Source organism: Heteronotia binoei, chromosome 3 (genome assembly GCF_032191835.1).
Source record: "Heteronotia binoei isolate CCM8104 ecotype False Entrance Well chromosome 3, APGP_CSIRO_Hbin_v1, whole genome shotgun sequence".
Lineage (NCBI taxonomy): Eukaryota > Metazoa > Chordata > Lepidosauria > Squamata > Gekkonidae > Heteronotia > Heteronotia binoei.
The window spans coordinates 107,567,922-107,640,010 of NC_083225.1; the positions used below are offsets into that span (position 1 = coordinate 107,567,922).

At 44.0% G+C, this 72,089-nt stretch overlaps 1 protein-coding gene across 1 annotated transcript; it reads left to right on the plus strand.

Annotated features, from left to right (window-relative positions):
* Positions 1-2,031: 2,031 nt before the first annotated feature.
* On the plus strand, positions 2,032-40,256 carry MRPL39 (mitochondrial ribosomal protein L39). Its single transcript, XM_060234384.1, has 10 exons — positions 2,032-2,463; positions 4,672-4,878; positions 12,985-13,124; positions 26,704-26,803; positions 27,779-27,846; positions 29,675-29,787; positions 30,485-30,550; positions 33,352-33,505; positions 37,502-37,549; positions 40,135-40,256. The coding sequence occupies exons 1-10, from the start codon at positions 2,415-2,417 to the stop codon at positions 40,198-40,200; spliced, it is 1,011 nt and encodes a 336-aa protein (XP_060090367.1). The 5' UTR covers positions 2,032-2,414; the 3' UTR covers positions 40,201-40,256.
* The last annotated feature ends 31,833 nt before the right edge of the window (positions 40,257-72,089 follow it).

The window sequence follows — 72,089 nt, forward strand, 5'->3', positions numbered from 1 at the left end:
ACCACCCGTTACTCCTGTAATTGGGTCTATAGGGCATGTTACACTGGTCGTTCGCGTTCCTCTCCGTGCACTTTCCATTGAATGGATGTCTCCTTTTCTGGATCAGGTCAAGAGCTTGGGGGTACTATTGGAGCCTTCACTGTCAATGGAGGCTCAGATAGCAGCCACTGCCAAGTCTGCATTTTTTCATCTTAGGTGGGCGAGGCAGTTGGCTCCTTTTCTGGAGCACGACGATCTAGCAACAGTGATTCATGCCACGGTCACCTCGAGGCTGGACTACTGTAATGCCCTCTACATGGGGCTGCCCTTGTGCCGAACCTGGAAGTTGCAGTTAGTGCAGAATGCCGCTGCTCGGCTGTTATTGGGGCTTCCAAGATGGGAGAGAGACTCCTGGCGGTTTGGGGATGGAGCCTGGAGAGGACAGGGACCTCACTGGGGTACAATGCCAGAGTCCACCCTCCAAAGCATCCCTTTTCTCCAGGGAAACTGATCTCTGTAGTCTGGAGATAAACTGTAATTCTGGGGGGATCCCCAGGTCCCAATTGGCTTTTGTGAGACAGCAACACAATGCAGAGATAAAAAAGCAGAATCTGCATCTATTACAAGAAGAACTCAGCTCTGCTTCCAGTGAAGAGGAACTTCCAGAGAAAGTGGAAAACCCTTGAAAAGTGGAGTCCTCTGGTTAATATGTTAATGAAGTATTGCTAAACTTTAGAGTCTGAGAAGTAAATAGTGCAGGAACGTAATGATCAGTCTTCTGCACTATTCCACTGTCAAACCCATTGAGATATTTTGCAAAGGAAATATTCTTTTAGTGCCTGTTCTGCTCCATCTCTCCTTCACCCGAAAGCATTAGTCGACCCCCATGCATTTGGGATAGCAGATCAGAAAATAACTGCAGCAAGTCAGCTGGCCTTCTGGGGGGGGGGGGGGGCGGGGCGGTATGCCTCTCTAGGAATGGAGACTCTGCCCAATTAATCCCTACATTGACTCCTCTGCGCCTCGCCCTGTCAGAGGCTTGCATCTGTTTGCCCTTCAAGCGCTCCTTCTATTTCCCTTCAAAATGCAGTGAAAGACAAGACAGGATTCGACTGGCTTTTCCTCTTTCTTGTATTTCGGTTTTTTAGGGAGGGATCCTGAGGTTCAGAAAGGGGTGTGTGGAAGCTAGCTAGTTTGGAGTCACTGAATGCAAAGTAATCCCTCTGTATATGTTGGGGAAATGCCATTTTCTATTTCCTAACCATAACAGCATTACTGATGTAACTAACACGAATTTGAGCAGACTTCGGAGGATGGTGGAAGACAGGAGGGCCTGGCGTGACTTTGTCATGGGGTCACAAAGAGTCGGACTGTGCGACTGAACAACAAAACACCATAATGATTTTGGGGAGGATGCGAAGAATCTTCTGGCCAGGCTTACTGGTTCCAGCACATTTCCTAGGCATAGGCTGTGCTAGCCCCTCTCAAGTAAAGAGCGGTTGTGGCTAGATTTGGGGTGGGGGAGGAGGTGCATGGGAGGAAGTCTAGCTCCACCTTGAATTCTCTGGAAGAAGATCTCGGTTTCCTTTCTAAACAGCAAGAAAGGACACGGCTACTGTAGCTGGCGGTTCTTGCACGCTCATCGTTTTGCACAGCACAGATACAAACAAGGCGAAGCCGCCAAGCAGAGAAGATGCGCAGGTGGCTCAAGTCAAACCGCTGTTTTTGTAGCGACCTAGGTGCACGTGGCGGTCACGGCACTTGGTGCAGACCGGCCATGCAAGCTCAAGCACAGTAGATGGCCAGACGGGGAATGAAGGGGGCCGTGTCAGCCACTTCAGCAGGAGGAAATCTAATTGGGGCAGCACATATTTTAGGTTTAAATACAGCAGAGCAAGGTCTCTATGCAACGTGAGTTCGCAAAAAACGGTCCCTCACCAAACAGAGCTGGCCGTGCGTTGACGTTTCCGTACCAGCAAGCGCCGTTGCCCCCGGCTCCCTCCCAGGGGAGGAGAGAAGTATAAGGAGAAAAGTTAGCATGCAACAGCAACAAAAGGCTGTAGGTGTTTGGAGAGAGGGCGGCACACATTCGGAAAGGGGCGTGGCCCGTGTTGGCTATGGGCCCACTTCTGCCTAGCGTGTCAGTGTAGCTAATATTGCTGCTGGAGGAAGGAGGGGCAGTAGCTCACTGTTGTCTCAAGAAAAATAAGGTTCTTCTAAGAGGCTGGATACTTACCGCGGTCAAACTTTGTAGAACTGGGGAAAGGGACGTTGTGATGTTTTTCTTTCCATCCAAAAAGCGCATGGACTCAGGCGTTTTTTGTGATCGCCGGAACGTTTGAGTCTCAGAGTTTGTTTCCGGAGAGCAGCGAGTGGTGGTGCTCCTTTTGCAGCGTATTGGTGGAAGGAAGTGGCGGAGAGGCGGTTGCTTTGTTATGGCTTCATTTCGGGTTGCCCGCGGTCTTTGGTGGGCCTGCAGTAGGAGTAAGTGCACATGGCGCGGGGAAGGTTCCTTGGGTTTGTCTGCGAGCGTCAGAAAAAGTTTTCTCGTAACGCTCATTGCGGGGAGGAGGGGAGTAGGCACTGCGTTCATTGCGGTCCTTGAATGTACATGTGTAAAGCTGAGCAGGCTGTAATTCAACCGTGTGAGGAACGCTAGCTGTGTAGTGCTTTAAGAAGGCTTTCTCGCACGTCCTTAGACATTGCTTCCCGTTCATTTAGGTCACTAATTAAGATCGCATAGTAGCCAACAATGCTTCACGAATGCCAGCCTGGAAACCGCTGTTAAGAATCGCTCTTGGGCTGTGGAGAGCCCTGTGGCGCAGTGTGTTAAAGCTGCAATCCGAAGCTCTACTCACGACCTGAGTTCGATTCCTTGCGGAAGCTGGGTTTTTTCAGGTAGCCAGCTCGAGTTTGACTCAGCCTTCCATCCTTCCGAGGTCGGTAAAATGAGTAGGGGGGGGCGGGGAATGTAGATGACTGGGGAAGGCGATGACAAACCACCCCCTAAAAAGTCTGCCGTGAAAACGTTGTCACCCCGGAGTCGGAAACAACTGGTACTTGCACCGGAGACCTTTTTTTTTCCCTTGGGCTGTGAGGTTTTTAGCTCTGGTTTTGTCCTGTGAGTGTGGGTGGCCCCATCTTCTGCTTCCTTTCGTTTCTGTAAGGTTTTTAGACCTGTGCAATTAGTATAACTCGATGCTTCTTAAATAGTTGCAGTGAGATCTGATGTGCCTTTAAGCGTTAATAGCTTGGATAGCCAGCTAGTGGGCCTGACTCGTATCTTTCCAGTTATTGGGAAAACTGAGGAGGGACATGGGTGTATGTGTGGGAGAGACAGAGAAAGTTGTGTTTAGACCCAGGGTGTCGAACTCATTTGTTATGAAGGCCGGATCTCACCTAAATGAAACCTTGCCAGGCTGGGTCATGTGTGTACCTGTTTAAAATTAGGTAGCAGAGATAAAAACTTTTTAAAGGACGCAGACAAGCACGATTAAAGATTTTAAAAAAAACTTTACATATGCTTAAAACATTAGCACTTGTTGGTCTTAAAAGTGCTTTCTTTGTCTTTCTCCCATGGAATCCAGGGAACTGGGCAAAGGAAGCTCTGGCTCTTTCCCTCCCTCCCCAGGGAACAAGGAAGGGAAGGAGCCTCAACCAGTCGAGGTTTTGCTCTGTAGCTCCTGTGCGATTGAGCAAGCCTCACAAAGCAAGCTGAGATGCAGAAGGAAGCAAGAAAGAAGGAGAAGGAAGCAGACAAGAGCCAGTTGCTCAGGGACCTGATAGGAGCCCTCTGGGGGCCTGATTTGGTCCCCAGGCCACATGTTTGACACCCCTGGTTTAGACTCTCCAAACCAATCTTCAGAGGGTTGTGTACCTTAAGTGAGTGAAGGTAAAAGTGATGGTTCAGAGTTTGAAACTACTGATCTTTTAGAAACCAGTTTTGTTTAAAGAAAGAAAATTTATTGTAATATTTTTAGTGAATATGGTATGAAGTTTTTGAGGGTACTTCTGGCCTCAGTCATTATGGTGCACTTGTTTATTTATTGCATGAAATTCCAATGAAGTAGCCAAGTTAGTCTGTTGCAGAAAAAATAAGTATGTGTTACTGTGTTTGGTGATCAAGTTGCATTTTCTTCTAAACTTTAGAATTGAAAGCTTCATGCAGGGGGTTGGGTCCTGACTAGCATTTCCATGGGTGTCAAGTTTTTGGCCTATGTAGCATGATTTTCCTGTCTCCTCCCTTCTACCCCCAAATCTTATTCTGGGTTGTTCCCTGCTAATGCTACTTCCATATTTTCCTTGTCAGCAGTCAGTTGCTTTTCCAAATAGCACAGTGAACTTATTTTATTACATATTTATCCTACTCTTTTCCCAAGAGCTAAAGGTGGTGTGCAAGATTTTCTCCCTTCCATTTTATCTTCATAACAATCTTGTGAGCTAGTTAAACTGCAGTATTGTAGTTGTGACTGTTAGTAATGTTTGATGAGCTATGATAATTTATGAAGTTTAAATATGTCCTGTATATAATATATGAAGTAACATTATACTAGCTTACAAAACTAGTGTTTTATAAGTGTTTGCAGGAGTGGAACACAGGTAAATATTTTAACTACAAACAATATAAGATTTATTGGTAATGTGTGTTGTTTAATGCTGTATGTTGTTTAATGCCATTACCTTTATTTTCAGGGTTTGTTTCAACAGATGCAGTTCCTCAGCTATCAACAGCTGAGATTGCACAGATGCGCAACAAACTCTTTGAGGAGGAAAAAGAGAGACAGTTGTCTCTTAATCCACGAATTGAGAAGATTGAAGTAAAATATGTTGGCAAATCTCACCCAGGCACTATATTTATAATGAACAAAGGACTCTCCACACCATATACTTGTGCCATGCGTAAGTAAATGCAACAGAGTTATGTCACTTTTAATCTGAATGCTAAATCAAACTAACATTAATGCTAAGGAGAATAATTTCCAACGGGGTATGGTTAGGTGCATTAACTTTCTACAGTCCAATGAGTCTTATTTCACCTTTAAGTCTACCAAGAGTGGTGGTAGTGTTTGTTGTTAATAATAGGCTATTGTGAGTTAAAGCTCCTTTTGTCAGATGCACAAACTGTTGTGTTGCGTTAGCAGAGATGCGGATTCAGAATTATAAAACTACATGTGATCATGTTGGAGGGGGTTGTTACAAAGAGAGGCCAAAAAGCCCAGTTTCCAGGACATATGTATATTATGTTACGTTGCAGAGCATAGTGGCTGTCAGTGAATGTTAGTTTCAGTTCTTATGAAAAGGAAATGCTTTTGTGTGGAATATGTAATACATCCTGCAAAATTTTGTTAGTTACATGGAAGCAGAGAACTTCTAATGTCTTTTTTCTTCTCAGATTCCAGGTTTTTTTCGCGTTATGTCAATATATTGAATGCATTTTTTCCTTCTAATTTACGACATACATAAACTTTGGAATATCTTGATGTTAAATATAGCTCATTGATATGAAGGACTTGCAATAGTGTCAGTTCTGCCTGTACTTAATAGCCTATAAGAGGGCATATCAACCTTAAATTGTACTGTGCTCTATTTTTTCTGCCATCCTTGTGACTACATATGCCTGCATTTTAGAGTGTATAATAAAAATTCCATGTCTACCAACTATAAAGGAAATTGTTGTTGTTATATTAATATTATATTATTATTTATTTATTTGATTTATATTCCGCCCTCCCTGCCAAGGCAGGCTCAGGGCAGCTCACAACCTATAAAATCACATAACAATATAGCCAACAATTACTGTACATTTAAACAGGTTCAGGTCAGCCATTAATTAAAACAATCTAAAACACTTAAAACAATATGGTGCTAATATCAAGATATCCTTTCAGTTCAGTAGGATAATGGATGTTCTTCTTGCTACTATATTGGCATGTAAGGACCAATTGAAGGCGAGCCGGAAAAATATAGTCTTGCAGGCCCTGTGAACTGTGCAAGGTCCCACAAGGCTCTAGCCTCCTCCAGCAGTTGGTTCCACCAATAGGGAGTGGTGACTGAAAAGGTTCTTTCTCTAGTAGATTTCAGTCTAGCCTACATCAGCTTGTGGATTGTTAATAGATTTTGTGTGTACTAGATCTAAGTACCCTCTGGGGAACATGTGGGGAGAGACGGTCTCCAAGGTAGACAGGTCCTCGGCCATATAGGGCTTTAAAGGTCATCAGCACCTTGTAGCGGATCCAGTATACTATTGGCAGCCAGTGCAGTTCCTGCAGCCCTACCTGAATGTGCTCCCACCAGGGAAGGCCCAGTATCAGCCTGGCCACTGCGTTCTGCACCAGCTGTAGTTTCCAGTAGAGGGCATTACAGTAGTCCAGTCTCGAGGTGACCGTAGCATGGATCACAGTTGCCAGGGAACAAACTGACTCACGCGCCTAAGATGGAAGAAGGTGGATTTAGCAGTGGCTGCTATCTGGGCCTCCATTGTCAAGGAAGGCTCTAGTAGTACCCCCAAGCTTCTCACCCTAGGCACCGTTGTCAGTGGCGCACCATCAAAAGCTGGTAAGGGAATTTCCCTGCCCGGACTGCTGCAGTTCAGGCAAATTGAAAGTATACTCGACCCACCAAATGTAGAAATATGAGATCTTTGGGGTGGTGGTGGTGGTGGTGGGGGATATGGATAAAAAAAATGGCCTTTTTCCCCACAGGAGAAAAGTTGGAAATTTGGAAGGGGAAATTCTTACGTTAAAACATTTTTAAAGTAAAAAATATTCTTTCAGAATATTGAGTTTGAATTGTATGTTTTTGAATAGTATTATGGCAGCCAGTTACACTAGTGCAGGACTAAAAGACTGAGAGACTGTGGTAGCTATAGTATTGCTGTTGCATTTGTCTATTTCTAAGCAAGCAATGTTTTTGAGAACTGGTGATGTGCAAACTGTTTTCAAAGCAAAATACAGAGTATTTTTTTCAGATATTTGGTCCAAATTCTGTCCAGCATGTTGCTCCTGCACTTAAATGGCAAGGCCTAACCTCTCTTGCTGCTCACTAGTCTCTGATACCTCCATCTTCTGGAGAATGTGAAAACAAATGAGCAGTGTTTTAAAAAGATGTGTTTGGAATATTGTGCTCTGTTCTGGTTGTCTCTCAAAAAGAATAACCTAGAACTGGAAAAGACAGGAAAAGGTCACCACAAGGATCAAGTGGTTTCCTAGATACACCATCTCAAGTATTTGAGGCTTTCAGTGTAGGATGAAATATGATTAAACAAGGGTATAAGTGATTTCTAGATTGGCACATGGTTTTACAGTACCATTTTCATAGGCCATCTCCTATAGAGTGTGCATCACTAATTAACAAATATCAGTAAGGCATGTGTGACAGTGGCCAGATCACCTTTCTGTGGAATAGCTGCAGTTGACTGACCAACTAAGCCTGAAAACAGCACCTCTGAGTCTGTCTATGTACCAAGTGGCAATTAGAAGCAACTCAAGCTGCCAACCTGCTCCTTCTTTGAAAGTGTCAGAACCATGTCAGAACAGGCCATAATGTACTCCGTTGTCAGGTTTGTTTTGGACCCATAGTGCTTCCATCTTGTCTTTATTTAAATTTGCGTTATTCAGCCTCATCCTGTGTTTCACTGCCATTTAGACACCAGTTTCATATTTCTCAGTGACAAGGAACAATGCATACTAAGTGCAAATGATAAAGACTTCTTTCTTTATTACCATATTAACAGTTTCTATTTTTACCTTTTATTTTATTTCTTTCACCAGCATGCAAAACTAAGACAGAAGGGTATATCAGGCTGCAATCATTTGTTTGCAGACTATATTGGCACTTATATATACACTAGCAGTAAAGCCCGTTGTAGGAAGAAATACAACAGGCCCTAGAAAAAATATTTGGGAGCGGGGTGATGAATGTGTAGGTGGCAGGAAGGAAGGAAGATAGAAAAACAGAATGAAAGAGACAGAGAAAGAATGGTAGGGAAAAGATGGGGAGAAAAGAGTAAGAGAAAGGCCCTTTCTCCATTCAGCTTTGCTCCAGATCTGCTGAACCCACCAGCTACAAACTCACATCATTCAGAATGCGTCTACATTTAAAAATGTGCTCCTCACCTTTTGCGGAGTTTTACTTCTATATTTGAAAAAAGGAAGGCCCAGGCAAGAATTCCTCGGATCCAGGCAGCTGAAGGGGTTGGCAGGGCACTTCTCCACCACTTGGAGGCTGCCATCTTTTGCCACCACCTCTTTCGCCTGCCTGGGACCATGGCAGGTTCAGTGCTAGGGCCTTGGGCGCCCCAGGCCAGCACCAGTCCTGTGCCCCCACCTGGGCCTGCCCTACCACCACCCCCTCCACACCCATGGGAAGAGCAGGTGCAGAGGTGTGTAAGGAGGGTTGGGCAGGCTCTGGCCGAGCCGGGCCTGTACAGAACACTCTCAGAAGCTCAGAGCACCTCTAAGAGCGCACTGTGAAAGCGTTTTCCTGTGAGTCGTGCTCAGAGAAGCCACGCTGATGCCCTACCTGGCTGCAATCACCTTGAAGGCAAAAGCAGCTGTGTGGGGTGTGTTCTCCTCTGAGTTGGGCCTCCCTTGCGAGGGAAACCCAGCTTGGAGAAGCTGTGCTGACCCCCACCTGGCTGACTTTGCCTTGAAGGTGAGAGCAACCGGGCAGGGCACATTCTCCCCTGAGCTGGGCTTTTCTTTTGAGGGAAGCCCTACTCGAAAGAGAGCACATGTTGACGCACCTCTGAGCAGAGCACCTAGCGACTTCAGCCCTTTCTACTTTTGTGTTTACTATGGCTCTCACCTCTGTCACTTTAAAAACCTTCCATATTCACATGCGCACTCACCTCACTCTCCCATCGGATTTTTAAATTCCTTCCACATTCTTTTCCAAGCATTCTACAGTCACTCCACTGTATCTCTGTAATTTCCAAGAGTGGTTTTTTCAGGGGAGTATTTCCCCCTCCTCCTCTTAATTAGCTTCCAAGCCTTTAAAAGTAGAAACATTTCTTCGGACTTTCCCCCTCCCCTCGCAGGCTAATTGGTCTGTTCTTATTGGTCAGTTTCACACTATGCATGTCTTTTGAAATAGGAAATTAGGAAAGTAATTACCTTTGTCTGACATCAAGTTAGCTTGGTTGGTTAAGATGCTGGGCTATTTTGTATTTAGGAAAAAAAAGCTTCCTTTTAAATGGACTCTGACCACAAACATTTCATACGTGAGAATAATGCTGTGACAGCAGGAGCCTTTTTTTTAAAAAAAAAGTCTGGTCTATCTCAACATCTCCTTTTGTCATCTCATTTCTAAATAACAGTGGAGGGAATTCAGGCTGCAAAGCACTTTCGTCTCTGCCTCCTCCAGCCAAGTGGTCAGCATTGACTCACTCAATTTTTTAAGCAGTGCCTGGCAGTGGGCTTTTTTTCTCCAGGAAACTCCTTGACTACTGATAAAGGGGGATGGGCACTAATAGCAACCCCACAGTAAATACAGCTGGAAGAGTCTCCTATTTTAAAAGGCATGCCAATGTGAAACTAACCAATCAGGAGAAACCAATCCCAGAACACTACCCGGCTTTTCTAATTGGTATGAAGAATATATACCCTGCAACTCTCAATAGAAATCGCAGAGAGAGAGAGAAAGATGTAGAATGCAGGCACAGCATTCGAATTAAATCCAACCGATTCGACTTCAGTGAAAATCAGAAGTAAGCTGTCTATGCAGAATGGACCTTCCTGAATCACTGCTCTCTCAAGTGAATGCTGGACGGGGCTTTGGGGAGGAGTTTTAAAACTCAAAGGGAAAGTTCTACAATTACAAACTTAGATCCACATGTTCAGGAAAACTCCTGTTCAAAAGTACTCTTGAGAACTGCAGGGCAACTCCAGGATGAAAGTGCTTTCATTGCCCATTCAAAAAAAAAAAATGAATGTAGAAGAGTTAAAGAAAATACAAAGCAAGACGAAAGTGACAGTGATAGTCACAGTGACAGTTTCAATCCAGTTTCAAAGCACTTTCCATCTGGATTTTGCCAGTTCACACAGTAAAATCCAACTGGAAAGTGCATTGGAAGTGGATTGAAAGTAGGGTTGCCAATCCCCAGGTGGGTAAAACAAAAAACACGGTGTAACTATATGTTGCAATATAAGTGCACGAACACTCTTTACTTAGATATTGTTTAAAAAACTATTTCAAATGTCTCTTAAAGCAGAACACAGTCTGTGGTTCATAGTCAAAGACCTTGGATGTCGGCAGGTACACAATCTGCTGTCCTTTACATCCATCTTGTTGACAGACGCAGATGGATCTGGCTCCTCCCTCTTGTAAAAACAGTCAGTAATTCAACAGGTGCAGCGGCTACACAAGTTCTAGGTTTAATCCATGTTTCATTTACACGTCCATTGGCCACTATTCTTTTATAATCTGGATCCTGTGCTAAGGCAACAGCTTGCACAGTTTATTCACATCTCATTAGTTTGCACGAATAGTTGCAGTTCAGTTATGCTTGTCACTCCAAACTGGGGGAAGGGGATCCCCCAGTTTGGAGGCCCTCCCCCCGTTTTAGTGTTATCAGAAAGCAAGGGGGGGAATGTCTACTCGGTACTCCATTATTCCCTGTGGAGACCAGTTCCCATAGGGTATAATGGAGAATTGATCTGTGGGTATCTGGGGCTCTATGAGAGTTGGTTTTTTGAGTTAGAGGCTCCAAATCTGTAGCATAGCATTTGGGGCCTCTCCTAAAAAATGTCCAAGTTTCAAAAAAATTGGAACAGGGGGTCCAATTCTCTGAGCCCCCCAAGGGGTGGCCCTATCTTTTATTATTTCCAGCGGAGAGAAGGCATTTAAAAGGTGTGTGGTTCCTTTAAATGTAATAGTCAGAATTCCCTTTGAAGTTCAGTTATGCTTGTCAAACCTTTCCTCCTGGCTCCATCCCAGTGCCTCCTGGCTCCACCTCCAAAGTCTCCTGGCTCCATGCTCAAAGTCCCCAGATATTTCTTGAATTGAATCTGGCAACCCTAATTGAAAGTGCAATATTTAGTGTGTGATTGCAGCCAGAATGAAATAAATCACAGAATGACAAAGATATATAGAAAGAATGAGAGAAAGAACAGAAAGAAGGTAGAAAAATGCGGGGGGGGGGAGGAGTGAGAGCAGGGGTCATTTTGTAGAAGAAGAGGTCCCAGAGCTCATTAGCATAACTCATTAGCATAACTTTCCCTATGTCATACACCCCTGACATCTCCAGAAGGTGTACTAAATTATATCAGCTCAGCATCTACTTTAACATGCTTCTTGAATTATAATTGTCACTTTACTCCCATCATACTTTTAAAATTACTTTATCCTATGTGGCCACAGTGGCATGATGAAGATTTCCATCTGTCTGCTTTTTATGTTTTGGTTGTTTCCCCAATTTGTTGTGGGGAAAAATATGAGAAAGTTTGTCAAATCTTAGAGTTCAGCAAAATTCTCACAGGGAGTTTGGAGCCCAGAAGCAAGAATTGAGGGGGGGGGGGGGGTTAAGAAAGAAAGAATGCAATAAAATTTAGAGGTTCTGGAACTCCATTCCTGTGAGCTCCTGCCTAAAATGATGCCTGTGAGAGAAATAAAAAGGAGAAGGAAGATGGAATGAAAGGAAAAAACAAAGAGAGAGAAAGAATGAGAGGAATGAATGAAGTGAGAGTTATGTTAAAGTTTGGGAGAAAGAAATAAAATAAAGGGAAAGGAAGGAAGACAGGGAGACAGAGAAATGACAGGAAAACAGACAGGAGGGTAGGCAGCCATTAGAAGGCTGCCTTTCATGGCTTCCCACTTGCAGGTGGGGGGGAGTGAAAGGGAGCCTTCAAATGGCTTCCTGTCTCTTAAAGCAAGCAGATCACTGTAGCCTAATTTGAATAGAAAGAGTGAATACTGTTTGCAGGTGGAAAGGGGGCTTGAGTATAGAGAGTATATAATATACAGAGTCTGTTTCTGCTGCTGCTGAACTTCTCCCCCCCCCCCCTTGTGATGGAACATTCCTTTTCTTTCAGTTGAAAATGTTTAACTGTTTTCTGTCAGAGTTTTTCTTCAGTGTATATCATTAAACAATGTTTAATGTTACCTAAGCAAGTTTGTCTGCTGCATGATATTAGTTCACACTGGATTCAACCACACACTGTGCTGTAAATGAAGAGGTGGAATATTGCCCCATAAGGAGGAGTTTCTGGCATATTTATAAATAGAATATATAGATATCTCACCTCTCAAACAGTAGAGGCGGGGTGTGTGTACTGTGCAAGTGCAACTTTGGTGGGGAATGTTAGTTGGAGGTGGCAAAACGGTGGTGGCGTTGTTTGGGGGGGAGAGATGGACTGAGGAGAGGCAGGAGTAATCAGTAAGGCTCCAGGAGAACCTCTCAGCAGAGAACTGTCTCACTCAGAAGTCGTCAGCAGCCTTCTGATTGGGTTCTGGCTTGACAAAGCTGGCAGTAGGCGGATCACAGCGAGGCTGCCCAATGACTGGGGGAAGTGGTGACAGACAGAGTGCAAGGTCACTCCTGTGGTAGCCACAGCTTCCAATAAAAATTGAGGATCAAGCCAACATATTCAGCTTTTATATTATCTACGATATATATCAAATAATAAAGTTGTATGTGCACGCTGTGCATTGTATATTACAGGTTTGTAAAATAAGATTGTAAGTTTAAGTTAGATTAAGAAAGAAGTATATTTTACTCTTTTCTTTCAAATACCTTGTTTTGGAGGGGGGGCGGGGGCCGTTCTTTGTAGGCTTCAGATCCTTCTGCATGAGTTCTACATATTGAGTCAAAATAAGCAATTCCCATGCACCTCCTGTGACTCTCCAACCCCTTCTGCCCACTCTAATGGGACTGTCTTCTGGTACTATCTAATGGTAGGGGCTGAGTATTAATGTTTATGGACATTTTAAACTGCCAATTCTTTCGTAAAATAGATCAGGATTCATGACTACATTTTTCAACTTTTGGGTTCCCTCTTCCTTCTCTAGATTTAAGTGAATGGCACTGTAAGAAATCTGTACTCGCCCTTGTAGATGGAAAACTCTGGGACATGCACCGGCCTTTCACTCAGTCATGTGAAATACAGTTTCTCACTTTCAAAGATGAAGATCCGGAGGAAGTGAACAAGGTAGGGTTCTGCCATTGTTTCTAGATTTTATCTCCTTTATGTTTAATTTCATTCCTATGAAATGGAAAGGATTGAAGAATCCAGGTGTAACTGAACACAAGCATAGAGGTGGGGCTAAAGATAATAGGAATCCTTCCTTTACTAGAAACTGGTTTCCTGCATAAATTAATCACACTTTTCTGTAGTACAGTAAACAAGGAATATGACTATGTTAATCTCTGGCAGCAAAAATAAAAAAGCATTATGGACTGGAAGATTTATTGCAATACGAGCTTTCATGGACTAGAGCCAAGTGCATTGCATGTACAAAAAGCCTAACTGAATCACAACCCACAAAAGCTTATATCACAACATGTGGATTTATCTCTAAAGTTCCCCAAGGTATTTTTTTCATCATGCAACATGCTATCTGTTAATAGAAAATTTTCTAATTCCTGAACCAATGAAATATGAAACCTGCCACTGTGTGTTCTTTTATAAATGGCTGTGTTGTGGAAAACCTTACAATTCAAAACATTATTCTACCAGGGGAGGGACGGTAGCTCAGTGGTAGAGCATCTGCTTGGTAAGTAGAAGGTCCCAGGTTCAATCCCCAGCATCTCCAACTAAAAAGGGTCCAGACAAGTAGGTGTGAAAAACCTCAGCTTCAGACCCTGGAGAGCCACTGCCAGTTTGAGTAGACAATACTGACTTTGATGGACCGAGGGTCTGATTCAGTATAAGGCAGCTTCATATGTTCATATATGTTCAATAAATAGTCAGCTGTTAGTATCTAACAGCTGACTAGCCGTGTGTCAGGCTAATAAGTAGTTGGCTGGGAATAGTTAGGCTTTTAGGGAATTGGATAGATGAGATTAGTGGACTATCTTATTCTAATGCCAAGTTGGAGCATATCAGGTATTGACTGGTGGTTTGTACTGTGTGTTCCTCCTGGCCCGGGCGAGGACTGCGCGAGGGGGACCCCCCTGCGCTCGCCAGCCAGCCCCCCCGTCGCTGCCCCGAGAGCTTCCCACACCTCCCCAAACCCCCACGGCGGCCCCGCCACTCACCTGGGCCGACGGAGCCCCGGCAGCGGCCCGAGCAATGCCCCACAGCCTACGTGCTTGTCTCCGGGTCCGAGGAGCGTGGACAGAGCGAGACGTCGGGGAGCAGGAGGGAGAAGCCAAGCCCAGCGCCAGGCAAAGAGGAGGAGAGCCGCCTGACCCACAGTGGCGAGAGACGCCGCACCCCATCATGCTGAAGAGGCCCAGGACGCCTGAGGCACGCCCAGGCAGCCCAGCCCCGGCACGCCACGTGGCAGCTGCAGGAGCGCCTGGAAGATGTGAGGCGGGAGGCCCGGGGGAACCTTGCACAGGCCCAAGAAGCCCAGAAGAGACGTTACGACAAGGGCGCTAAGGCCCGTGGGTTCCAGGTGGGAGACGACGTCCTGGTACACAAGGGAGTGATGGGCCGGAACCAAGGGGACCCGTGGCAGGGACCCTTCCAAGTCATCCAAGTCCTAGGTCCCCTGACGTACGAAGTACAATGTGGGCCCCGTGCCCGCCAAAGAAAGACCATCCATGTGAACAACCTAAAGGCATGGGTGCAGCGGGAGGTGGGGACTGAGCAGGGGCTCTTGGCCGAAGACCCGAGCGAGCTCCAGGATGGAACCCTGCCCTGGACGATCGTGGAGGGCGCCAGGGGTGGTGGTGGTGGTGTTGGACGCCACATTCACACCCAGCCAATGGCAGGCCCTGCAGGAGGTCCTGGCCGAGTGCCCGACAGTGTTCTCCGATCAGCCAGGCTTAACCACCCTGGTCAAGCATTGGGTAGTAACCCCCCCAGGCCAGGTGGCACGAGCCCATTGGAGACCAGTACCACAGAAGCGCTGGGACGTCATCGCCCGGGAGGTGGAGGAGATGCTGCGCCTCAGCGTCATCGAACCATCGCAGAGCGAGTGGCGCAATCCGGTGGTCCTGGTGCCGAAGCCCGATTGCAGCGTGCGCTTCTGTGTGGATTATCGGGAGGTGAACAAACTGGCCAAATTAGATGCCTACCCAATGCCCCGGGCAGATATCCTGATTGACCAGCTGGGGGAGGCCCGGTACCTCTCTGCCTTGGACCTTACCAAGGGCTGTTGGCAGGTACCCATGCACCCGGCCGACAGGGAAAAGACCGCCTTCGCCACCCCCCAAGGTTTATTCGAATTCAAACTCATGCCCTTTGGCTTGAATGGGGCTGCGGCCATGTTCCAACAGCTGGTGGACAAGGCTCTGGCCCAGTGTGAGGGTTTCGCTCGGGCCTACATTGATGACATTGCGTTATGTAGCCCCACCTGCTCCACCTACGCCGCGTGTTCCAAGCCCTGCATGCCACTGGACTCCATGCCAACCCGCGGAAGAGCCGCCTCGGCTTTCCGGAGTTAAAATATTTAGGATTCCTAGTGGGGAAGGGCCAGCTCCGACCCCTGCTGGAGAAGGTCGTCACCTTGGAACAACAGCCCCACATGCGTACCAAGAAGCAGTTATGGCGCTTCTTGGGGTTCGCGGGCTACTACAGTAAATTCATCCCCAACTTCACAGCGGTGGGCACCCCGTTAACGGACAGCCTGCAGAAGATGTGCCCAAACATCCTCCAGTGGGGACCGGCCCAGGACGCAGTGTTTGAAACTCTACGTACCAGCCTCTCCCGTGACCCTGTGTTGCGCAACCCAGACTTCTCCCAGCTCTTTGTGTTGCACACTGATGCTTCGGGGACCGGGATCGGGGCGGCCCTGCTCCAGGGGAGCCCCGGGGACGAACACCTGGTGTTATTCATCAGCCGCAAGCTCCTGCCCGCCGAGCGGGCGTACTCCACGGTGGAGGAGGCGGACCTGGCGGTCAAGTGGGCCGTCGGGGCGTTGAAGTTCTACCCTCACCACCACTGGTTGGTGGTGGACCAAGCCCCCCTGCTGTGGATGTCGAGGATGAAGGATTCCAACGACCGTCTGCTGGTATATGTTTCTTCTCCCCTTTTCCTTCACAGTGTACCATCAAGCTTGGGCGGACCACCGCGTGGCCGACTACCTCTCCAGGATCTTCGAAGAGGAAGCCGAGAAGCAAGGGACATGGGAAGGAGTGTGTCCCGCCTGGCCCGGGCGAGGACTGCGCGAGGGGGAACCCCTGCGCTCGCCAGCCAACCCTGCCCCCTGTCGTCGCCCCGAGAGCTTCCCACACCTCCCCAAGCCCCCATGGCGGCCCCGCCGCTCACCTGGGCCGACGGAGCCCCAGCAGCGGCCTGAGCAATGCCCCACAGCTGACGTGCTCATCTCTGGGTCCGAGGAGCGTGGCCAGAGCGAGACATCGAGGAGCAGGAGGGAGAAGCCAAGCCCAGCGCCGGGCAAAGAGGAGGAGAGCCTCCTGACCTGCGGTGGCGAGAGACGCTGCACCCCATCACGTTGCAGAGGCCCAGGACGCCCGAGGCACGCCCAGGCAGCCCAGCCCCAGCACGCCTCTCCTGGGCGTCCGGGGCTTTGAAGGGGGGTGGAGCCAGGGAGGGGTAGGACCCAGGAGGGGGGAAGGACTGGGACGGGAGGATAAAAGGGAGTGAGGCAGGAGGTCGGGGAGGAAGTTGGCTGGTGCGTTTTGAGGTTGCCTCCAGAGAGAGAGGGACAGGAGCCGCTGCACAGCCAGAAGGGGAACGGGGGCCTGTGGTGAAGTAACCTGGCTCCCACCCCTGTTTCTGAGACCTCCGGGGAACACCCACAAAGTACCCGAGGGGGGCTGCCTGGGATAGTGGGACGACGGCTGCACCGGGAGACCGGGAGGGGCGCCCGGGGTGCGACACTGTGGTTACCCACTCAGAGTTACACCTTGACTGGTCTGAGGCTCTGGTGGAGACCATTGGTGTGAGATGACTGAGCTGGGGATTCCGGTGCTCCTGGGGAGGAGAAAGTATAGCGATGGGAACAGGTATTTATATAAGGGAAGGAGACCGAGATGCCAGAATGCTCGACCTCCTTCCAGCCTGCGTCCCATGCCAACGGTTGCAAGCAGTGGGGCCAAGCTGAAAAATCCACCTCCGACATTGGTGTTGTGCAATGCTAGGTCCATTAATAATAAGATCGCTGTCTTGCGGGATTTCCTGCTAGAGCAGAATATGGACCTGGCTTGCGTGACTGAGAACTGGGTGCGAGACGGGGAGGCAGTTGCTCTCTCCCAAGTAGTTCCTCTTGAGTTCGCAGTCCTTCACCAGTCACAGACTAGCAGACGGGGGGGAGGAGTAGCGATGTTCATCCGGGAGGCTTACTCCTTCCAGGCACTCCCGGTTCCAAGGATCACCGGTGTTGAATGTACTGGTCTGATGGTTGAGGTTCAAGAGAGTTTGACGATTTGGCTGCTGTGCCGACCACCCTCTGCACCGGCCAATGCCCTGCTGGCCCTTGTGGAGACCATAGCAAGCTGGGCATTGGAGTGCCCTAGACCTCTGGTCCTGGGTGACTTCAGTGTCCATGCCGATGACATGGGCTCCACATTGGCGTCGGACCTGGTGTCATCCATGGCAGCACTGGGACTCTCTCAATATGTAACAACTCCCACCCATCAGGCTGGACACATTCTGGATTTGATCTTTGCAGCGGGAATGACAGTGGACTGCATTACTGTTGATACAGTGTCGTGGTCGGACCACTATGCCCTGAAGGCCCACTTGAATATCTCACTCCAACCCTGTTTTGTAGAAGAAGAGGTGCCAGATGGGCGTATTTTAGCCTGCCCACGGAGCCAAATGGACCCTATGCGGTTCCAGATGGCTCTTCAGGATCCTTGGCTCCCTGGCAATTCTGTAGATGAGTTTGTGGAGGCCTCGCATAGCGTTCAACATGGTTGACCATCAGTTACTTACCTGTCGCCTCGCCGACGCTGGGATTCAGGGGTTGTCCTTGAACTGGCTTTCCTCCTTCCTCCAGGGTCGGGGACAGAGAGTGGCTCTAGGAGTCGAACTATCCCAATGACACCCACTTATATGTGGTGTGCTGCAGGGAGTGGTTCTTTCTCCAATGTTATTCAACATGCGCCCCCTTGCCCAGGTTGCCCAGAGGTATGAGCTGGGTTTTCACCAGTATGTGGATGACATCCAGCTCTATCTGTTGATGGGCGGCCAGTCTGACTCCACCCCGGAAGATCTGTCCGCAGCATTGCAAGCTGTGGCGGGGTGGCTCAGGCTGAGTAGACTGAAATTAAATCGATGAAGACGGAGGTCTGTATCTGAATTGCCGGTCCGGGACCGGAGGTCCGTTTACCGACCTTCGGCGGAGCCCAGCTCACGCTGGTGCCCAAGGTTAAAAGTTTAGGGATGCTCTTAGATCCTTCTTTAACAATGGAGGCCCAAGTAGCTGCCACTGCCAAGTCAACCTTTTACCATCTGCGGATGGCAAAGCAGTTGGTCCCCTTTCTCGAACGCGATGACTTGGCAACAGTGACCCATGCAACGGTCACCTCGAGACTGGATTACTGTAATGCTCTCTACATGGGGCTGCCCTTGTCCCAAATCCGGCAACTTCAGCTAGTGCAGAATGCTGTAGCCAGGCTGTTAATGGGAGTTCCTTTATGGGAACACATCTAGCCTGTGCTGAAAGCACTGCACTGGTGCTGGTCGTTAACTTTAAAGCCCTGTATGGCCAGGGTCCTACATACCTTAGGGATCGCCTTTCCCTGCACATACCCCAGTGAGCACTTTGGTCCAGGTCTCAAAACCTGTTGACAGTTCTCAGTATTGGAGAAGCGAAGCTCAAAACAACGAGAGCCAGGGCCTTTTCGGTTGCTGCCCCTAGTTTGGGGAATGAGTTGCCGGAGGAGGTTAGGGCCCTGTGAGAGCTTTTACAATTCCACAGGGCCTGCAAAACGGCACTCTCCCACCAGGCATTTACATGAATGGTAACATCTGCAGCAATGTGACTGGCCCATAAGAACACCACCAGTGGCCTACTTTACTGTGCTATGGCGATCCTGAGACCTCTGAGTATAGCTAACAACCAGAATTTAAATCGCTGCCTGAAATTATGATAGTAGCACATGCAAATGTTTTAAATTGTTTTTATGTTCTATGTTTTTATTGTTGTTTATTGTATTTGTTGGAGTACCTGCTCCTAACACTTGCGATGCTGATAAGAAGATTTATGAGGCAATAAAAACACAGGCAGATTTCTGGAAAAGTTTCAAAGCGTGCTGGAGAGTGTTATGCAAGGAAATCAAGGCTTTAGAAGCTCCTCCTCGCCACGACTGCACGTTTCTTTTATTCATATCATGACCTCATAACATTCCACCTATACCAGCCAATTAATCATCGTGTCTATTCTGTCCAGCAACAGCGGGCACATGCGTACATTAAACAAACAACAAGTTTTCTTCTGATAGTAAATCAAGTTTGCATGCAAAACACTCCGTCCACATTATCACTCTCTGTTCTCAAAATGCATTCCTACATTTCTTCTCTTTTTATTTATATTTCTTCAGTGGAAAGTGCGTGATATTTTTGTTGGAATAATTGTCGCCTTGCAACCATCAGGGCTGAAGGAGAACGTTGACCACATGATCTAAATACATTGATCAATGAAGGAATACATTGTATAAAACAACAAGTTATTAGTAATATGAGTATCATAATCACTGCCATTACAAAATCTCGCAACCACCCCCAGTTTGGAAGCCAGGACCATAACCAACTCCACCCCCCTATAATAGCGTCTTCATTTTTCCGTAGAGAAGTCACAGCGTCTTGCATTTTATCCAAGGCTTCCTCTATAATCCCTGATTCATTTATATAGAAACAACAGGATTGATTTTAAAAAGCACATAAACCTCCGTTCTTTAAAAATAGAAAATCTAAACCAAGACGATTCTGAAAAACAGTATTCGCTAAAGAGTTCATTTCAATTTGCAAAGCAGTAATAGCTATTTTTGAAGCATTAGCAAGTAATTCTATATCTTTAGAAATGGCTAACAATTTCAAATCATCGCTAGCAGAAGTTACAGTAGGAATAAAAAAACTTGCAAGATCCAATAACACTGTCTGTACCTTACTTAATGTTCGCTTATATATGTGAGGATTATATGATACCATAACATCAGAATGCTTAGCAATATACATGTTATAAGGACCAAGAGTGGTTAGGGTACATCTGCCCTTCCAATAGGAAGGCAAGACCTTATAAGCATTAAATCCACAAACAAAAAACACACCATCATTCAGACCATAACTATAATTTTCTGGGGTATGCCCTCTTTGAATATCTGTTCGTTGCCAGCTCATAGATTTAAAAACAAGATAATCATTATTTATACCTAACCCTAAACCTGTAACAGAATATCTTATAACATTATCAGGCCATCCAGTAATATTTTTTGATCCAGATGTATACGTTTTGGACCATAATTGACAACTGAACACACATTCATTATAATTACATGGACATTTGGGTAGATAAACATAAGATCCATAATCTTTTAAGGAACTATTCCAATCAACCAAACCATCTGGCAATGTTAAAGTCACTACACACCGAGGATACAATCCCAAATCATAAGTCCCATTCAAAGACTCTATGCAAATGGGAGCCTCTGGCCATCGGGATGAATCTGCAAGCATCAATGGACGAGAAGTCTGTCGTGTAGAAGTAGCTATTTTCTCTGTTTGCAATGAGACATTGGCCCAGTGGGTGGCATTCAAGAATTTAAATGGGCCCACAGGCCATATTTTCTCATGACTGGAATGTACACACAACCAACAATCAGCTTTTTGAGTAACATTAAGCAATGCATTGATAAGCTTCAGAAATTCATTTTCGTTAGCATCTACTTTCTTCTTTTGTTTCTGAACCACATCTCCCACCCCAACTGTCACTCTCAGCACAACAATTCTGAAGATAATCCAGATTCTCCACACCATGGCCTGACACATCGAGCAGGGATCCACAGAGGTCCTTTCTCTAATGCTACTGCGGCGTATCCTCTTCCCCAGGTGATCAGGGGGACAGGTCCCTTCCATTCAGGGTCAGGAAGCTGCCGATAGGAGACAAGCGGACGGGGCAGTTGTTCCTCCGACCTAAAATGGAGCTCAACAGGGGTGTGAGACCTGTTATGGGGAGTAAACAAGAAATTTAAGGTATAAAGCACTTTAGCCACGACAGTAGGGATATCTGCTGTGGGAACCCCTTTCCCCTCTGTCTGGCGATACAATAGCGATTTGAAAGTCAAATGAGCTCTTTCCACAATGGCTTGACCTGTTGAATTGAAAGGAATACCATGAGTTAGTTTTATGCCCCACAATTGGCAAAAATCTGCAAAATCTACAGAAACATAGGCTGGCCCATTATCCGTTTTTAAGCATTCTGGCCTTCCCATAACTGCAAAGGCTCGAATGCAATGTTGAATGACATGACGTGACGTTTCTCCTCTCATGGGTGTAGCCCAGATAAAACCTGAAGATGTCTATTGTAAGATGTAATTTGTTGAGAGGAGCCAGTGCTGGGACATGAGTCACATCCATTTGCCAAACCTGGTTGGCCTGAGTTCCTCGAGGATTCACTGCATCATAAGGAAAGTTAATGGGAGTCTTACAACAAGAAGGACACGCAGACACAATGTCCCTTGCTTGTGACATCGGTATGGAAAACATTCTGTGCAAGGTCTTTGCAGACTGATGGAATGCAGCATGTGACTGAATGGGATCATCAAACAAGGAAAAAACATTATTCCCGAAGAGCTGCATCCGCGCGTGCATTTCCTTCCACCAACATCCCTGGTAGGCCAGAGTGGGAACGAATGTGTGTAACAAAACAGAAAGCTCTTCTTTCCTGTAATAAAAACTGCAACTGACAAAACATTTCATACAACTCTTTGTCAATAGATGGGGACAGATAGGACAAAGGCAAATGCATCATCAATCTGAACACATACTGAGTGTCCACCACAAGATTAAAAGCATCATTTTCAAACAACTGAAATGCTAAAATCACAGCAGCTAACTCTGCTCGCTGAGCTGATGACTGTGAGTTGGTAAATCTCACTTCCCATACCCCATCTTGCTTCTGCCAGGTGACCACCCCCCTGGTTGGAGACCCATCTGTGAAAATAGTTAACACATCTTGTAAAGGATGTGGAGAAAAACAAGTTGTTAGTTTGTAAGGCACTTGGGAAAGCAATAACAAGCGTTTATCTTTGGGGGGGGGGGGTTACAAAGGATTGTTCCCAAAAACCCAGCGAAAGCTATCTGGAACTCTGGAGTAGTCTGCAACAGACGATATGTTTCATCCTGTGAAAAGGGAAAATAAACAGAGTTAATATCTTTTCCTGTTAGCTGTATGGTACGACTCCTGGCTTTAGAAAACAGATCAGAAACTGCTGTGACCCATGGGTATAAATTCTTTGAAGGAGTATGTGGCAGGTGAATCCATTCCACAATAGCAATTTTTTCTTTTGATTCAGGAGCATACAGTACTGCTGTAGGTAGTTGAAAAGTAGACAAAATAATACATGATCATTGTAAATCCACGCCTGGCAGTCGATCTACTGCCCGCAAACGAAATCTTTGTGAGACCAACTCAAAGGTAGTCCTCATCTCTTGGGTCACCTCAATCTTTTCTGCTGGAGATGAATGTCCAGCAAGTGCCAAAAATAAAGGTGACAGTTCCATGGTTGTTAAAGCCAGGAACGGCCTAGCCCAGTTAATGTTTCCCAATATACTTTGTAATTGAACCACTGTCAAAGTCTTTGGGAGCTGCAATTGTGGAAAAACTGGAATTGATGAAGTTGTGGAAAGCTTGTGCCCTAAATACATATAAGGACTTTGACGTTGAATTTTTTCTGGTGCAATTATCAGACCATATTCTTGTAACACTTTTACTAAAAAATCCACATGGTGACTTGCAATTCCACTTCCAGCCAGCAGGATATCATCCATGTAATGATAAATAATCAGATCTGGGAATGCATCTCTCAATGGTTGCAGAGCTGATGCCACAAACATCTGACACAGTGTTGGTGAGTTAGCCATGCCTTGTGGCAATACACACCACTCATATCGTTGAGAGGGTCGATCATTATTTAAGACTGGTACAGTAAAAGCAAATTTTTCACCATCAGAGGGCGCCAGAGGAATGTTAAAGAAGCAATCCTTCAAATCAATGACCATAATGTCATGATCCTTTGGAATCATGTTTGGGTTTGGCATCCCACACTGTAACGGTCCCATAATTTGCATACACTCATTGATTTTTCTTAAGTCCTGTAACAATCTCCATTTTCCTGATTTCTTTTTGACAACAAATATAGGGGTGTTCCAAGGGCTGGTACTAGGGCGGATGTGCCCAAGTTGAATCTGCTCCTGGATAAGGGCCTCCGCCGCACGGAGCTTTTCTAATGGAAGCGGCCACTGATCTACCCATACTGGGACTACTGACTTCCTCTGTATAGGCAGGGCGTGTAATGGCGCTGCTGGGGAGGCCCTTAGGATAAATTTGTCGTGATTTTTGCTCCTAGTTCTGCCATTAAGTCCCTCCCCCATAATGTCACTGGTGTTTTCATGATTAGTGGTCACAGAACAACAGTCTTTCCTTCAGATTGAAATGTTATGGGGTGGATACTCCTTTCAGCAGCTGTGAAGCCACCTACTCCATACACACTTGCAGTAGGGCCCTTAGGCATGTTCTTAGGCCAATCCTTTTCCGCAATAACAGTAACATCTGCCCCTGAATCTAACATGCCTTTTATAGTCCTCCCTGCCATGTTGACTGAGAGGTAGGGGCGGTCAGCAGACATCTGAATTGTTGCCATGGCTGAAGTAAATGGCAGCGCTGCTAACTCAGTCACATCTAAAGTTGGCATTAATAGGACAGATGCCACCCTCAGGCCTTCTGGTATCTCTGCATCTGCAGAAGCCCATACATGCAAGGTAACATATGGCGAACATGAAGAAGCAAACACTCCTGGGATCAGTCTCCAATTTGGAGATAGCAAGATTGGCAAAAAGAGCCCCAAATATCTTGATGGGATAGCAGTAGGTAAAACTGCTTGGACCGGGATGGTGGCTCCTGCTTGCAGAGTAACTGCTTCATTAAGAACAACAGGTATGGCAGAGACCTCCCCTGATATTGGTGGGGAGGGGTCATTGACCCGAGGGATTACACCCTTTTGGCCATTCCCATAGTTCTCATCCCCATTTATTTGCCCCGGGCCTGGGGATGGCCCGTCATCTCGTTTCCCTGCTGCTGTTCCATAGCAGGTCTACCCTGAACAGGGCGGGATCTGCAGTGGTTGGCCCAATGAAAACCTTTGTGGCAGATGGGACACTTTTTTGAGGGCCTATTCTGCCCCCTAGGGTTGGAGCGACATTGAGCACGAAAATGGCCTTCCATGCCACACGCATAACAGGGCTTTCCACTTGCTGGATTTGATGAGCCTTGGGCAGTCTGAACTGCAGCCGCCAGAAGGCGGGCTGCATGGGATTGAGACCCCACATTTTGGCACACTTTGAGCATAGATTGACTATCAGTGGTTGGATTGTTATAGATAGGTGTCAAACTGCTTTGCAATCCTCATTAGCATTTTTAAAAGCCAGTTGTTTAAGCAAGAGTTTTCTAGCCCTGGCACTGTCAATTTGACGCTCTACTGCCCTCATTAGTCTATTAACAAATTCTGTATATTGTTCTGTGGCTCCCTGGCGAATATTGGCAAAACTGGACAAGGTATTGTCTCCAGCTTCCAGAATCTTTTTCCACGCTTTGATAACTAGTGCAGCTATCTGAGAGAGTGCTCTGTCTGTTAGCGCTACCTGCTGTACAGCTGTGGTATAATTTCCTTCCCCAATTAACATGTCTTGGGTAATATTAATCACAGGATTTGCTGCTGCATTTTGCGCTGCCTGTTCATTGGCAGATTGCCTCCACTCTTCGAGGCAGAGTAGACCTTGGGCAGGTGGCAACAGAGAACGCAAAAGCATTTTCCAATCAGCTGGAGGGAGACGTTGGAGTGACAGGCTTTCCAGTATAGCTCTAGTATAAGGTGCCTGAATCCCATTGTCCCGGACTGACCTCTGTAACTCCTTCAGGGTCTGGAGTGGTAATGGGTCATAGCTATCAGGGACAGCTGGCGCTCCTCCTGCACCTGGGGCTCCTCGAATAATTGGAAAAACAGCTTGAGTTTGACCTACGTCCCCATCCTCCAGCACTGCAGTTTGGAGGGCTGCATCATTGGAGCAAGCACAATGTCATTAGATTGTTCATCATTTATCTCTGGGCCATCTGGTGGCTTAGGAGGTGGTGCAAGTCGCCCTAGGGGTGCTGGAGGTAGGATCTGAGGTAGGGGAGCTGAAGGAATTAGTCCAACCTCCATCTGCTGATTGAATAGGATGTTGGTGGGTGTAAGCCCCTTTAAACAAGCCCTCACTTTACACCAGGTGAACAGAACTTTGGCAGTGACCCTGGGATGCTCTTGGAAAGCAGTCCCAATTTTACACCAATCTTCCAATTTAAAAGTCCCACTTTCAGGGACCCAGGGACAGATATCGTCTATGGCGCGAACAAGGTCACAAACTTCTGTCTTAGTTACAGAATGTCCTTCTTTGGAGAGTAAATAATGTATATCTTGACAGAAATCTGCTTGAGCAGCACTTAACGAAGACCCCATCTTCACTACAGTGTGTGTGTGGTCTAACTTGACAAAACAACTCACCCAAGGGATCTTGAACAGATGAATAGGCGCCGTGGGGCCCTCGCCGGGCGTATGGGTGAATGAGGACCAAGCAGTAAATCAAGTTATCTTATCTTGTTATCTCTTCGCCTCACGACGCGGCACCAGTTGTTGGAGTACCTGCTCCTAACACTTGCGATGATGATAAGAAGATTTATGAGGCAATAAAAACACAGGCAGATTTCTGGAAAAGTTTCAAAGCGTGCTGGAGAGCGTTATGCAAGGAAATCAAGGCTTTAGAAGCTCCTCCTCGCCACGACTGCACGTTTCTTTTATACATATCATGACCTCATAACATTCCACCTGTACCAGCCAATTAATCATCGTGTCTATTCTGTCCAGCAACAGCGGGCACATGCGTACATTAAACAAACAACAAGTTTTCTTCTGATAGTAAATCAAGTTTGCATGCAAAACACTCCGTCCACATTCTTATCACTCTCTGTTCTCAAAATGCATTCCTACAGTATTGGTCACACTAATGTTAATGTTGACTCTTGTGAGCCGCCCTGAGCCTGCCTTTGGTGGGGAGGGCGGGATATAAATTAAATAAATAAATAAATAGTTGGATGGGAGACCACCAAGGAAGACTGCATTTGCTATACAAAGCAATGGGAGACCACCTTTACTAATCTCTTGCCTTGAAAACGCCATGGTCTTGGGGTCACCATGCTTTGATATTTATTTATAAGTGGAAAATGACCCTGTTTCCTATGTTTTTCCATTAGTTTGCTTAAGAAAGTCCTGTGGAGAGATGCCAAGAACATTAGCAGCCTTTGAAACATATAAATTACATTTTAGACTTACATTGTGTTTTCAGCTGCACTTCTACATCATTTTATTTCAGACTAACATTCATCTGAAAACTTTCGTTTCAGGCCTACTGGCGGTCTTGTGCAATGCTCTTAGGATGTGTGCTGGAACAGGCCTTCAAAGATGACTACTTGATCACTCTTGTTAGAGCACCAGAAGTGCCAGGTGAGGTAATATAAATGCTTTTTGCAGACTTCTGTTGTTCTTGATAAATTGCATATTGCATTGCATGAGTAAATGATGTTGGTTATCAGCATATTTTCTAGTTAGGAATTGGATAAGTTGTTTTAATAATAAGCTGACTGGAAAAGTATTTCCTTTTATCTCTCTCTTGACCCTACCACAAATGCATGTTATGTAACTTCTGGTTCCAGTATTTTTGTGTGGAAAGAATACAGCAGTGACTCCCCCCCGCCCGCCCGCACTTGGATTCATAAGTGATATACAGCTGGTGTCATTGATAGTTATTTCTTCGATGGGATTTAAATGGCATATATGGAGTTTCCATTCTGTTCCCCACCCAGGAACTGGTCATCTCAAGGCCTCATTAGCACTGTCTTTCAGTTTATGTCCTGAAATTATTTTGTATTATTGCACCATTGCAAACTGGAATCTTTCTCCGATTGCAATAGTTCTTAATGAGTAAGGTAAAAATATTTTTAAAAGTGATTTACTAAGCTTAGCAGGTACTTGTGGAGGCTATTTTACATTCCATATGCAAAAACCTCCCCCCCCCCCCGCAAAATCTGAAATGGTTGGCTGATTTTTTTAGATGTTTATGCTGTTAGCTCTCTAATCCATGAGCTCTGCATAAAGCATAAATATGATATAATTTCTGCTTATGCAAGTATTATTAGCTTCTCTAATATGTATTTACTTCTTGATATTTTGAATTTTAAAATAATTAGTGGTTAATGCTAAAACCTCTAAGCCCCACTGTTTTAAAAATCTGTTACGTTTAAACCTACTATGTGGGTTTCATTAAGTGATTCTAGCAACACTTCAGTAGCAGTCTTATGTTGACTTTTGTTAAAGGTTTTTAGTAAGTCTGATGATCAGATTTTAAAATGCCACTTACGCTTACTTGTAAATATTCATTTTTCCTTTGAATGTCGATTCCAATCTTTTCCAATATAATAGTGGTATTTGGCGCTTTCTGCTATGATGTAATTTTGGACAAAAGGCTGAATGATTGGAAGCCAACAGAGGTAAGCATAGTAATGAGTCTCTGGACAGATTTCAATGTGTCCTTTGTGTTAGGGACAGCCAGCTGGTCAGCATTACAAAATGTGATGGATGTTTTCATCCACATATAGATCTACTTGGGTAAAAATTGTTTTTGCTAAATTGTAAAGAATAACCTGCACTGAATAATCCTGCAAAAACCCTCCATGGGATCCGGGATTATTTTAGCCCTGACTTTGAGCAGGTCATTGCTAAACATACCTGTGATTGGGTGAAGTGAAGGTTCACCCTTTAGGTTTTTGTCAAGCATTTATAAATCATGGGACCTAAGTGTAGATGACTGGGGAAGGCAATGGCAAAGTCTGCTGTGAAAACGTGAAAAGCAACGTCACCCCAGAGTCGGAAACGACTGGTGCTTGCACAGGGGACTACTTTTACCTTAAGACTGGAGTGGGTGCATATTATTTACAGGGAACAGTATACAGGTTTGGTGCTATAAGGCCAAAAATATGAAATTTATCAAATACTCAAATAATCTGAAGCAAGGCCTCTTGCACTATTTGATCTACTATAGGCATATATCAAAGGCAGTCCCCTGTGCAAGCACCAGTTGTTTCCAACTCTGGGGTGACGTTGCTTTTACTACGTTTTCACGGCAGACTTTTTGATGGGGTGGTTTGCCATTGCCTTCCCCAGTCATCTACACTTCCCTCCTCTCCCCCCCCAGCAAGCTGGGTACTCATTTTACCAACCTCGAAAGGATGGAAGGCTGAGTCAACCTCGAGCCAGCTACCTAAACACAGCTTCCGCTGGGATCAAACTCAGGTTGTGAGCAGAGCTTAGGACTGCAGTACTGCAACTTTACCGCTCTGCACCACAGGGCTCTTTCCGCATATATCAAAAGATTATATCAAAAACTTGTCCTGTTGTTACTATAGTATTTGCTGTTATAGGTAATAAAAGCATTTTGAAGATTAGGTCTCATGGTAAAACTTTTAAACTTGCAATATGATCTTTTAGTATGAAACACAAGCAGTAATATTATTACAGCCAAACATACTAAATGAAATGTATTAAGTGGGATCAAAAGTTGTATTTCTGTTGGTGGAGAAACCTTTCACTTACAATAGTTTTCCATTAACAGGAATATTCCATCTTGAAACAGTTTTAAAATAGTTGTTTTGGTTGTCAAATTGAATCCCTTCCGAATGTATGTTGTATGAAGAGCTATCATGTTATATTAAACGCTACAGATTCCGCTTCTGAAATTCTTCTCACTTTCAAAAAAAATCTGTTTTATAGTTGACATGAGACAGCTGGTTCAGACCAAACTTTATGAATGACCCTCTGGCTTGTTTGCTCATTCTCCTTGCACACTGCCACTTCTTCCCCCCTTCCAGGATATTTATTAATTTTTTAATGAACAACTTTTATAAGGATTGCCTGAATGTGAATCCTAGAGAGCAAAAGGAACTTTCTCACATCCACTCAGAGTGAAAACTAGAACATATAATTTTCTTTTAACCAAGCTGTATCCATTAATATGACTCAGGTTGATTTTGGAGTAACCGCTTGCTTGCTTGTAAGTGAAGCAGTGGCCTAAATTATTTTCCATGATATGGGATCCATGAAAGGAGACACCTTTTACTCAGGACAAAACCAGATCAAAAATTAACAGTGAATTTGTCACACCTGTTAATCTGTCTCTTGGTTTTAGTCCAAGAGCTTGATCATAGAAAGCCAAGCAGACATTACAGTTGGCTCAGGCAGACTCTGAAATTAAGTTATCTGCATTATTAGAATTGTGCAGTTCTTGCTTGTTTCAGTAATCTGTTGTTGCTTAATTTCAAGGAAAACCTTCATTCTTTTACAAAAGATGTTCACAAATTAATTCACAAAGATCTGCCTTTTGAAATTCTTGATGTTGATGTAAAAGTGGCACTTGAAATATTTCAGCATAACCAGTGAGTATTAACATAGGTCTTCTTCAAAAATATCTGTCATCTGATTTTCTGGGATCTGTTGTATTTTAGCGCATAAATGAGTATATAGAATTTACAGAAATTTAAAAATCTATACTGAGCTACATTGGGTTTTTTTTTTTTTACTTTCTGGGCTCTGCAGACTTTAAGCTTTTCATCACTCTTTCCAGCAGATGGCACTAGAATGTGTTACTAATACAGTTAAAGAAACCTTGAACTTAAACTGTAGTCATATGTTTTCTGTAATTTAGTACATGTAGTACAATCTGTACAATGTCTTGTGCACTAGATTACTTAGTCCAGTGTACTGCAAAGAGCTGTCATAGGGATGGACTGTCAGAGAATGTTCTTTAGGCATCTATCCTGGTGGAATATTTCTGCTTCCCAGTCTATGTATCTTGTGAATTGTTATGATGAAACAGGATGAGGATTTCAGTTACTGTTATTCAGAGCCACGAAGGTTGCTCCATGGATTGTTGTTTGAGAATAACTAAGGAGGACGGAGGCAAGACAAATTGAATCCTCATTCCTGTCCTATTAAGGATGGCAGTTAACAAGCAAAAGAGGCATTCATGAATGTACAGAAGGCAGTGGAGTTACATGTGTGTATTAATTCTTCCAGATAAATTAATTTGTATTGTATACTTTTTGAAACTCCATAACTGTTTTTGTTCCGTAGGTATAAACTGGATGTAGTTAAGCAAAAAGCTTCACAAAATTCTGAAGGAATAGTGCAATTGAATAGGTGAGTAAAAGTGCAGGTCATCTTGTTTTAGAATTAGGACATTCTGGAATGGGATCTGCTCCACTTTGAGTCATTTTGGGCTTGAGCTTCCTGAAAAATAATGAACAACAACAACAACAATTTTTATTTATATCCCGCCCTCCCCGCCGAAGCAGGCTCAGGGCAGCTAACAACACAATTCCATTCACAATGAAGATAAAATAGTAGACTTGGCTGGCAGTCTTCATGCTTCTTTCACTTGTGACATAAGCAAATTGGTGGCAAATAATCTTTTGAGCTTGTTCTGAATTTTACATGGGAAGAAAGTAGCAGTTGATAGACTATCTGCCCATGTTGGAGTATGGGTACAGAGTGAAGAGATGCAGACCAGAGTCTACATGGTAGTTCGCATAAGTTGTCTGGGTGCCTGGTACTCAGTACTTGCTCTAGGAATGTGCTGTGGTTTAAAATATAGTGCAAAGTAGTGATAGGTGCCTTTTACAGATGTTTTCACTCCTTGCAAAATAAACTGCCCTCTGTCTTTGACAATTTTTAAAATCCCTTCATGAAAGGGTAGAAAACTGTTCGTGAGAGCGTGAGAGTATGCATGGTGTTGGAGGGAGTGAGGTACCAGTGCAAAAAGAATCTCAATGCAGAGGAGCACCAACCATGTTTGGAGGCATTTTGTTCCTGGCAACAGGTGAGGGAGCATTCTCCTCCCCCCCCCCCCCCCCCCAGAGCAACAAATTGAGAAAGAGTGAGTATAAAGCCTATCCAAAAAATCTGAACCCTGAAATGGCAAATTGAACTTGTAAATTTAATGGTGTACTAGTAGTCTTCAAGAAGGGGGAAAAAGAGGATACGGGTAACTGCCGGCCTGTCAGCTTAACGTCTATGCCTGGAAAAGTTTTAGAACAAATCATTAAATAGTTAGTCCTTAAGCATTTAGAAAAGACGGCTGTGATTACTAAGAGCCTCATAGGATTCTCAAGAATAAGTCATGTCAGGCTAACCTTATCTTTCTTTTTTGAAAAAGTTACTACCTTGCTAGATCAGGGGAATGCTGTAGACATAGTTTATCTTGATTTCAGTAAGACTTTTGATAAGGTTCAACAAAATATTCTTGTTACAAGCTGGTAAAATGTAGTTTGGATCCTGTTACTGTTAGGTGGGTCTGTAACAGGTTGACTGATCACACCCAAAGAGTACTTGTGAATGGTTGCTCATCCTCTTGGAGAGGTGTGACAAGTGGAGTGCCTCAAGGATTTGTCCTGGGACCTGTTTTGTTCAACATCTTCATAAAATATTTGGATGAAAGAATAGAGGGAATGCTTATTAAATTTGCAGATACTAAATTGGGAGGGGTAGCAAATACATTAGAAGACAGAGTCAAGATGCAGGATGATTTGACAGGTTGGAAAACAGGGCTAAAACAAAATGAATTGTAATGGGGATAAATGTAAAGTTTTGCATTTAGGTAGGAAAAATCAAATGCATCATTATAGGCTGGGGGAGACTTGTCTTAGCAGTAGTATATGCGAAAAGGATCTAGGTGTCTTAGTGGATCATACACTGGATATGAGTCAGCAGTGTGAAGCAGTAGCTAAAAAGACCAATGCAATTTTGGGCTGTTATCAGCCAGAGGTATAGTGTTCAGATGATGCAAAATGATGGTATCACTTTACTGTGCTCTGGTTAGACTTCATCTAGAGTATTGTATTCAGTTTTGAGTATCACAATTTAAGAAGGATATAGACAAGCTGGAATATGTCCAAAGGAGGACAACAAAGATAGTGAGGGGTCTGGAGAGCAACTGCTATGATGAAAGGCTGAAGGAGCTTGGCATCCTTAGCCTGGAGCAAAGACGACTGAGAGGTGATATGATTACCATCTAGTACTTGAAGGGCTGGCATATAGAGGATGATGCAGAGTTGTTTTCTATTGCCCCAGAAAGGTGGATCAGAACTAACAAGTTGAAATTAAGGAGGTTTTGACTAAACGTTTGGTCAGGGATCCTGGAATTTTTTTGCCATCTTCTGGGCATGAAATGGCGTGACAGGGTCTGTGTGTTGTGGGGGTATTTCTGAATTTTCTGCATTGTGCAGGGGGTTGGACTAGATCCCTTCCAATTATATGATTCAAACCATCATTCAGCGATACATGTACAGCCAAGGAAGGAGAGTGGCATGAGGTCTGGCCTCCTTGTATGGTGACCCAAAGACCTTCATGTTCTGTCAGAGTGGCTGATGTCAATGCAGGCATGCAGATTACCTGGATAGAGCTAGGTAACATTGCCCTGTTTGCCAGGCTATAACATGTTACTATTTTGTTTCTGTAGCAAAAGCAGTTCTGAATAATCACCCTGTGATATTCCTTAAGTGAATTGTGTTTTAATTTATGTTAACATAGTAGCATGTTGAATTTTTGATTTTCAAGGAACTGTAGTCTTTAAATGTTCTTATTTCATCTTGGGCACTTGCATGCCTATGTAAAATGGTATAATAATACAATGTATAAATGTTCAAACTAAATTGCTATATGAAATGCTGTTTGCTAGATGCTATAGAAGATACATTGAAATTCCAGTCCAGTGACTCTTTTTTGTGGGGATTTAAAGATGCTTCTTATGAATGCAGATTGTAATAGACATGGTGCTGCTTACAACACACATCTATAAATGATACCAGTTTTCCTTAAGCAAATGATTCTACACATTGAGAATCCTTTTATTAGTAGTAGTAGTAAGAGACACTTCCACTAGAGAATATTGAATGTCATATCTGTGTGCAGTTAATTAATCACTTTGACTCTTCCCCAACCAGGTTTGGTGACTATGTAGACATTAGTGAAGGCCCACATATTCCCAGAACAAGTTTTTTTGGCCAGTATCAGGTAACAGCAGCTCATAATCTTGAAAGCAGCCAGTCTGAACTAATAAGAAGAGTCCAAGGTCTCTCTGTTCCGGTTGAATTGAAGGTAAATCATCCATTCATCGGTGAATTTTTATGATTAATGTAAAAAAACAACAACAGTGGAGCAGAAATATCAGAGCCTTGCTTCTTCCCCTTAGCCAATCCCACCCCTCCCCCCCGAATGCTTCAAATGCAGAAGTTGCACATTACTTTTTGGGGTTGTCTCTCTGTCTCTCTCTTTGTCTGTCTCTTTGTCTCTGTCTGTCTATCTCTCTCCGTAACTATCCATCTTACAGAATGACCCAGTCTAGCTCTCCCAGTATCAAACCTTCCCTTTTTGGGTAAGGTTATAGCGCGGGTGGTGGCAACTCAGCTACAGGGATTCCTAGAGGACACTTCTGCACTGGATCCATTCCAGTCCGGCTTTCGACCAGGTCACAGGCTCATAGATGATCTCATGCGACATCTGGATCAGGGCGGCTCAGCGGTGCTGTTGTTATTATATCTGTCAGCTGCTTTTGATACGGTTGACCATCAGCTACTGACTAGCCGCCTTGCCGATGTGGGGATTCAGGGGTCCGCCTTACAGTGGTTGACCTCCTTTCTCCAAGATCGGGGACAAAGGGTGGTGATAGGGGAGGAAACATCCCAGAGGCACTCTCTCAGTTGTGGGGTGCCACAGGGAGCAGTCCTATCCCCGATGCTATTTAATATCTATATGCGCCCCCTTGCCCAGATTGTCAGGAGGTATGGACTGGGTTGTCATCAATATGCAGATGACACCCAGCTCTATCTATTGATGGGCGGCCAGTCCGAATGTACCCCGGAAAATCTAGACCTGGCCCTTCAAGCCATAGCTTCATGGCTCAGGTTGAGTCGACTGAAATTGAATCCGACGAAGACGGAGGTTCTCTATCTGAGCTGGGATGGTCCGGGGGGAGGGGTTCATCTGCCGGCTCTTGACGGGGGTGCCATTAATACCAGCCCCGAAGGTCAGGAGCTTGGGCATGCTCCTTGAGTCCTCCCTTACAATGGAGGCCCAGGTAGCAGCCACAGTTAGATCCGCCTTTTTCCACCTTCGGCGGGCACGGCAGCTGGCCCCATTCCTGGAGCACAACGACTTAGCAATGGTGATCATAGCAATGGTGATCACTGAAACACTCTCTACATGGGGCTATCCTTGACGCTAATCCGGAGACTACAGCTAGTGCAGAACGCTGCGGCGTGGCTTTTAATGAGACTCCCTCGATGGGAGCACATTCAGCCGGTGCTGAAAGAGCTGCACTGGCTTCCTGTTGTGTTCTGAGTTCGTTTCAAGGTGTTGGTGTTGACCTTTAAAGCCCTTTATGGCCAGGGACCTGTCTATCTGCAGGACCGCCTTTCTCCGCATATTCCCCAAAGAGCACTGCGTTCAGGGACGAAAAATCTATTGTCCATCCCTGGACCAAAAGAAGCCAGGTTGCATACGACACGAGCCAGGGCCTTCTCAGTGGCAGCGCCAGAACTCTGGAATGCTCTCCCGGAGGGCCATAAGGGCCCTGTGGGATTTGTCTACATTCTGCAGGGCCTGTAAGACCAAATTGTCCTGACAGGCCTTCGACATTTAACCGAGAGAGAGCTGCCACTGGACATTATATAGAGCTTCATGCAGAGTACCAATGGTCACCATCGAATTTTCAGAACCACTATACTGTACTGTATTAGTACAGCACCATGAAATGTTTTAAATACTTTAAATATGTAATTATGTTTTATATGTTTTATTGGTTTTTAATGGAATTAATGTGATGTTGTGAGCCGCCCTGAGTCCGCTTGCGGAGAGGGCGGGATATAAGCTTAACATAATAAATAAATAAATCCCATTGACTGTGGTGTGCACTGTATCAGTGATTGGCCTTTCAGACATCACTTAAATGCACTTTTGTGGCATTGGCTGACTCTGCTCCTCTCCCCTGCCCGCTGCTGGCTCCAGGGCAGATGAGAATTGGGCCACTGGGGAACTGGTAGACAGTGGCTCTTGCTAGGCAACCAATGTTGGTTCTCTCAGTAAAAAGCAAACGAGCTTGGTCCTGTTATAAAAGGCAGGGGAGAGGAGGCCCTTTTCAGGCCTATTTTGGCCTTTGATAGAGAACTTGTTGAGACCAGTCCTGACTAGGGCTGCCAGTTTTTAAGGAGGGCAGGGGTTGGGGAAGGGAGAGGCCTCAGCTGAATATAATGCCATAGAGTCCACCCTCCAAAGCAGTTATTTTCTCCAAGGGGAGAGAAATCTGTTGTCTAGAGTTCATTTGTGATAATGAGATCTTCAGGCTCCACCTGGAGTTTGGCCACCCTAGGCCTTTCTGTTTTATTCTGCTCAGCTGCAGCCCTGCTATGACAGGCAGTGTGACGTAGCAGTTAGCATTTCAGAGCAGGACCTCCCAGGCCCAGTTTCTTTCTGTGGAAGCTGACTGGGTGATTTCTGACCAGTCACAGACTTTCAGCCTAACTTACCTCACAGGGTAAGTGTAGATCAAAAGGGGGAAAGGAGAATGGTGTAAATTGCTTTGGTTCATATTGTGTAGAAAGACTGTGTTTTTCCTAGGTAGAGGCTGCAGGGAAGGAGGAAAACTGAAGTCAGATCAAGTCCCCTACAGAAAACAGCACCTTTGGTGGGTGGGAAGACAGCAGTGGAGGGGGGGCACTTGCCCAGAGCCTCCCTCTAGAACCTGTTGTATTTTTCTCCACAACAGGCCTTATTCCTTGTGTGTGTGTGTATGTATGTATATATATGTTCTCTGACTGGAGATTATTGCAAGTTTACAGAAGCTTCCGTGGTCTTAGGTGGACCCATTGTGGAGATTTTTTTATTTGTATAATAAGTAATTATAGTTGTATAATTAGTAATAAGTAACTTCATTTATGCCAGGTTGGGTTGATATGTACCTACAGTTTTATTATTAACATTTTTTTACTCAGGATTGATTAAAATGACATTAGTTGTATGAATTACTGCTGTGTGTATTTTACACACAAGCAGAGACACATGCCTGAAAATTACTGGGAAAATCAAATCAATTGTGCAAAAATATACAATGTTTATGAAGATTGTGTCAAAACAATTTCAGTTGTGTATTAAGGCGATGTCCTGGGAGGAGCTAGCATGCTTTGACTAGCTGTGCTTGAGAATGGAGTGTGAATACATCAAAGTTTGCACAACCCCAGTTTGAAATCTGACGAATCTACATGTGAAATGGCCAGTTCCAGCCTGCGGCCCCATAATCAAATCAGAAGTTTGGGGTACATCTTTTGCTTCCACTGATAATCTCAAGAAGGATATTGGTCTTTATGATAAAATTAAGAAATGGTTGCAATAGAATTTATGGATTTTTGAACTGCTGTTCTTTCTGTCCTTGCTAACTGTGGGACTTTGTCGAGTCATGGTTTTCTACACATCAAGTCTGTGTTATTAACACATAATTGAAATTGTTTTGACACAGTATTCATAAACATTGTATATTTTTGCACAATTGATTTGATTTTGCCAGTAATTTTCAGCCGTGTGTGTCTGCTTGTGTGTATTTTACAGCATTGAAAGGAAGTCTGTGTGTGTGTGTACATGCACGTACACATTCTTGATGTTAATGGAAATTGTCATAGTTAGCATCTCTAAAATGAAAAAAGAGAAGAATGGAAGCTGCTTTGATTCTCCATAGCAGCAAAAAGTGGGGTGTAAACGCAGTAACTATTTGCAACACTACTTGCCTTAGATGTTGCTTCTGCAATTTATACAGCAACAATAATATTGCTCAACAAAGTGAAGTGGTAAAGATGTTACTTAAGTAATATCTGTCTCTGTCTTAAAATCTTCTTTGTCAGGTGTCAGTGGTTTAACCACATGCCTCTGCATATTTGCACCAAAGTACTTGCTTGAAGTTAGGAATGATTTTGCATATTTATTATGTAAATAGTGGTGAGAACAGTCCATATCACTCAAACCATCATATCACCCAGGTATAAGGCAGCATGTTAAAAACTAATGTTTGTTTATGTTTGTAAATAATTTCTTGCCTTCATATTGCAGCTTCATCATGTTGTGTGGCACAGGTTGTTGGAAAGATCTCAGAAATTAGTAAGTCTAAAACTTAAAGGGAGAGCTGTACTCTCACATATAAAAATGTATTATTTTATAATAGACTTCCATGAAAAAACAAGACGATTTTGCAGTGACATATTAGATGTCACTTATTTTACCCTCACTTTAGTAATTCTGGGTTTTTGGTTCAAGTAATAAATATCACAATGTAACATATAATGAATAATAGGATTTCATGCTCCAAATTATTTCAAGGGTGAGAAACTCTATTGCCTTCCCTTAAATTGCAAAAAAAACCCTATAGTAATACTTTTCTGTGATATATAGAGTCTTGCTTTTCTGTGCTCATTCCCTTTGATGGACTTTACAAGTGTGTAACTTTGTTTAGGATCTTATTTTAGGTCCCATAAACCAAAGGCACCTAAACTTATTATTGTATGTATAATATACTATTTCTACTCTCCTCCAGCTCTGAGCCTATTCCTTAATAGTACTGTACTTTCAGGTATTTTAAATGCTACTGTACTTTCAGGTATTTTAAATGCCACCATACTTTCAAGTATTTTAAGTGCTACTGTGTTAACAAGTGTTTTCCTTTGTCATTGTAAATGCCCATTCCTATGGGAATTCCAGGTTTTTCCTTTAAAAGACAAGTGAGCAGGGAACCAAAGCTGTTGCACTGATTGCAGAAAAACTGACTGTTGACACACATGTCTGAATCTTTTCTCATTTTGTGTTGTCTTTGTATCTCTTCTGCTCAAAGCAGGAAACAACCACAGTGCGCTCCTTCCCCTCTCTCCCTCCCCACTGAGCTGAGGGAGCTGGGCAAACAGCAAGCTACAGTGTGGCTGCAGCAGCAGCCCTGGAAAGGAAGCAGGAGAAGGAAGTTACTTGGGGCCCAGATCCGTCCCGTGGGCTGTATGTTTGACATCCCTGTGCTAAATAATGCAGTTTCAGTCCACTTCAGCAACTGTTTGCAAATGGGTTTTGTAATTTCACACAGTAAAATTCAGTTGCTAAGTGCTTTGAAAGTTCATTATTTAGTGTGTATGAAAGTGCCCTGAGCTATAATCTATTGCAATGTGGTATGTATTAATAGGACTGTTTAAAACTTAGTAATTGACTGGAACTAATTAGTTTTTCCCAGAATGGAAAAAAATCATTCCAGCTTTGAAAAACTCTGTTTTATCAAAGGATAGAATCTTCAGTTCTAAATGAATAATGACATCTAATTTTGAGTGGGGGCTTGTCATGTGAACCTCCCTAATTCCAGTAGCCTCTACCTATTTCAGATCTTTCCCAGATCCTTATAGTTCTGAGCTTGGCTCAAAACAGTGTTTGTAAGTCAGCCCTAATTGCTAATTACTTCCCTTTCCAAGCAGAAATGAACCTGTTTAGCCAAGGAGAGAAGGTCATGGCAGCATGTCATATACAAATCCCATTCTGTGTGTACTGAATCAAGAGTCAAGGGAAACGACAATCCCATCATCCTTGTGGGGATGATGATCTCAAGTTAATAGCATCATTTTTTGTGGGGGTGGGTAGCAGCATGGATTTGTATATAGTAAGCTATCTTTATTTATGAAATTTATGTTCCACCCCCCCACTGACATGGGGCCCAGAACAAGTAACATCATATTATAATCAATTGATTAATACAATTGGAATAAATTAAACAGTTTGAAATTGAACAGTTAAAATGTTAAATACAATACAGTAATTAAGATAATCTGATGATGCAAAACCATCATACCTGTCTAGAAGTTTATAATCATACTATACCAAATTTGGGAGGAAAGGAAAAGGAAAGGTTCCCTGTGCAAGCACCAGTCGTTTCCAACTCTGGGGTGACATTGCTTTCACAACGTTTTCACAGCAGACTTTTTACGGGGTGGTTTGCCATTGCCTTCCCCAGTCATCTACACTTTCCTCCAGCAAGCTGGGTACTCATTTTACCGACCTCGGAAGGATGGAAGGCTGAGTCAACCTTGAGCCGGCTACCTGAAAACCCAACTTCCGCCGGGGATCGAACTCAGGTTGTGAGCAGAGCTTAGGACTGCAGTACTGTTGCTTTAACATTCTGCACCACAGGGCTCTTAAAAATTTGGGAGGAGGGTGCTAATTTAGATGGAATTTTCCTTAGACCTTAGCCATAAGCTTTGTGGAACAATCTATTTTGCACTGGTTGAATGTGGACTTAAGCTGGAGTTCCTGTAAGAACACATGCAGCTGCAATTCTGGACCAGTGGAAGTTTCCGGGTCAGTCTCAAGGGAAGCCTTATGTAGAGCTTCCACCTTCATATCAAAAGAAAAGGGTTTTTTACTTAGAAATATATAGAAATGTATACTGTAGGTAGTAATTAGCTGCAAAGACCATCTGGGGTGCTTTGCCCACTTGAATTTTTTCATTCCTTCCTGTCAGATTTTTCAAAAAACCCTTAAATTTTGCAGTCATTTGACAGGAGAACTTTTAAACTCGAATGTTTTTGAGGTCAGCTGGGGGATAGTGGTTGTGGTCCTCACACTACTACTGCTAATTTGCAGGTGATTTCATGTAAACGTCTTGACTTGTGCCAAATAAAGGAATAAGAGTGATTGAAAATATTTACCATTTTTTACAGGTCACTGAAAACAGAAAGAAAGAAGTGAAAGATGAAAATGAAGAAGCAAAAACTGAATCAGTTTAATCTTAAACATTTTGTATGGAAAAACAATCACAATTAAATTGACAGTATTTCAGTTACCACTACCATTCTTTAAATCATTCTCCAAGGATTAATTTTAGTGAAAGATTTCCTGACCTTAAAGCAAAACCCAAATAGGTTATTTGCCTTTGCTTCCATTTTTTAAAAATCAAACAGAATTTAGGTGTAACTGCAAGACCCTGCAAAAATCCATTAGGTTGGGAACCTGTGGGGCAGAGGGGATGCCAACTGTTTGAGTTACTCAGGGTGAGATTGCACAAAATGACTAGACCAAGTTACATTTTTTATTCTTAGGTAAATTAATACAATAGGCCAACAAATATAAAGGCAAAGAAGCAAAGTAGAAAGCAAAAGAAGCTAATTTCGCTAAGCTAAAACAACATCTCTGTGCATAGCAAACAAATTCAGATCACCTTAGACCTCAGAGTAGCATGGCTCTTCTTCCAGCAAGTTACTGGGTATAAGTCCTGGGCACCAGCTCCTTGATGACTCCAGCAAGAAGTAAAAAACAGGGTGGAAGGGGTTTACCAAGATATACTTTGTTCCTCTCCCAATCAGTTGACAACACCCCCCAGTCAGTTTACTCCACTCTTGAGATCTTTGCAGAATCTCTTCCATTAGTTAAACACTCATGACTACTTTAGTTCTGATGTTAATGGACACAGCCGCTATGGCCTATGATTGACATCAGCTGGACAGAACTTATACTTGGTCTTATAGTTTAACCCTGTGTGGGCAGATTGATGCTTCACCACAGAGAAGCTCACAGTGCATTTGAGTGAGCGCCCAAGTTTTCATTGAATAGGTTGACCAGGGTTCCTGCACCAGAAATCAGAGTTCAAATCCTGTTTCTCTTTTTCAGCATAACACAATACAGTTTGAAACTGATGTTGTATAAAGCCAAGGTATGAAAGATGAAGGACACTGCTGCACAGCACTCAAAGGGAGATTGTGTGAGTTCAGTAATGAATGATGTGGCCTGAAGTGATAACTTGACCAGACGTTCTGTTTCAAACAGGAATTGGGAGTCGGGGGTTTCAGTTTTGTTCCTAGTTGGTTCAGTTATTGCTTCAGCCTGGATCTAGCCATAGTTGATGTATTTGAGAGAAGTTAAAGCGTTATGGTTCTTATAGTGTATTGTAGGGACGGTGGCTCAGTGGTAGAGCATCTGCTTGGGAAGCAGAAGGTCCCAGGTTCAATCCCCAGCATCTCCAAAAAAGGGTCCAGGCAAATAGGTGTGAAAAACCTCAGCTTGAGACCCTGGAGAGCCGCTGCCAGCCTGAGAAGACAATACTGACTTTGATTGACCAAGGGTCTGATTCAGTATAAGGCAGCTTCATATGTTCATAACATTTTAAATCATTCTGATGGGCAAATGTGCGTGTAATACGAAGAAACCAATCAGTTAAAGAAATAACAGGACTAGAACCCAGATGGTCTCTTTGAGAAAGCAACCTGTAACTAGTTGCATACTACACCATCAAGGATATATCTTGAGCAAACACACATTAACAAAAAAAATCTGGGGGTGCAGGTGTTAATTAGAATAGGGAGCCAACTGGCCCCCTATGTAAGTGTTAAGCTTGACTTTCAGTATAAGGTGATTTATGCTGGTGCAGGGCACGAGTAGAGCTGTGCTACACACTTCCATTGGTGCAGCTTCATACCAGTGGAGTGATGGTGTGAACTCCTGTGCTGGCAGAAATGTGGGTGTGCCAGGGGCATGGCACCAGTCAGTCATCTCCCAAAGCATTTTCAGTATGGGAGTCCATCCCCATTCCAAAAAAAATTGTGCCAGCAAAAATCCCAGAGCAGCCTGTTGACCGCCATGGCAACTCCTAATTCAGTCCTCCCCACTCAGCTATGGCCATGCCCATGGAAACCTAAACAGCTCAGGATAGTGACCAAATGTACACCCAATCAGCACACACAACTGTGCTGGCCCTGCCTCTCTCCAGCACCCAATGGTAACCTGTCCCACCCTACAGATGGTTCCAGGAAGTTACCCCACAACTCCAGAGGTAGGGTGCATGGCATGCTCTCTGATAACTCACTGTCATATAGACTTAGAGCAAGTGGTGGGGTACTTTGGTAATGGGAAGAGCACAGAGAGGACACTTAGCACTACAGAGTGAGCATTTAGTGCTAACGCCCAAGAAGGAGAACACACTCCATATTCTGTGGCTGACCTCTCCCATTTCAAAACCTAGCAAGTACCCCACCTTCGGAGGCTCAACCCAAAGGGGCAGCCATGCACTGATAGTAAGAGTACGTAGCCCAAACCTGCTCCCCCATTTCCCTTGCTTGAGACCAGGTGCCACCCCAGCAACAGCTCTTCCTCCACTTAAGCCCACCATTGGGTTTGTGCAGTGGCAGCACAAGTTGTGTCCTCCTAGCACCATGACTTATGATATGCCTTGGGAAAAGGCCCCAGGACAGTTCCTGGGAGAACATAAGAGAAGCCATGTTGGATCAAGCCAATGGCCCATCCAGTCCAACACTCCGTGTCACACAGTGGCCAAAAAAAAAAACAAGTGCCATCAGGAAGTCCACCAGTGGGGCCAGGACACTAGAAGCCCTCCCACTGTGCCCCTCCCAAGCACCAAGAATACAGAGCATCACTGTTCCAGACAGAGTTCCAGTGATAAGCTGTGGCTAATAGCCACTGATGGACCTCTGCTCCATATGCTTACCAATCCCCTCTTGAAGCTGTCTATCCTTGTAGCCACCACCACCTCCTGTGGCAGTGAATTCCTTGCCTTGGTGGGGGGGAATGTTTTCAGCCTTACACTGGACTGTAAACTCAGTCCTGTGCCTGTGTAATGGACTCAGGCAGTAAGCCTGGAAGCTGGGAACAGCTTGCACCAATTGGCTGGGCTGTAGCCATGGTTACGAGAATGTATTGGATTGCAAAGAGGCTTGCAGGGAAGAAAAACACCTCAGAGTTCAGTTGAGCTTTAGTACTGGAACAGTTCAGTGCAGTCTTGATACTGAAGTTGATCAGTTGTGTGAAGCAACTGAAAAGGAGCTGAGAATAGCCTGTGGGCTGAGTTCCTTGGGAAAGTTTCTGTCAGAGAGATAGTTTTTGGGAAGAAGGGGGCAAAACCAGGCACCTTTTGTGTGAAGAAACTCTGAGGAGATCTGTCAGCATATCAGGGCAGACTCCTGGTCCAATTTAGAACACTCAAACACACACAAAGTAAGACTAGAGTCTTGTGGCTAGGAAGGAATCCTAAGAGGAACAGACCAGGATTCCAGCGGTGTGGGTCTCACAGAATTGAGGGGCTTGTTATAGCACTCAAAAAGTGTGAGTCCTGTTTGCTAGTGAGTGAGTCTGTGAGGGAATTTTTATCTGGCACAAGTCCTCAGTGTGTAAGGCATAGAGTGTGTGACTGTTTATTCTTATGATTTAAGAAGCCTGAGCATAGGGGTATACCATCTCCTCTATATAGTGTTCCTAGTGCTAAGTATGCACTACCTGCCTGTTCTTAGAGATTTTATTAAGCCCTTCTGTTTATATTTTTAACTATTCAGCCAATCTCTGGTGTTTAGAGGATTGATTATTTTGTTAAACTTCTGCCTGCCAACTGATTCGTTTTTGATCAAACTAATTAATATTCTTTTCAGTCTTTCCTTTGCCTTTTGTATTCCAATAAACATATATTTTGGGTTTTGAATTTGAAAACGTTTAGTTTTTAGTTTATTTTTCTGATAGTTTTCTTTGGTGTGGCTGAGGTACTGGGTGAAAGTGACAGGAAAAATGTATAGTGGTCACCAATGTTCCCTCTAAGCTATGGAGTCTTGTGAGCAAAAATTCTACTTTGTGAGCTACTAGCATTAAAGTTGTGAGCTACTGGCATTAAAGTTGTGAGCTGCTGCATAAATTAGTTTGCTCTGGGGCCTTTTTTCCTGAGCTGAGACAAAAATGTGTGAGCTGGAGAGCCTAGTTCGCACTAAGCTTAGAAGGAACACTGGTGAGCTAGTTCATACTAAGCTTAGAAGGAACACTGTGAGCTAGTTCACACTAAGCTTAGAAGGAACACTGGTGGTCACTCTTCCAAGCTGACCCTGACTGGTTCCTCACAGCCTGCTTCCCCCTCCCAGTGGAAGACAGGGCTTGTTGGTGGGGGTTTTTTTTTTGGTGGGGGGAGTCTGGCAGCTGTTCCACTCTACGTGGTGGACTAGCTTTCCAAGAGATCCTTTGACTCATCTCTATGCAAGATCAGCAACTGCAGTGCTGCTGTAGATGGATCACTACTGGTCCTTGAGCACTTCACAAGACAGGTGAATGTAATTCACATGGCACCATCATGTGCCTCAAGAAGGGAGGTCATGGCAAAGCCCCCCCCCCCTCCACAAACACATACATAGGGCCGCATTTATAGAGTCTGTCAGGGCTACACATCCATGGCTGAGCATGGCATGGCACTTGTGCCCTGTTGTCATGGCTGGTTTCCTGCAGGTGAAGATTCAACAGGAAGACCTCTAGATGTGGCTAGTGCTACCTCCTAATATCTAGGGAATATTAGTTCTTAAAGGAAGCCCTAGGCTTAGCCAGAGGAAGGGGTAACTGGGATCTTTACACAAATTTTCTACTGGGATTTTCCCCTAGAGAGCTCTCAAAATTAACCAGACTGTTGCTCAACCAAAGGAGGTGGCTTTATTAATAGAAAATAATAGAATAATGCACCCATTCAAAGAATAAATGCACACAGAAAACACACATAAGTTGCAGAAATACAGGAGAGGAATTACAGTAGGGGTTGCAAGGGATGATAGCGACCTGTCCAGGAGAGCAAATTCCATGGAGAAAGGCTATGAAATGAACCAGCATTTCACAGGATGAATCTGGGGGTGTAATGCCATTGGATGCTAGAGACAAGCCACACTGGGCATGTGCCAAACTAGGTGTATTTATACCTAAAAATGTATCCTGAGGGTATCCTAACATGCATGAGCTAATATGACAATGACATGATGAGTTTAGGATGTCTTGACTAAAGGACTATTTGAGTTTCCCAGGTGTTAAGACAAAAAGGATGTGTTTCCTAATGGGTGAGAGGATGAGGCTGGATGGGGGCAGTTTGATAACACTGAGAAGTTAATGTTTCTCCTTGATAGCTTAGAATAAAGGAAAGAAATAAATGTTGGAAGAGTTGGAAAGAGTTAGCATTGGAGAAAGTCCAGAGAAGGGCAACTAGAATGATTAAAGGGCTGGAGCACTTTCCCTATGAAGAAAGGTTGAAACGCTTGGGACTCTTTAGCTTGGAGAAACGTCGACTGCGGGGTGACATGATAGAGGTTTACAAGATAATGCATGGGATGGAGAAAGTAGAGAAAGAAGTACTTTTCTCCCTTTCTCACAATACAAGAACTCGTGGGCATTCGATGAAATTGCTGAGCAGAAAGGTTAAAACGGATAAAAGGAAGTACTTCTTCACCCAAAGGGTGATTAACATGTGGAATTCACTGCCACAGGAGGTGGTGGCGGCCACAAGTATAGCCACCTTCAAGAGGAGTTTAGATAAAAATATGGAGCACAGGTCCATCAGTGGCTATTAGCCACAGTGTATGTGTGTATATAAAATTTTTTGCCACTGTGTGACACAGAGTGTTGGACTTGATGGGCCGTTGGCCTGATCCAACATGGCTTCTCTTATGTTCTTATGTGTTCAGGAAAGAGGTGATAGCCAGGAGACAGAAATTCTATCAATACTATAGTATTACAGGATTTGAGATAGGAAAACAGATTAGAAACACAATCCATTCATATTAAAGTAGATGGACTAGAGGCATGATCCTTCATGTTTTTGTTAGACAACAGGCAGTCTCTTGGCTGCTGTGGAAACCTTGGAAGCACTGAACAGAGATTGCCCACCTGCTGTTTCATGAAGCAGAGTCAGGATTGGGGGGTGGGTGGGGTTGCTTGGAGGAGTGTGACAACCAGCTCGCTCTCTTAGGTTCAGCAATGTCTCCTAGCAGGCCCACCTTTTATGCCAGGGGTGTCGAACTCATTTGTTATGAGGGCCAGATCTGGCATGAGACCTTTTTGGGCCGAACCATGTCGGGTTGGGCTGAGCCATGCTAGGGTGGGCCATGTGTGTATTTAAGATTAGGTAGCAGAGATAAAAATATAAAGAGCACAAATATATAAATATAAAGACATGCTTAAAACGTTAGCACTCATTGGTTTTAAAAATGCTTTCTTTGTGTTTCTCCCATAGAATCCAGGGAACTGGGCAAAGGAAGCTCTGGCTCTTTCCTTCCTTCCTCAGGGGATTGGAGGGGGGGAGCCTCAGCCAATAGAAGGAAGAGAAGCTTGGCTCAGTATCTCTGCTGTGCAATTGAGAGAGCCTGGCAAAGCAAGCTGTTCCTTTCCCCTTCCTCCCCAAGGAAGGAGCCTCAGCCAATGGAGAAAATACAGGTTTTGCTCTGAAGCTCCTGCGCAATTGAGCAAGCCTTGCAAAGCAATCTGTTATGTAGAAGGAAGCAGATAACAGCCAGTTGCTCGGGGGCCTGATAGGAGCCCTCCGGGGGCCTGATTTGGCCCGCAAACTGCATGTTTGACACCCCTGTTTTATGCCAAGCCTGACTTTTTGGGGGCACTGCTGTGGAAGGTCTATATGTCTTTCAGGGTGTTGGGGTGTCTCTGCTGTCATGTAAAGACCACCCCTGGTTTCAGGGGCTGATGCCATGCTTACATTAGTCCTGCCTCCCCACTCCTACTCTGCTCAGTCTATCCCAGCCCTACTCTTCTAGTTGAGCATTGTACCCAGCCAACTCTTCCAAGGTCTCCCTATAGCTCCACCCCACTGAGACACATGCTATGCGAGGAGATCCCAGTCCTACTCCCCATGGCCCCAGGGAGATAGCAAATGGAGTCTGCAGACCTCACCATGATTTGCAGTTCAATAAAGTCTGTGCTTACCACAGCTGTGTCTTTGTCTGTTGGTTCTGACTGCATAACAGGAGCTCCTTGCCCCTGAAGTTTATTCTTAAGTGGCTCTTATATCAAGCAAGTTTGGCCACCCCTGATATGGAATATTTGGTGCAGACTGTCCATGATCCTACCAGGGAGGTGCTGGTGAACATTATATAAGAAGGATAAATTGTAGCAATGCCATATAGGAAGCTCTGATCCATGTTATCTGAAATAACCCCTTTATTCCTGCATAGTTGTTGTGAGGGCCTTTTTTAGCTGCAGGTATTCTAATTGATGGCTTGAATGAGATATACAAACCTAGAAGAGTTTTGACCATGGAAACAACTGGTTTCATTGGGAGGTGGGAATTAGAAACTATTTTTGAAAATGCTAGCAAAGCTCTTTTGTTTCTCTAATTGTAGTCAGTGTGCTGGTGTCGCTATGGCCACCCTTGACATCCTGCTTTGTCCCTGATGAGATATACAAATTCCTTCCATGCTGTGCTTTTAGTAAACTGTACTATGGAAATGTCATGAATGTAGGCAAATTAAAGATGTTTGGTGACTTTCTAGAAAAAGGCCACACAATATCTGATTGTCATACATAGAAACGGTCCAAGTATGTGTGCCCTGCTAAAGATTTATTGTCGAAAGCTTTGTTTATAGCAAATTAAACCAATACACTTTAGCCAACAAACCTCTCCTGGAAATATTTGTCGTTTCAGCAGCTGTTTACTAGCATCATGGTGAGGCATTCATGTTTCTGCTTTCCTCCCACATGTGGGATCTCAACTGAGAATAGGCATCATACACTGTTAATGCTAATATGTAGGAGTCAGTCAAAAGATAAAACCCCTATCACGATTAGCATTAACTACATACGGCCTGTAGGTGAAATCCTAAACTTAAAATAGGTTCAGATCTGAAGCTGCAGCACTCTTCAGCTTGATACATCTATAACACACAAAGAATAATGAGATTAGAGACACTACCAAGAGAATGCATCCTGGCGCGAAATGTTCTATAAACTTGTGAAGTCTTTAAATATACATTTTCTGAGATCTAGCATATTTACTCCATTTCATAAAGTTCAATCATTGTATTTTATTAAAATATATATAGCCATTTGTCCATGGCTCAAGGCAGCTTGCAATGCATAATTGAAACAAACAATAGAACTCCCAGCTCCTCAATATAAATAGATAGAAGGCTGTGTTTCCTTGCTTTTTATTACACTGATAGCTTTATATGCTTAAAGCTCTGAGAAGACTTTTCTCTGTAAATGATGCAGGTGGGAATGGGTGTTCTTAAAATTCAAGTGCATGCAGTCACAGGTTCAGTATGAGCACCATGCTTGAACTCTTTTTCCAAGGATCTCAGAGCAAGAGTTAGTTTTTCAACCATCGTGTCAGTAGGCTCATATAAGACCAAGTTCAGTGAACTTCTTAGGCATAACAAAAAAACCCCAACTTATGTCTAGATTCAAGGCTGTGGCTTCTATGTTTCATCATATGGTGGAGTTTAAATTGCTCACCACATGGACTTTTGCATTGTCGCCTATGCCTGTGTCCCAGATTGTTTCAGAAAGTTTTTTCTGTAAAGCAAAATATTTGTTCTTGACAGTTTCTCTTTTTCAGGAAGTGAATGAAACTGCATTTGTTTCATAGCAGTCTTTATTCTTAACTGATCGGCAATGAGGAAGTTAGTGCTAGGTTAAAATCCGGTGGGTTAATTTAAGTGATAAATGGAAAGGGCCTCTTCCTATGCTCTAAATTAAACCACCTAAATGTAGTTACCAGGCAACACGTGCAAAAGAAGATAGAGTTGCTGAAATACTGCACATTTGTGTTGTGTAGGCAAGTGTCAGACTTTTTGTAAACAAATGCTTTCAATGTGACTCAGCATTGGAGTGAGTCTGTAGAATAAAGTTAAGGCTGCACTACTGGGATTCAAAGCTGCCCCTTCACTGCACTGATCATCATCCAGAATAAAGAAACCATCCCCTGCCTAGGACATTAATCATGGTGGCCTCAGAATGCCCAAGTTTAATAGCAAACTGCTAGTTCATTGGGAGCACACATCTGCCTTGCCAGACCCCCTGAGAGGGTGACATAAGAAAGTATCAATGCTAGACAACAAAAATGGGGGTGGTCCATTAATACAGAATAGTGTTGCCAACTCTGACTTGGGGAATTCCTGGATATTTTGGGGTGGACGATAGGGTTTGGGGTGCAGAAGGACGACTATAGTGGACTATAATGCCATACCATTCACCCTCCAAAGCATCCATTTTCTTCAGGGAAACTGATCTCTGCCGTCTGGAAATTCTGGGAGATTCTGCAATTCTGGGAGATCTCAAGGCCCACTACGGAGGTTGGCAACTGTAATACAAAGGCCAATACGTTCTGGGGACCGTTGGGAAACTGGTTTGCCAATAAATGCTACATCCTTTTTTTTTTTTTTTTTGGTCATCAAATCACGGCTAATTTATAGCAACCCTGTAGGGTTTTCAAGGCAAGGGACATTCAGAGGTGGCTTTCCATTGCTTGCCTCTGTGTCATGACCCTGGTATTCTTTGACAGTCTCTCATTCAAATACTAGCCGGGACCAACGCTGTATAGTTTCTGATGAGATTGGGCTAGCGTGGGCTATCCTGATCAAACTCTACATCCTAGTCCTATAAAAGTGAAACTCTCCTCCCTTTTTCCACCAGCAATTGACCCAGTTCAATTATAAACACATAGAATACCCTATGCTGATACCTCATTTTCATTTGCTTACAACTAAAGATGGTCTCTGAGACTTAAAATAATGCACCTATTCTCGATTTAAAGAACCTTTGGTCTAATTTAAATGCAGTACTAACAAGGCAAAGGATTTCCATGTTCAGTTTTGCATGGGCTTTGTCATTCCTTTAAACTCAGCCTTGGATTACCTTCAAAGTGCACACTTTTGATAGAAAAGCACACTGGTTGTCCACTGGCTAAACGGCTGGGTTGTATATAGTAAAGTTTTTCCAGATTTGTATTACTACGCTGCAGAAGAGCATTGCTTTGTGAATGAGAATCTTTCTGCATACAACTAGCATGTTAGGGATGTGGTTTCAGCCCAACTTATACTCTGCTTGCAGTGAGTTGTTTTTCAAAGGGAGAGAATTCAGACACAAAATATCCCCCCTGCTGCCTCAAGTGAGTCAGTACAATCAACAAAATGGGACAGTCAATAAACAATGCATTCAGTTTTTTAAAGTCTGGACCAAACCAGAAAGAACTGAAGCATGGCTTAAGTATTGACATGACACACTAAACTGTACAGAAATTAAATAATAGGATCCTACTTACAATAAGCTATACACAGTAATATAGATCGCAGTTCCAATTTATCCATATAAGTCTGTCAACTGTTTTGTATGGTGCAACCATAAAAGCGGTCTGTGTGCTACCATTAAACACCGGTTTCTCTGCAGACATGGCATAATGTAAATCAGAAGAAAGCATCTACCTTTACTGAACTAAGATACAAAGTATCAAAACCTTGTCTCTATCCTAGATATCCTAATTATATGTATTCATATCAGAGTATAGGTGAATGTTTGAATATGTGTCTGCATTGGTAAAGCAAAGATTTTGAAACTCCTCCACTCATTTCCAGTGCTCCCCCCACCTTCTCTGTATCTCACTGCACATCTTTTTTTAAAAAAGCATCAGTCCTCCTACCTGCTGTTGGAAGTTGTTTCCATGTCGATGCAAGCTCTTCAGTAGAGAGGCCACAGACTTCCTTTTCTTCCACCTCATAGTAACCCACTAAATGTGTTGATGAGAAAGAGAGACCATGTGCAAGAACACACACAAATACTAAAGAAAATACTAAAGAAAGGGTACATTAACACAGTGCTGCAGTAGGCCCCTGTGCCTGGTTCAGTGCACTTTCATCCTTGCAGTATAAGTTAAGTGAAGAAAGCTAGCACCAAACAACTCTGAGACCGTTTATAAGTCATGGATGTGACTCATACCCTTGCTTTCAGTAAATTCCCCAGCCCTTTTTTTCACTCTTCTCAGAAAGTAAAGTTTGAAAAAATAAGGAAAACAGAAAATTCCCATGTAACATTAAAAAACCCTGTGTACTTTCCTTCCAAATTGTAGTTTAACTGTCTAGCTTTATTTGTAACAAATGCAAATGATTGGTTTGTAGTTGTGGCCATGTGTTAAAGAAGAAAGAAGTGAGCTGAGACTGAGGCAGTCTGGCACATTAGACCATCTGCTGGGACACTTGTCTTTATGCAGGTTACATGGTTTTATTGTTATTATTGGGACGAAGGAGTGTTTAAATAAGAAGTAATCCTGCAGTTCATCTTGTAGAAGGTAGAAGTATCATTAGAAAACTATAATGTTGTGACATCCAAGAAACCTACAAAGGGAAATAAATGTCTCTGGGCCACAAAGGGAAATTGCGGAGTTGCAATCATTGTATATATTTGAAAAAAAAGTTAGAAAGACATTTTCAGAAAGGCTTTAGGCATGAAGTATCACTGTGGTTCTCACTCTTTTGTGACCCATTGCTCAGTGCTACAAGGTCTGTGCTATAGTGCAGGTGGATTATATCTTTCACCTCCCATCACTGGTGTCTAGGAGTAAGTAGAACACTGAAATGAACAGGAATACAGAACAAAGGAATAGGGAGGGGGAATGCAGAAGATATATACCCAGATACTGAAAAATGTAGTCAGAATCCAACCCATAAATTCTGGTGGTCGAACATGCTACCTGCCACTGCTAAGAAGTTTGTTATAAAACTCTGAACTTCAGTCAATGCTGTTATTCTTGTGGGAACAATATTTTTTATGTCTTAGCTAATGCAGAACATGTTTTAAGTACCAAAAGTACCAAAACATGCTATATGGAATTGGTAGTATCTCCACTGAAAAGTGTATAAGAAATGGACGACCAGCAGGTCTTTTATGGTTAGGGACAGGGCGCTTTTTTTGAGCAGGAATGCACAGGAATGCAGTTCCAGCTGGCTTGGTGTCAGGAGGTGTGGCTTAATATCCAAATGAGTTCTTACTGGGCTTCTTCCACAAAAAGCCCTGTGTGAAACAATGGTACTGTCTGGGGGTGTGGCCTAATATGCAAATGAGTTCCGACTGGACTTTTTCTACCAAAAAAAAAGCCCTGGTTAGGATCTGGGAGACCCATATTTGAATCCCTAGTCTGCTACAGAAACTTGCTGGATGACATCACAAACTCTCAACCTGACCTACTTCAGAGGCTTCTTGTGATGATAAAAGGGAAAGGGGAGAATATTGTAAACCACTTAGGGTTCCAATTAGGAAGAAAAGTGGGATATAAATTAAGTAAACAAATTATTAAATAAATTCTACTGGCTGGTTATTCCATTGGCTGGTGGGGTGATTAAAGTATTGGACAAGAAGAGATCACCTATGTGGAATCTCCCAGTGGGTTTCCTGCTACCCATTCGGTTGTTTACTCAAGTGTCAATTCGCCGAAGAAAATTGCCATTCCTCGGTTTCCGCTGCCCCTCTTGAGTAAGAGGTGCTTCAGAAGAACTCAGGAGGAACTATCCTTGTCCCTGCAGACAGCACCCACTCAGAAATAGTTGCCTGCATTACATTTTGTTTTTGTCTAGAGCCGCTGTAGAAGACATTTTGTGGTGGCACCCACTCCTCATTCTCAAGATTCAAAAATTGCATAGAGACTCAAGAAGATCAGGACATCAGTTTGCTGTAGTGGTTAAGAGTGCTGGACTCTAATCTGGAGAATTGGGTTTGATTCCCCACTACTCCACATAAAAGGCAGCTGGGTAATCTTGGGTCAGTTACTGTTCTCTCAGAGCCCTCTCAGCCCTACCTACCTCTCGGAGTGTCTATTGTGGGGAAAGGAAGGGAAGATGATTGTAAGCCACTCCAAGACTCCTTTGGATAATGAAGGGCAGGATATAGGAAACAACTCTTCTTTTTGGGAAGCTTGGGAGAGTTTGCCATGAGGTTTGCTGAGTGACCTTGAGCTAGTCACTCTCTATTAGTCTAATCTACCTCACAGCGTTGCTTCAAAGATAAAATGAAGAAGGAAGACATCTCACGAGTAAATGTACTAGATAGATGGGTAGCATTGTGGACAAACAACATTTTGTGCTGTGCACACAGCAGTGAAAGAGTTTAATGTTTACTGTTATTCAGTACAGGAATGTCGCTTTTCCACACTCATTTCAGGATATAGGGTATATCTTGAAATAAAATAAATTTTAAAACCTTCTGATATCCCATCCAGCAGCCTAAAGTAGAGCTGGAAAGGAAAGGTCCCCTGTGCAAGCACCAGTCATTTCTGACTCTGGGGTGATGTTGCTTTCACAACGTTTTCATGGCAGACTTTTTACAGGGTGGTTTGCCATTACTTTCCCCAGTCATCTACACTTTCCCCCCAGCAAGCTGGGTACTCATTTTACTGACCTTGGAAGGATGGAAGGCTGAGTCAACCTTGAGCCGGCTACCTGAACCCAGCTTCCAGACTAACCATCAAACAGGCTGCTAGAGAACCTTGATCATATTTGTTATTAAAGTTTTAAATTATATTCAAGATGGTATTACACTCCTACCAGATTGAACAGGATAATACTCTCACATTCCAAATATTGCTGGAAAAATTGTGGCCAAGTTGCTGATTTATTGCATTTCTGGTGGTCTTGTGAAGCCATTAATCATTGTTGGAAAGACATATTTAGAGAAATCAAACAGATTACTAAACAAGACTTACCTTTTCTTCCTGAAACAGTACTCTTAAATTTTTGGCCCTCTTCATGTGCAAAAACAGGATTAGAAGTCATCTCACTATTATTAGCAGTTGCACTTGTCAGAATTGTATTAAATTGAAAAAATAGTTTTATCTCCATGGTTAATAACTGGAGAACGCCTCTTTGGGATTATTTAATTATGCACCACATTGTGGTTAATTTATGCATGCCAACTAATAATAACTCAGCAGAAAAGTTTATGCAGACATTGTATTATATATTTGAATATTTGATGGAATGTGAAGTTTTGCCAAATGCTTATTATTTTAAAAAGGCTACTGTTTTCAACTGGCTAATTGATTGATGCATTTGTTTAAAATGATTGTTATGTGTGTTATTTTTACAGGTAAGTAGATTTTTTACAATAAGTTATTATTTTAAAAATAGAAAATTTAACACCTAAGTTTTCCAAGATGGACAGGAACCACAATACGGTGAGAAAAGTAATAAGCAGGGAAGGGAGGCTTCATGGTCTTTCAGGTACCAGTAACATGGACATCAGAAAGGGGTAGTAGTAGCTTAAACCACAGAAAAGATTATGATGCAGTAGAGCAGGAATGTTTAGCATGGTAATCGGAACCTGAACAATTTGCTAAGAATACAAACAAAAAGTCACACATCCATAAAACATGTACACACATGATTTATTGTGACCTTGATTATTAAAATTATGCCTGTTCTGTAGTGCAAATAGACACCATCTTCTATCGAATAGCAATAGATCAAAAACTCCAGGTGGGAGCTACTCAGGTCTACAATATTTGTGTGTGGGGTAATCTGCATTCCTCTGACATTTGTGTATGTACAAACATTATATAAGCAAAACTGTTTTAAAAATGAACAGCGATGGGAGGGTAGGAAACTGGCTGATAAGTGAGGATGGGGGATGCAGGAGTAAATCATGTGATTGGGTGGGTTGGAAAGGGAAAAAAAACTGTGTGGCAGTGGGGTGCAGGAAAGAGAAGGCAGAGCAAGAATGGAGTAAATGTGGATTTCTCCACAAGTCTCCATTTCTTTACATAAAATGGTTCCAAGGATCCAATAGAAAGATACAATGTACAGATATTTTTTGAAGCTAAGGGAAAATAACAGGATTTTTTCTGCTATTTTTTCAGCAACAAAAAACAACAACACAGAATATTGGGGGGAGGGGTTTGAAATATATCTAATAGTTACTTTCCTACCAATCTGATTTAAAATGCATCATTTATAATTTATCATATAATATGGCACAGTTTGTGAATTGCACAGTATATATTTATGGGAATAATATATAAATGTTTTCATTGCTATAAGAAAAATTGCAAGTATACCCAATATACTTTGAGATTACTTGAGTTGCATACTGCTGTATCCTATGCTACCATAGCATGCATATATTTACTTTTTGCCATCTAGGAAGTGGGGAAAAATAAAACTGGAAGGCAGAAAAAATTGATTAGTAAACAGAAGAAAGCATATTATTTGGACAGAAACTTTCCTGGTCACAGTAGAAAGAACTACCACTGTGTCTAAATTTGAAACTAAAGTATTAAAAACATTGAATTTGTTAATAACTTAGTGTTATTAAAATAACATATTGTTTCCCAAATTATTTACATTTTTTAAAAATCTTTAAAATGTTGTATATATCTATAGTATAAGTTGTTGTTCAGTCGCACAGTTGAGTCCGACTCATTGCAACCCCATGGACAAAGTCATGCCAGGCCCTCCTGTCTTCCACCATCCTCCGAAGTCTGCTCAGATTTGTGTTTGTTACATCAGTAACGCTGTCTTTTGCCATCCCCTTCTTCTTTTGCCTTCTGTCTTTCCCAGCATCAGGATCTTCTCCAGGGAGTGCTCCCTTCTCATTTGGTGGCCAATTTGGTGGCCAAAGTATTTGAGCTTCAGCTTCAGCATCTGACCTTCCAGGGAACAATCTGGGTTGATTTCCCTTAGGACTGACTGATTTGATCTTCTTGCAGTCCAAGGGACTCTCAAGATTCTTCTCCAGCACCACATCTCAAAAGCATCTATTCTTCTGCGCTCGGCTTTCCTTATGGTCCAGCTCTCACATCCATACATTACTACTGGGAATACCATCACTTTGACTATACAGACTTTTGTTGGCAGGGTGATGTTTCTACTTTTTATTATACTGCCCAGTTTTTGCCATAGCTGTCCTCCTAAGGAGCAAACATCTTTTAATTTCATGGCTACAGTCACCATCTGCAGTGATCTTGGATCTCAGAAATGTGAAGTCTGTCACTACTTCCATGTCTTCCCCTTCTATTTGCCAAGGTGTGATGGGGCCAGATGTCATGATCTTAGTTTTTTTGATGTTGAGTTTCAAGCCTATTTTTGTGCTCTCCTCTTTCACCCTCAACAAGAGATTCTTTAGATCCTCCTCACTTTCTGCCATTAGAGTGGTATCATCTGTATATCTGAGGTTGTTGATGTTTTTCCCAGCAATCTTAATTTGTGCTTCATCCAGGCCAGCATTCCGCATGATGTACTCTGCATATAAATTATATAAGCAGGGTGACAACTCCTTTTCCTATTCGAAACCAATTAGTTGTTCTATATCCCGTTCTGACAGTTGCTTCTTGACCCTTATATAGGTTTCTCAGGAGACATGTGAGGTGGTCTGGTACTCCCATCTCTTTAAGGACTTGCCACAGTTTATTGAGATCCACACAATCAAAGGCTTTAGCATAGTCAATGAAGCAGAAATAGACGTTTTTCTGATACTCCCGTGCTTTCTCCATAATCCAGCGAATGCTGGCAATTTAATCTCTAGTTCCTTGACCTCTCCAAAACCCAGCTTGAACTTCTGGTAGTTCCTGATCTACATACTGCTGAAGCCTAGCTTGTAGGATCTTTAACATGACCTTGCTGGTGTGTGAAATGAGTGCAATGGTGCGATAGTTTGAACATTCTTTGGTATTACTCTTCTTTGGGATTGGAATATAAACTGACCTTTTTCAATCCTGTGGCCACTGTTCTGTTTTCCAAATTTGTTGACATAATGTGTGCATCACTTTAACAGCATCGTCTTTTAGGACTTTGAATAGCTCAACTGGGATACCATCATCTCCACTCGCTTTGTTGTTAGTAATGCTTTCTAAATAAATAAATAAATAATAATAATAATAATAATAAACTAAGGTCCATTTGACTTCGCACTCCAGGATGTCTGGTTCAAGGTCACCGATTTCACTATCATGGTTGTCAAAGACATTGCTTCTTCTTGTATAATTCTTCTGTGTATTCTTGCCACCTCTTCCTGATCGCTTCTGCTTCTGTTAGGTCCCTACCGTTTTTGTCCTTTATCATAGCCATCTTTGCATGAAACATTCCCTTGATTTCTCCAATTTTCTTGAAGAGATCTCTTGTTCTTCCCATTCTATTATTTTCCTCCATTGCTTTGCATTGTTCCTTCAGGAAGGCCTCCTTATCTCTCCATATATATGGATATATATATGGCAAATTGTGGGTTGTCTCGGGGCTATATATACTATATATATAGTATAAGAGCTTCCCCCAATTTCCCCCCAAATTTTTAGACTTTTTTATGCTATATATTTCAAATGTGAGAAACTTTACCTTAAGAAGTATTTTACTCATTCCTAAAACAGGAAAAAATACCTGAAATATAATTAATTTTAACAGGGATAAATGTAAAGTTCTGCATTTAGGTAGGAACATAAGAACATAAGAGAAGCCATGTTAGATCAGGCCAATGGCCCATCCAGTCCAACATTCTGTGTCACACAGCGGCCAAATATATATATATACACACACACACACACTGTGGCTAATAGCCACTGATGGACCTCTGCTCCATATTTTTATCTAACCTCCTCTTGAAGGTGGCTATGCTTGTGGCCACCACCACCTCCTGTGGCAGTGAATTCCACATGTTAATCACCCTTTGGGTGAAGAAGTACTTCCTTTTATCCGTTTTAACCTGTCTGCTCAGCAATTTCATCGAATGCCCACGAGTTCTTGTATTGTGAGAAAGGGAGAAAAATATTTCTTTCTCTACTTTCTCCATCCCATGCATTATCTTGTAAACCTCTATCATGTCACCCCGCAGTCGACGTTTCTCCAAGCTAAAGAGCCCTAAGCGTTTCAACCTTTCTTCATAGGGAAAGTGTTCCAGCCCTTTAATCATTCTAGTTGCCCTTTTCTGGACTTTCTCCAATGCTATAATATCCTTTTTGAGGTGCGGCGACCAGAACTGCACACAGTACTCCAAATGAGACCGCACCATCGATTTATACAGGGGCATTATGATACTGGCTGATTTGTTTTCAATTCTCTTCCTAATAATTCCCAGCATGGCGTTGGCCTTTTTTATTGCAAACGCAGACTGTCTTGACATTTTCAGTGAATTATCTACCACGACCCCAAGATCTTTCTCATGGTCAGTCTCTGCCAGTTCACACCCCATCAACTTGTATTTGTAGCTGGGATTCTTGGCCCCAATGTGCATTACTTTGCACTTGGCCACATTGAACCGCATCTGCCACGTTGACGCCCACTCACCCAGCCTCAACAGATCCCTTTGGAGTTCCTCACAATCCTCTCTGGTTCTCACCACCCTGAACAATTTTGTGTCATCCGCAAACTTGGCCACTTCTTGGCCACAAATCCAGTGCATAGTTATAGGAAGGAAGAGACTTGTCTTGGCAGTAGTCTGTGCAAAAAGGATTTAGGGGCCTTAGTGGACTATACGCTGAACATGAGACAACAGTGTGATGTGGTTGCTGAAAAGGCAAATGTAATTTTGGGCTGTATCAACAGAAGTATAGTGTCCAGATCAAGTGAAGTGATGGTATTGTTTGCTCTGCTCTGGTAAGACCTCACCTAGAGTATTGTGTTCAGTTTTGGGCACCACATTTTAAGAATATATACAAGCACAGGGCTTTTTTTGTAGAAAAAGCCCAGCAGGAACTCATTTGCATATTAGGCCACACCCCCCTGATGCAAAGCCAACCAGAACTGTGTTCCTGTGCATTCCTGCTAAAAAAAAGTCCTGGACAAGCTGGAACAAGTCCAGAGGAGAGCAACAAAGATGGTGAGGGGTCTGGAGACCAAGTCCTATGAGAAAAGGTTGAAGGAGCTGGCTATGTTTAGTCTGGAGAGGAGGCAGCTGAGAGGTGATATGATCACCATCTTCAAGTACTTGAAGGGCTGTCATATAGAGGATGGTGCAGGATTGTTTTCTGCTGCCCCAGAAGGCAAGACCAGAACCAATGGATTGAAATTAAATTAGAAGAGTTTCCAACTCAACATTAGGAAGAACTTCCTGACCATTAGAGCAGTTCCTCAGTGGAACAGGCTTCCTCGGGAGGTGGTGGGCTCTCCTTCCTTGGCTAGATGGCCATCTGATAGCAATGCTGATCTTGTGAATTGTGGGGGAGGTATTTGTGAATTGCTTTCATTGCGCAGGAGGTTGGACTAGATGACTCTGGGGGGCCATTTCCAACTCTATGATTCTACGATTCCATGACATTCTTGCTGCAGGCAGGCAATCCTTCTTGGGCCCAGGAGGTGGTCCTGCCTGCCTCCTCCTTGGTAACATGCTTTTTTGGGGTGGGAGTAATCTACCACACTCCCTCTTGACCCTGAGATATGGTCATCACCTCCTTGTCATCTCATACAAATGGATTCTGGGGGTGATCAATCCTTTCCCACAGGCCCAGGAGACAGTTATCTGCCATCTTCTTGTCATCTTAGAGACGGATTCTGGTGTTGGTCAGCCCTTCCCTTCAGGCTTGGGAAGCAGTCACCCATGCATCTTCTTGGTACCATAGAGTTAGATTTTGCTTGTGACAAGCCCTTTCCTGAGGGCCCTGGAGGTGATCACTCACTTGCTTCCCTCTGGTTGAAGTGATTTGGGGTGGAGGGGCAGTAATTGTGAAGAGATGGATCTGGGAGGATGCTGGAAATGCCAGTTCTTGGGGGGACACAAGTTGCAATGAAGCAGAAATGGACAGGGGGAGGCTGGAAGCACTGGGTCCTGGGGTTTCAGATAGCTGGAGGAGGAGGAGCGATTGGATTTTTATCCTGCCCTTCACTTGGAGTCTCAGTGTGGCTTACAATCTCCTTTCCTTTCCCCTCCCCCTGCTTTTGAGAAAGCAGCTCTTTCAAGAACTGTGACTGACTCAAGGTCACCCATCTGGCTGCATGTGGAGGAGTAAGGAATCAAACCTGTGAACAGGGGGACTGCAGAATGGCCCGTATCTTCAACCCCCATATAAAGGAAAGCATTGCTCTGCAGAATGTGGACTCCCAGAATGGAGGCAGAATCTCTGCAAGGAGGTATGGAGGCTGCAGGCCAAGTGATGTGGCTGGAAGAAAGGATGGAAGAGGAGGAGGAGCCCAGCACCGCAACCCCCAGGAGCCCAACCACAAAGGTTCCCTACTGGTCCTCAGTGGTGAGCTGGGAGGTTGGCTGAGCTTTGGTGGAGGACTTGGCAGAGGTGATACTGCAAGAGCACCTTTCTGAGTCCACTGACTCTAGTCCCATGGAGTACTGGTCATGGAAAGCTGTCATCTGGCCCAACCTGTCCTATGTGGTCCTAAACCTCCTGTCTTGTCCTCCCACAAGTGTCAAGAATGAACAAGTGTTCTTCCACCTGGGAGACATCCTCAGCCCCCACTGCTCACACTTGGATCTGGCCTTGGTGGATGAGCTGTACTTCATCAAGGTCAACCTTCCCTGCTGAGCTGCCCCACTCTGGACCTTGAGGAGTAAAGGGCGTCTGTCTAACCCCCCCCCCTTAATATTTTGGGGCTCCAGGGGTGGACTCCAGGGGTGTCTGAGCCACCACCCATCCTCCTGCATCAGCCAAGCAGGGGGTCTCAAACTAGGTATTGGTTTCCTCACCTGAGAAACTGCGCCCCACAACCTGGGATATCTTAACTACCTCATTCACCACCTGTCCTGCTACAGCCAAGCATATCTGCATTTACAATATAAGCATAGGGTAAGAAGATTCAATATACATAAAAGGGGAAATGGTAACTGTAAGCCAAAGATTACTTATTTTTGAGTCCCTATTTAGCATCTTAACAATTGAGGAATCAGTTATAAAAAGCTTCTTTCAACTTATATCACATGCAAATGGGGGATTTAAGCCAAAGTGTCAAACCATGTATAAAAAGGACTCCATTTAACATCTTGTATACTCTTTATTTATTTATTATTTGCATTTATACCCTGCTCTTCCTAGTTCTGCTCAGGGTGGCTTGCCTCTCAATAAAGAAGATAATGAGTCCAGTTCAGCTGTTTCTAGTATTTTTCCATTTAGTTCTTTCCACCAAGGCCCTGGCCCTCGAGAGAAGACCTGCTCCCTTCTGTTTTGAACTTTTTCTGTATATTTTGAAATATACAGTAAGGCACACAATTGTGTCCCTTCACTTTCAAAGTGACTTTGTCTGATTCCCTCTGAAAGAAACACCAATTCAAACTCTACTGACTTCTTAGAGAAGAAAAACAACTCCAATCGACACTTTTCATTAGCACTCAACTGGTCTTAAAGTTTTCCTCAGCTAGCACTGACCAATGGGGGATGCGCACAGGCAGCAGCAGCCTGTCAGTCAAACTTTGCATTATGGTGAGCCATTAACTCTGTACCTCCCAGCTCTCTGAAATAGCTGCACTAGGGAACCTGTTTTATGTGCAGCCTATCATAGGAGGCTTCTCCTCAAGACAGCCAGTTGATTCCCTTTAAGGTGATGAAATGAAGTGCAGTCCCACTACTGTACTGGTGGTGGTGGTGGTGGGGGCGGTGGCGGTTCTTCTTCTTGTCGTAGTGATAGTCAGAAATTGTTTACTAGCCTGAAACAAAGACAGAAGGGAGAAGTGATTATCCGAATATGGGGTGTGATACAGAAATACGAATCAAAATAAAGCAGTTTGACAAAACAAACTGTATAGATATACAGGGTTTACAGATTAGAAGTTGACTAGTAGTTTATGGGATAATGGATAAGGTTTAAAGAGCAGTCATGTACTAGAAGCTGCACACCTTCAGTGGGATTTTTGATCTTTACTTCTCTGAATAGTAGTTCCAGTCCTCAGTCACCATCTGTTTTTGAAAGCCCTTTCAGTTTCAAACAGTTTTTTTTAAATTCTTTTATTAGTTTAGAAAAACAACAATATGTACCAGCCAACAAAATATCAATAATAGTGAAAAACAAAATAACAGAGTAATCATATAATTGGCATTTCATTCATCCTTAAGGAGGATTGTCTGTGGATTCTATCATAACCGTGAAAAAACAAATAAAGGCATCTAAAAAAATTAGTCATTTGTCTATCATTAGTCTATCATTTTTTTTTCTTCCCCCGATTTCTTTATACAAGGTATACAACTGCATTCAAATACAACTGCAAATACAAATACAACTGCACTCAAACACAGTTTGAGCTGTGGTGTGGAAACAAGATTCCACTTGAGAAAAAAGACATCTAAAGCTCCTTTGAGCATGTGGCACTAGTTTTATTTGGATCCTGGTCAATGTGCTTGAAAACTTGTTGAAATATAATGTAACATTTCTTTCTCTTAGAGCACAAAATAGGTTAAAATGAAAACATGTTATCAACTGTAGTAGAAAAAGGATATATCTAGGGCATTGCAATTGGTTTTTTTTTAATATAGCAGCGTCTACATAGGCTGGATTGGGGAAGGGCTGGTTCTCTGCGTGCTTTATCTGGCATGGGCCGGAAACTTCTGAGTACAAATTTCCTGTAACAATAAAAAGTTTACCTATCTATATTTGGTACAACGATAAGCCTTAAGTGGGTATCAGTTACAGCAAGAAAGAGAAGGTTCAAGTCTTCGTGTACATGTCTTACAATGAACCATGTAGGTGGGGAGATTTTAGAAGCTACTCACAGTTCAGAAACTTCTGAACAAGCTCTGTTCACTGATCACCGGATAGGGAATTTTAAGACATTCATCATAATATACTTTTGCTTCCTAGAAGCTTCTGTATGGCACAGTTTGTTAAATGAAACTGGAATTTTTGAAAAGAAAACAAGTAGATGTCTCCTAAATTTTGTATGGTCATCTAAATTAATAGGTTTATATGATCATATACAAGGGTCATTTTGTAGAAAAATAGGTGGTGGAACTCATCCAGGGATTGTTATGCAGCTGCAATACTATTCAATGGACAAAGAGGTGGAACTCTCCGAAGGAGGAGGTGGAGCTCTCAGAAAGGTTTAGGAGCTGTGCTCCTGTGAGCTCCCACTGAATCTGAGGCCTGATCATATAAGTAACTTTTATTCTACAAAACCCCTTTTTCAAAGCTAAATTCAGCCTAATGAACATCAACATGTTTAGAAAGTGTTTTTTTCAAAATACAGATATGAGAAACACATCATTCATTGGATTAGTTCCTATGAAGAAGGAATGTGATGTGCTTTCAAAGGTAGATTTTTCCACCTCTTCCTTCACCCCTTCCAAAAATGTGGTATTAGGGAGTCTTATGAACAGAATGTCATGAGGTGTGGGTGGGAAAATGTAATTGGGGAGGAATTCAGTGAAATCATCCCCCCTTCCTCTTTTGCCAATGATGCCTCTTGTACTGGTAAAAATTTCACTAGCAGAAGTGATTTAGATGGGAGACCATGAAGGAAGTCCAGGGTTATTACACAGAGACAAACAATAGCAAACCATTTCTAAATATCTTACCTTGAAAACCCTACAGGGTCATGCTAAGTCAGCTGCAACTTGACAGCATTTCCCAAAATCACTTAACTATGTGCCAGGGGATGTGCTCGGCCAGGGGATTCCAGTGCTCCTGGGGAGGGGAAGATATGACGGTGGGAATAGACAGAAATATAATGGAAGGAGACGGAGACAAAACAGTGCTCGGCCACCTTCCAGTCTACTTCCCATCCCAATGGTGGCAGGTAGTGGGACCAAGAGGAAATACCCGCCTCTGTCATTGGTGTTATGTAACGCCAGGTCCATAAATAATAAGACCGCGACTCTTAGGGAGTTTCTGCTACGGCAGAATATGGACCTGGCTTGCGTGACCAAGACCTGGGTGAGGGACGGGGAGACAGTAGCTCTCTCCCAGATGTCCCCCCCCCCGGGATACTCGGTCTTTCACCAATCACGGATCAGCGGGTGGGGGGGAGGCGTAGCGTTACTCATACGGGAGGATTACTCCTTTCGGGCTCTCCCGGACCCAAAGATTGATGGGATTGAATGCGCCGGTCTGATGTGGGATGTTGGAGAGGGGTTGGCAGTTTGGCTGGTGTACCGTCCGCCTAACGCACCAGCTAACGCCTTACCATCACTATTGGAGGCAGTGGCGGGCTGGGCGTTGGAGTACCCGAGGCTTATGGTCTTGGGCAACTTCAATGTCCATGCCGACGACACGGCCTCCACTCAGGCGATGGACCTAGTGTCGTCCATGGCGACACTGGGACTCTCTCAATTTGTCACGACTCCCACACACCAGGCCGGGCACACATTAGACCTGATCTTTGCATCCGGGATTTTGGTGAGCGATATTGCCATAGAAGCGGTACCATGGTCGGATCACCTGGCCCTTAAGGCCCGTATGGGGACGCTGCCCCAACCCTGTATGGGCGGAAAGCCTATTTTGGCTCGCCCTCGGGGCTTGATGGACCCGGAACGGTTCCAAATGGCCCTGAGGGATCCCTGGCCCACTGGCAATTCCCTCAATGACCTGGTGGAGATCTGGCAGGGCCAGTTGTCCAGGGCTATCGACGAAATTGCACCTCGGCGTCCTCTACGCCCTCGTATGAAGCTGGCTCCATGGTATACCTTGGAGTTGCGCTGGCTGAAACAAGGGCTCAGACGACTAGAGAGGCATTGGAGGCATACTCGGGACGAAGCAACGAGAACATCCTACAGAACGTTTATGAAGTCTTATGAGATGGCAGTCAAGGCTGCAAAGAAAGATTACTTTGCAACCAAGATTGCATCTGCAAACTCGCGCCCAGCACAATTATTTAGAGTAATTGGGGATCTTATAACGCTGCCACAAGGCAAACCAAACGTTAGAGAATTAGAAATAGGCTGTGAGGCATTTGCGAAATATTTTGCAGATAAAATCTCGTTGCTTCGCCAAGACCTGCCTACCACTTTGGATACAGTGAGTGAAATTGAGGCACCGTGCCTGTCTTCGGGTTTAGTGCTGGACCACTTTGACCCGCTCAGCCTGGAGGAAGTTGACAGAATCCTTTCTGCTGCTCGCCCGACAACATGTGATCTGGACCCTTGCCCCTCTTGGCTGATTAAATCTTGCCAGGGGGAGCTTAGTTGTCCTTTACGGGACATCATAAACAGGTCCCTCTCAGAGGGGCAGTTTCCAACACCTCTGAAAGAGGCCTTGGTCCGCCCTCTCTTGAAAAAAGCTACAGCAGACCCGGCCGAATTGGCAAACTACCGGCCGGTGTCTAACTTACCGTTTTTAGGTAAAATTATCGAGAGGGCCGTGGCGTCGCAGCTTCAGAGGTTTCTGGATGATGCTTCTGTCCTAGACCCATGTCAGTCTGGCTTCCGGCCGGGCCATGGAACGGAGACGGTGTTGGTCGCCTTGGTAGATGACCTCCAATGGCAACTGGATCGAGGCGGCGTTGCGGTGCTGATGCTGTTAGATCTGTCGGCTGCATTTGATACAGTCGACCATCAGCTACTGATGCGCCGCCTCGCTGACATTGGGGTTGAGGGGTCGGCCTTGCAATGGCTTTCCTCCTTTCTCCTGGGTCGGGGACAGAGGGTGGCTATCGGGAGTGAACGGTGCCGGAGGCGCACACTGGATTGTGGGGTGCCCCAGGGAGCAGTGCTCTCCCCGATGTTGTTCAACATCTATATGCGCCCCCTCGCCCAGATTGCCCGGCGGTTTGGGCTGGGTTGCCATCAATATGCAGATGACACCCAGTTCTATCTACTAATGGACGGCTGGCCCGACCCCGCACCAAGGAATCTCGACCGGGCCTTACAGGCTGTTGCGACATGGCTCACGCTGAGTGGGCTGAAGCTGAACCCAGCGAAGACAGAGGTCCTTTGCATGGGTCGCGGCGCTCTGGGAAGGGAAATGGCTCTCCCGGTCTTCGATGGTGCGCCATTGAAAGCAGCGCACCAGGTAAAGAGCCTGGGTGTTTTACTGGAGCCTTCACTATCGATGGAGGCCCAGATAGCAGCCACTGCCAAGTCAGCATTCTTCCATCTGAAGTGGGCAAGGCAGTTGGCCCCTTTCCTTGAGTGCCGGGACCTCGCAACAGTGATCCACGCAACGGTCACCTCAAGATTGGACTACTGTAATGCCCTCTACTTGGGGCTACCTTTGTGCCGGACTCGGAGACTGCAGCTAGTGCAGAATGCGGCGGCCAGGCTGTTGTTGGGACTCCCAAAACGGGAACATATACAGCCGAGGCTACGTGAACTGCATTGGCTGCCGATCATATACCGGGTCCAGTACAAAGTGTTGGTCATTACCTTTAAAGCCTTATATGGCCAAGGACCTGCCTACCTGAGGGACCGTCTTTCCCCGTATGAACCCCAGAGAGCACTGATGTCAGTTGGGAAAAATCTAATGACCATCCCTGGGCCAAAGGAGACTAAATATCAGAATACTAGGGTACGGGCATTCTCAATCGCGGCCCCTACCCTATGGAACCGACTCCCCGAGGAGGTGCGGGCCCTGCGGAACCTTGATCAGTTCCGCAGGGCCTGCAAGACCGCCCTTTGTAAGCTTGCACACCTGGACTGCTAAGAAGATCGGCAATTAAGGATCCGCCAATGCGGTTTGAAGACCTATACCGCTGAATAACTGTACTTACTAGATTGTTTTAATGCTGTTAAGTTAGTGTTTACTGTTTTATATTGTTAAATTTAAAGGCCTTTTAACCACTGTATGTTTTTATAAAATGTTGTTAGCCGCCCTGAGCCTGCCGAGGTGGGGAGGGCGGGATAGAAATAAAATTATTATTATTATTATTATTATTATTATTATTATTATTATTATTATTATTATTATTATTATTATTATTATGTTTTGGAATGGAAGAGTAGCATAAGAAATAAATGAATTAACTTTTTTTAAAAGACAGAAACTTTTATATATATTTATTGTTTATTTATTTATATAACAGAATTTATACCATGCCTTTCTGCCCTTCTTAGGGCCATACATCATAAAATTACATCTTAAAAACCATTAAAACCAACAAAAACACAGAATTAAAACAATGAAAATCAGACAATAAATACAACCCCCCCCCAAATAAAAACAACAAATTAAACATTGAACTGGAAGGAGGGATGAAATGAAACAAACAAAAAAACTCTTCTTCATCTAGTGGTGAAAGATGACAACAGAAGGGAAATACAAGTTAACCTGGGGACAGAACACCATTCAAGTGCAGTCCCATGGAGAGCACACTGCAGTAATGTAATATAGATATAACCAGGGTTTTCACCACAGTGGTCAGATATTTTCTGCTTAGGAAAGGTTGCAGCTGGCTAACCAGGCAAAGCTAATAAGAGGCACTTCTGGCCACAGCTACCAGCTGTTTATACAGCAGTAAACCTGGGTCCAAGGACACCCCATACTACAGACCTGTTCCTTCAGGAGAGTTCAACCCCGTACAGAAGTAGTGGCACCTTAAATCTCAGGTCAGACCTTCCACTCACCAGTAGCACTTCATTTCTTTTTCAGATTAAGCTTCAGTTTCCTTGCTTGCATCCACTCCAAAACTGCCTCCAGGTACATATTTCAGAGTTTCTAAAGCTTCTCTGGGATCAGTTGGAAGCATAACATGGAAATTAGTGTCATCTACATATTGGTGACAACCCAGTCCAAATCTCCAAATGATCTCACCCACAAGTTTCATTTAGATGTTAGGGCATAATGGACAGCATGGAAACTTGCAGGACCCCAAATATCAAGAGGCAGCAGTTCCCTAGAACCACATTCTGAACCCTGTTCTTCAGGTAGGACCAAAACCACTGCAAAACAACAATTATCACATGCATCTTATATTTGTGAATATGCAGGGTAACATGAGTGCTCTTGGACTTGGATGCTGATCTGTCAAAATACTTCCAGTCCTAATTAATCAAAGCCTCAGCCCCAAGACTTTTTAATATCAAGGGGGCAGACCTCCTGGAAGCTTAGAGTATCCTGGATGTCTGGGTGATGTGTGTCTATATGCGAGCATTTCTTGACCCTAATTTCACCTCTACCAGCTATTGAGAACCGGGGATGGAGAATATCCACTTCCTCTGCTGTACCTCACAAGTTCAGGGCTAGAGGAGTGGCTTTTTCAACCTCTAATTTCAGCAGTCTGAGCAACTATACACTAGCATTAGACTTCTGAGGTAAGAGAGTTGGAAGCTATTCATCCAGCTCCAGTGAGCTTCCAATTTGCAAGCTAATAATGCTCAGCTCCTAGACTATTGCCAGGAATTCCTTGGTTAGGAGTAAGATGGGCTACACAACATTTTGAAAGGCAGCTCAGGGACTTCTGCTTCAGCTCACAACCTCCATTGGAAACAATGGATGATAAGGACACCTCTTTCTGGGGCCCCTAGAACTGGACCCCCTGGTCCAATATTTTTGAAACATGGGGAGGTTTTTGAGGTGAGGCACCAGAAGCTATGCTGCACATTTGGTGTCTTTATCTCAAAAATACAGTAAAGAGCCACAGATACCCCCAGATAGATTCTCCTTTGTAGCCTATGGGGCTCATTGACTACAATGGAGTTGGAAGAAACCCTCCCCCCCACACCCCTATTAAGCTTTCAGTATGATGTGTAAGCTACCTTGAGTAATAGGAAAAATGGGATATAAATATTTGAATAAATAAGTAGTTTGGGCAGGTTGATAACATTTAAGCAAATTCCTGTTTGTTAAGTTAGGCAGGGTTCAGACAGTGATTGTTCCTCCTGTTATACTTGACCTGTAACGCTGATTGTCATATTTTACTTAAAAAAAAAAACACAGTAAAAGTAGACTACAAGAGTTCCACATACACAGTGCTGTTATGTTTTTTAAGGCTCAGCACAGGGTGACTGCCCAAAAACCAGATCTACCAATATAGTAGACTGGAGCAGATAACCTGTTCTCTGGAGGCCTGGTCTACCAATATAGTGGAAAGGGGTGGGTAGACCTGTTCTCCAGAGTACAAGTTACCAATTTTGTGAACTGGGATGGGTAGATCTGGTTGTCATATTTTACCTTTAAAAAGTAGACAGCAAGAATCCTCCCCTCTCCCCAAGCGCTGGTATGTTTTCTAAGGCCCAGCACAGGGCAATGGCCTGAGGCCAGATCTGCCAATATAGTGAACTGGGGTGGGTAGACCTGTTCTCTGGAGGCCAGGTCTCCCTATACAGTGGAAAGGGGTGGGTAGATCTGTGCCTGGGCTACCAATGTAGTGGAAAGAGGTGGGCAGACCTCTTCTCTGGAGGCCAGGGCTGCCAATATGATGAAAAGGGGTGGATGAAATTTGACTTTTAAAAAACATTTTCCATTACTTTATCTCCATATTAAGAAAATAAAAGGATACCTAAGAGTACTGAATGCCATCGGAAATTAAATGACATTAGCACCAAATTATTTTAATTTTTAAATTGTTGAACCGATGAATTGTTTAAATGTTTAATTAATGTTTCATTGAACTGAACTGTTTTACTGTAATGTATTACTTTTATTGTTTTTGAGCTGTCCTGAGCCTGCTTCGGCGGGAAGGGCGGGATATAAATCCAATAAATCGAATCAAATCAAACATCTATGTCAGGAGGTACTGGAAAAACTGAACTAGTAAAGTGTTGGCAGCTCTGTTAGAGAAGAGATATGCCCACATGTTTTGGGGAGTTCTAGCGCATCTCTGTGCTGCATCCCATAAATTCTGTCGTACATGCCCTCATTTCTATTGCGTTCCCTCTGGACAACAAGTGATGAGTCTGTTTCATTCTGTGGACTGGAGCCAGACACAACTGGCAATTGCCACCAATTTGGGCTTCTTCCTTCTTCCACCAATTCTGGATTCATCTGTAGTAGGGATGCACATTTTCATATTGACATACAAATATGAATGAAAATTATCTGTTCATTAATACAATTTGAACTAATACAAACTAAAAAGTTTTGGATGCTACACTTGCCCTCCCTCCAGTTGCCAGAAGCATGTATCATGGTATTTTCTATAATAATGGATGTGCACTGCTATCAGTTACTGTCAGTAATGACAGAGAGGGAGACTGAGATGGTCTGAGGCCAAATCAGACATTTTGTAAAAGTTTTGCAAAAGTTTCCTTGAAACCAGCCACTGTGGTGGGAGGGGGGGGGAGCTCTTCAGAACTGTTTCCTTGATTTAAAAATCCCCTACTCCCAGGCAGCTAAGGGAAAAATAACAGGGAGCATTAAGTTTTTTTTAATTAAACTAAGATTCAAACTGGACATGATGAGGGGAGGTTGCTGAATGAATCTGCTTTTCACATATAAAGAAAACTATGAAACCCTGCTCCTTCCCATAGCTTATCTTTTAGCATTTTTTCACAGCTGGACTGAGAGAAAAAGGTATCAATCCAGGATGAATTTGAACCAATCTTAGAGACTAAGCATGAGCTGCCTCACAGGGTTATTGTGAGGGTAAAATGGAGGAGAAGAGAGGAAACCAATGTACATCACCATGCTACTTTGAGGAAGTGTGGCAAAAGAATGTCATAAATAAATAAATAAAACCTTTGTAGAACTTTCCTGTACGACTTGGGTGGAGATGTCATTAGTGTGAAATATTGTGATTCGAGAGTGGTGGCAAAAGTTGTAGCAATGTTGTTGCAATTGTTTGTTATTCTATATCATCTTAAGTTTCCTGCTGAGAGCAAACAGGATTCCAATTATACTACATAGGCCTAGTTTAACAACTGCCCTGTTGTATAATGGGAATATAAACCTGGCCTGTTTATGTACTTGCATGATTTAAAAGCTTTCATTGGTGTGACTGTTGGAGTGAGTAACTCGGCATACCTGGACATCATGGGGCGTTATATCCTTCTAGGTGTGTATAAGTGTTATATGTCTCTGTCGTTTTGTCTTAACATGAGAGTAGGGTGACCATAATGTCTGAAGGCCAGCCAGGGACACGTGGGGGGGGGGGAAGGTAGGGGTGCGCGCGCCGCCGGAAACAGGAAGTGATGTCACTTCCGGTGACGTCACTTCCGGTGACGGCATGCCACCACAGGAAACAGGAAGTGACATCACTTCCTGTGACATCATTTCCCCGCGTCACCTGCCGGAAATGGGAAGTGACATCACTTCCTGTGACATCATTTCCCCCAAATGACATCATTTCCCCCAAATGCCACTGCCGGAAACAGGAAGTGACTTCACAGCACTTCCTGTGACATCCCCAAAAATCCCCCAAATATCACCGCCGGAAACAATTTTGTTCTGAAATCCTGTATATACTTCATCAGTATATGGGATAAGGCACTTTCTCAACTGTGCTGCATAATGCAGCCTATTTATTTTGTCCTGTTTGCTCTGTTGGCTCTATCTGCGCCACCTTCATCACTTTCGGGGTGTGGATCCCCCAGTGGGGTGGTCTCCCGACTCCCTCCGCCGGCTGTTTCTGATAGCCCTGCGCCCCCTCTTTCATTTGATATGTGTCCCGTGCGGGTGCCACCCTCCCGCCGGGAGATGCCGCAAAATGAGCCCCCTTGAGGCTTATGGCGGCAGGGCTCGGGGGAAGCGAGCTAGACTGCTGTTCTTTTGAGGGGTTATAGAGTGTTTCGAGCCCGTCCCTGTGGCATCGGTCCCATCGTTGTGGGGCCCAGGGGGCCGGCGCAGTGGCACGCCGAAGCAGCCTGTCACTAATAACACAGGTCGAGATGCAGGACAGGAACCCGGAAGTGACCGACAGGCTGCTTCAGCATGCCGCTGCGCCGGCCCCCTGGGCCCCACAATGATGGGACCGATGCCACAGGGACGGGCTCGAAACACTCTATAACCCCTCAAAAGAACAGCAGTTCTGGAGGGCCTCCAGGGACCAGCGGAGGCCGCGGGGAGGCCTTCGCTGGTCGGCGCTGGTCCCGGAAGGCCTTCCAGAGGCTCTGGAAGGCCTTCCGGGACCAGCGCCGGGTGCTCCGCGGCCTCCCCGCGGC

Bases quoted from the DNA above. Each gene is read 5' to 3' on its own strand.
- MRPL39 (XM_060234384.1), top strand. From the start codon at position 2,415: ATGGCTTCATTTCGGGTTGCCCGCGGTCTTTGGTGGGCCTGCAGTAGG. The intron at 13,125-26,703 runs GTAGGGTTCTGC...CTTTCGTTTCAG, and splicing joins ATCCGGAGGAAGTGAACAAG to GCCTACTGGCGGTCTTGTGC. The intron at 29,788-30,484 runs GTGAGTATTAAC...TTTGTTCCGTAG, and splicing joins GAAATATTTCAGCATAACCA to GTATAAACTGGATGTAGTTA.